We start from the raw sequence: 59,444 nt of genomic DNA on the forward strand, positions 1-59,444 counted from the left end.
AACACCACTCAAAAAGCATATGAAAATAAAAGTATATTGTAAATCAATCCAGGGGATCAGCAATGATCAGATTCATCTTTGAGATTTTTTTTTTAAGTGGTCGAAGGCAATGTGAGGGAAGAAAGCAACAACAAAAAAAAAAAAAAGATGAAAACAGAAATTGAAAGTCAATTCTGAGTTTTTCCAGTAAACCCTGTTCATGATTGCTGCAACCAGCAACAATTTATTGCTGAAGGTTTACAGGTGCTGGTCATAAAATTAGAATATCATGAAAAAGTAGATTGATTTCAGTAATTCCATTTAAAAAGTGAAACTTGTATATTATATTCATACATTACATACAAACTCATATATTTCAGATGTTTATTTTGTTTAATTTTGATGATTACAAATGACAACAAATGAAAATCTCAAATTCATCATATCAGAAAATTAGAATATTGTGAAAAGGTTCAAAATTGATGGCCCCTGGTGCCACACTCTAATCAGCTAATTAACTCAAACCACCTGCAAAAGCCTTTAAATGGTCTTTCAGTCTAGTTCTATAGGCTACACAATCATGGGGAAGACTGCTGACTTGACAGTTGTCCAAAAGACGACCATCGACACCTTGCACAAGGAGGGCAAGACACAAAAGGTCATCGCTAAAGAGGCTGGCTGTTCACAGAGCTCAGTGTCCAAGCACATTAATAGAGAGGCGAAGGGAAGGAAAAGATGTGGTCGAAAAAGTGTACAAGCAAGAGAGATAACCGCACCCTGGAGAGGATTGTGAAACAAAACCCATTCAAAAATGTGGGGAGATTCACAAAGAGTGGACTGCAGCTGGAGTGAGTGCTTCAAGAACCACCACACACAGACGTATGAAAGACATGGGTTTCTGCTGTCGCATTCCTTGTGTCAAGCCACTCTTGAACCACAGACAGCGTCAGAAGCGTCTTGCCTGGGCTAAAGAGAAACAGGACTGGACTGCTGGTGAGTGGTCCAAAGTCATGTTCTCTGATGAAAGTAAATTTTGCATTTCCTTTGGAAATCAAGGTCCCAGAGTCTGGAGGAAAAGAAGAGAGGCACTTCATCCACGTTGCTTGAAGTCCAGTGTAAAGTTTCCACAGTCAGTGATGGTTTGGGGTGCCATGTCATCTGCTGGTGTTGGTCCATTGTGTTTTCTGAGGTCCAGGGTCAACACAGCCACATACCAGGAAGTTTTAGAGCACTTCATGCTTCCTGCAGCTGACCAACTTTTTGGAGATGCAGATTTCATTTTCCAACAGGACTTGGCACCTGCACACAGTGCCAAAGCTACCAGTACCTGGTTGAAGGACCATGTATCCCTGTTCTTAATTGGCCAGCAAACTCTCCTGACCTTAACCCCATAGAAAATCTATGGGATATTGTGAAGAAGAAGATGCAATACACCAGACCCAACAATTCAGAAGAGCTAAAAGCCACTATTAGAGCAACCTGGGCTATCATAACACCTGAGCAGTGCCACAGACTGATCGACTCCATGCCACGCCGCATTGCTGCAGTAATACAGGCCAAAGGAGGCCCAACTAAATACTGAGTGCTGTACATGCTCATACTTTTCATGTTCATACTTTTCAGTTGGCCAACATTTCTATAAATCCTTTGTTTTTATTGGTCTTCAGTAATATTCTAATTTTCTGATATGATGAATTTGAGATTTTCATTTGTTGTCATTTGTAATCATCAAAATTAAACAAAATAAACATCTGAAATATATGAGTTTGTATGTAATGTATGAATATAATATACAAGTTTCACTTTTTAAATGGAATTACTGAAATCAATCTACTTTTTCATGATATTCTAATTTTATGACCAGCACCTGTATATGAAACAGAAGTGGTGTCCTAAACTAGCATCAGGTTTGCTTTCATTCTGAGTCAAGGAGCAGAAAACTTCACTGTTTCGCAATAATTTCTTACAACACAGTTATAAAAATGGCTTTAGGTTTGGGTTTGTGTCTTAGCTAAATCTGGTGCAGATGACTTAAGATTTAGGTACAACAGTTTTATTCCCAGACCAAGACTTTTTCCAACTCTGTTTAAATAACCTGCTCTGGTGAGTCTGGTATTACACCAAGCATTCAGCAGACTTCAATAACACCTTATAAAAAACATTTATCATATGTTTAGATAAAATTACTTAGATGCTTACATTGAATAAATGTTTCCAAAACAAAGACAAGTGAGTTTACGCAGGGCTTTATGTCTTACACTGTTTAAATACGACACAATCTAAACAACAACTACAAATGAAGAGAAATCTGCACAAACAAGAAGCCTAGTTCGTCATCTCTGGCCCATTTCACTCCATACAGGATGCTTGCAGAAGCTTAGTAACCCAGGTTCATCCGATGGTGATGCTTTATTGTCATGTCTCCACTACATTTAATGCAGTCCCATCTGTTGGCAGCGTTTATGTGTGGCAGGCTGATCAATATAACTGGGTCACAGCTTCTGGATGACCACCTGAAACTTACCTGGAAAAAAACAAGGGAGAAAAAGAGAATCATACAAAGTAAAGTACAAAAAATAGTCAGCTTTCTGGTCTTAATGACATTTACCAAACCCCAAATAAAGCAAGAATTTTTCCCAGTGAGAAACAAAACAGGAAGTCATAACGGTCGAGTGTATCCTGGTTTTGAAGGTTTTCTCCTCTGAGATAGCTTTGTTTGGCAATGATCCATTAATGGCTGTTTGAAAATATTTCAAGATGGCTACAGATTCATCTCAGAGCTAAATCTGATTCTGCTGACCTTGAGGTTTTCTTCTGACCATACATTCTAGCTAGCATCTCAGCATCTGCATTCTCTTCAGGGACAGAACATGTCTTCTAAATCAATTTCTAACTAATCAAAAACTTTGTTCAAAAAGTTAGGCCCCGGATTTTTTGGTAACCTGTTGATATTTTACACCTCAGTCCTTCTGATAGGGAAATAAATAAATCCCTTGCACTTACAGGACGGCATGATCGAGACCTCAGCTGTCACCACGCTCTCCAGACCGAGGTTGGACAGAGCTCCTCTCACCACACCACAGGAAAAAGCAAGATACTGAGACAGAAAAGACAAATCAGCTTTATTAAAACAAAATTTGATTTCTTTGACTGTATTTAGAAACATTTTATTCAACAGCTTAGTTCAGATCAATACAATTATCAGTGCATAAATGAGATAATTCTGTACCTTAGGAGCCTGATCCAGATACTGTTTCCCGCTGGAAAACTGAGTCAGTAAGGCAAACTTGTTATCCTGTAAGACATAAGTCCCCTGTGGAGAAAAATATACGTTTAGATTGTGCCACGTTTAATTCCAGACCATAATGTTTGCTGTGTCATTTTTAGATTATACACATTTCTAGAGTTGGTGCCTTTTTCCTGTTGAGGTTTTGTCCCCCTGTAAAGTAGCAACCTTTACAGAGTGTTACTGATATCTGGTTTGTGATATTTTATCATCTTGTGTCCACTATGCCTTCCTCCACACACCTGACCGGAATGAAAGGGTGATCAACAGGGCTACTGCAGCTTTTGAAGCTGCCGAGATGGTAATTCAATCATTTGAACCAGGTGTGCCCGAGTTAAAGGGATAGTTCGGTATTTTTGACATGAATCTGTATGGCATCCCGATCACCAGCGGCATGCAATCACACTGACTTACCCCTGGCAGCGTCCTGTGAGCAGAGTTATCGTCCAGTTTTGGTCAAGCCGAAAGTAGTCCTGCAGGTTTTTAGGAACAGCGAAATAAAACTTTTCTCTTCCCAAAACATTATGTGTCCAAAAGAGTGATATTTTCGCATCCCAAAAACATTGTAGTGGAAAAAGTCACACGTCGTTATCAATTGGTCCTATTTTCTCTCTGTTCGTATCAGTGCGCGCCGTCATTCAGACAGCGAGCCCAACAACAGCCATGTCTCCCTCCGCGGCGGAGTGTGATTGCATGCCGCTGGTGATCGGGATGCCATACAGATTCATGTCAAAAATACCGAACTATCCCTTTAAAACACATCTAGAACTTAAAGGACAGTACGCCCGAGGACCGGGGTTAAGAAAACTGAAAGGATTTCTCTTGGCTTTGTCTAACAATCCCTTTTTATTTCTTTATACCAGTCAGTAGAACTAGGCAGAGCTACAACGGATCTGATTTGGCTATAAGCGGCCGTGCAGATCACCAATGATTCTTTATGACTGCATCCTTTACTGTCCCAAAGACAGCAAAACAGATCTACACACAAATTCAATTTAGTCAGGAAGCTGAAAATAGTGGCAAAGTAAAAAGCATCTGATTTGGGGAAAATACAAACTCAAAGGATGAAACCATTGGTCCAAATGCAAACATATCATGGTGTATTTAGCCATCGTATGAGTTCAGATGTACAAAAAAATTTTATCCCACTTATCTTTGCAGGAAGTGTTCCTTACAGACAGACAGACCTTTCGGTTTCTAATGAGTCTGGTTTACTATTTCTAGCCTAAAGTTTTTTGCAGAAAGCAGACTGGAGTGTAGTCAGATGTAAGCACTGTGTTTTGGCCTTAAAGTGTGAATCTGTTGTGTAATTGTGTATTCTACTGCAGCAGTCCAGTTCTAAAGATATGATTATGAATGTACCAACACATAAATAAAAGCGAGCTTCATTTGCTAGTATTCTCTCTTCTAACTGGTCCATCTTTAAGAGTCACTTTCCAAAATGGCGGTCATACAAACAAAACAAGCCAGTAAGGTACCAAAACAGGAAATATGCATAGTGTAGAGCGGATGTAGATTTGACCCATCAGAGGCCTCCTGTCTGCTGTCACCTACAATTTTGGAGAGGTGCATCAAAATGTCTGCAAAGGGGGCAGAGGCACATTTGCATTCACTGCGACACACACGTAGACAACCTGGTTTCTGAGTATAAACCAAGCTTTAGACTGGGCCTGAAAACTCTACACAGGTCTTGTCTAACAATAATACCAGGAAAGTCTGGTGGCTTCCTCTTTGAAACATTTGTGGTACGGTTATATAATTAAATGTACTCCTCCATATGCTGATAAGTGTTTCTAAAATGTTACCTGATGGTTTGTTCGTAGGTTGTCCACCTGTCTCCTGAACACCTTAGTCCAGAAGTCCTTACAAATAAACTTCATTATATCCAACTCATCTTTAAAGCTGGGGGTGTCCCGTGTCAGCCTGCAAACAAACATCAAAATAAATATATTTGGAGTGAGATCAACAGTTGGATATCCTTCCAATATTAAAGATACTGAATTATAATCATAACCTACCTCTCGATGAGGCCTTGTCCCACCCTGAAGCCCATGGCTTCCAAGAGAGAAATACACGCTGCTCTGTCCTTGGGTGCAAAAAAATACATAAATACAAGAATCATTTAAACATGGTATGCAATGATATGAAAATTTGGGCCAATACAAATTTCTGATAAAATTTCTGTTATGACTTATACCCGACATGTACTAATATTGTATACTATATGCATCCCTACCCTTTTGACACTATAAAAAACTCAGACTGCCAACTTTACCCCAATCTTTCGCTAAATCACTGTCACATGACTAAACTGCACCCCTCTTCCTCCTGAAATAAATCCACTAACTTAATGAAAATAAGCACTGTTAGCCCACTTTTATTTATCAGACTGACACCAATGTTTCACAGTATGACAAATATATCTTCCATCCCTATTAAGGACCATCTCCAGTTTTGTCAACACTGCAGAGCTTCCTTAACATTGTTGACAGATAAATATAAATAAAAAGGACTGGTCTACAAAGATTCCTCATAAGAGAAGCTAAGCTGCACTAGGCTGAATGATTTTGCCAAAAAAAAAAAATTATGATTAGTTTAAATCAATATTGCAGTTGTGATTTTATTTTGATTTTCCTTTGCATTAATCAGAATCATGTAAATGTTTCATTACAGTGCTTCAGTTTTTTCATGACATGGAAAGATTGCTTGTCCAGGGTCCTTTGTAGCAGGACTTTACTGTAACCTTTTGTGAAGAAGTGATAAATTCTACTTGCATGCATGCTAGCTGCAACTCTCTCTTCCTTTCTGTGTGGCTGCATACCCACTTTAAGCATATAATTGTGCCAGCTTGAAGCGATACCTTTAGCCACTTACTCTTTTTAAATCTAATATAACCAAAATTGATTGCCATTGCGTTTTTTAAAATTGCAATCATATTGCAAATGCAATTAATTGCCCAGCCCTAAACTGCACGTCTAATTATTATTATTATTATTTTTTCTCAACTCTTTATTTAGTCTTTTTCATAATACAAAAACAAAAGAAAAAACAAGAAGAAAAAACAAAAAAACAAGCTGGGGGGAGCATCCATTGCCATATTTACCAAAGTTTTTTTTTTTTTTTTCCTCTTATGGTTGGGTTTTGGCCTTGAACATTGACCACTTCTGCCATTTTTTCTCAAAGTCACCTTCTTTAAGGCTCAGACGAAGAGTCAAATTTTCCATGGTGTATAGTTCATCTACAATATTCAGCCATTGTCCATGCCCAGGTGGGTCACGTTTCAACCAATTCCTTGTCAATGCCTTTTTGGCAGCAATCAGTAATAGTTTGCAGAGGTAAATGTCTTTTTTTCCAATGACTTCATATGGCATAAGTCCTAGGTATACAAAGCTCGGATCTCGGGGTATAGATAAGCATAAAATTTCCTCTACTGTCTGAATGACACTGTTCCAGAATAACTGCAGTTCAATGCATGACCAAAAGATATGGGAGTGATTGGGATCTACATGTCCACACCCTCTCCAGCATTTCTGTTGTTGACTAAGTTGTTTTGATTTTATATATGGGGTGATAAAAAAACGAATTAGATTTTTCCATCCAAATTCTCGCCATCTTCTTGAGCTGGTTGAAGATTGTTGTGTTTTACACATGGAGGACCAGTCACTCCCAGTTAATGTAATGTTGAATTCTTGTTCCCACTTTTCTTTAACATAGAATGAATTTCTGCCATCGCATTTTTGGAGACTATTATACAACTTTGATACAATTTTTGAGGGGGTTCCACCATATGCACGTGTCAAGATTATAATCACCTCACTAATTCCTTCTGATAGGTCCCTGTTAACCTCTTCGTCGTAAAAGTGACCCAATTGTAGGTAGCGATATAGGTCTCTGTTTTCAAGATTGAATTCTTCTTTAACTTTTTCAAATGATTTAAATATTTTCCCTTCAGTGAGTGTACATATTGCCCTAATTCCCCTCTCCATCCACCTGATAAATGTATCATCTGACCCACTGGGGCCAAAACTGGGCATTTGAGATGGCCATATTAATAATTTACTATCACCTTCAATTTTGTTTTTCTTAACGACCTCATACCATGTTTTCAAAGTTTCGCCCAGGATAGTTCCCTCCTCTTTACTATCTGTTAAGATTTTACACCCCAATTTTGCAGGAGGTGGTATTTTACCAAGATTGAATTCGATTTGCTTCCACTTTGCGCTATATGTTGGAGAACACCAATAAACAACGTATCTCAGTTGGGCCGCCCAGTAGTATTTTTTAAGGTCAGGTAAAGCGAGTCCTCCTTTTTCCTTTTCTAACTGGAGTGGTTAGTGTTCTGAGTCTTACCCTAGGTTTAATACCCGCCCAGATAAATCTAGATAACACCTTGTTCCATGTGGAAAATTGGGTTTCTGGGATCCTTATGGGGAGGGAGAGGAAGACATATAATAATCTAGGCAGCAAATTCATTTTTATCACCTCTATTCTTGTGCTAAAATCTAAGGCCAACATTGACCAACGTGTTACATCTTTCTGAATTTGATCACTTAGAATACCATAGTTTGACTCGTATAGGTCTTTTAGATGTTGGGTGATATTCACACCTAAGTATTTTATTGATTTTGTGTCCCATTTAAGTTTGTAATTACTCCTCATATTACTGCTAGGTGTATAATTCAGACATAGTATCTGTGTCTTTTTAATATTGAGTTTATATCCTGACATCTCACCAAAATTTTCCATAATGGAGAAAAGTTTAGGGATTGTTATGTTTGGGTTCTTTAAGTAAGTGATAATATCGTCAGCAAACAGGCTTATTCTATGTTCCTCTGTTGCTATGTTGATCCCCTCCAAATGATCATTTTGTCTAATATCCTGAGCCAATGGCTCAATGAATAATGCAAAGAGGGAAGGACTAAGACAACAGCCTTGTCTTGTACCTCTTTTAAGGTTAAAGCTGCCAGACAATGAGCCATTAATCCGCAACCTGGCTGTAGGATCCCCATAAAGAGCTTTAATACAGCTAATAATTTGATCATTGAAGCCAAATGACTCCAGCACTTTATAAAGAAAAGGCCAGCTAACTCTATCAAACGCCTTCTCTGCATCAAGGCTAAGCAACACTGCACTGAGCTTTTTCTTATGTATTTGATCTATGACATGCAGTGTGCGTCTGATATTATCTTGGGTTTGCCTGCCCTTTATGAATCCAGTTTGGTCTTCGTTTATTAGCTCAGGGAGGATATGCTCCAACCTAATTATTATTATTTTTTGATAGGGGCAATAAGTGAGCATGTTGGGAGTGATCGACAAAGATTGCTGCACAAATGTTAAAACTTGCATTGAACTGATTGGGTGTTTTAGTAACAATGATAACGCTTTAGAAGAAAAATGGAAATGCTAAATATATTAAAAGCCCAACTAGACTAAATAAAGTTCTTAAAATGGCATGCTGTTGGAAACAGCAGCGTGCGAGCTGTAAGATCAATTCACAGCATTTACCCCAAACCTTTCCAAACTCTGTGGGCACAATAAAGTTCATTATGTAGAATATTAAGTTATGTAGATGAACAATCATAAATGGTATTTGTCACTGCATAAACTGTTTTCCACCGTATGTGAATCAGAAACCATAATGTGATTTATAGAATTCAGTTTTAAGTGTAAAATGAGTCATTTAAGCTTATTATAAACAAACCTTGTTGTCCATCTCTCCTTTACTTGACTGCTGCTCGTTGAAAATGTGAGAAACAATCTCCATATGGAGGAATTCAAACAAGGACTCGTCTGCCATTCTGTAAATAACATTTAAATGAACGTATAAATTTAATTAGGATAAACACAAACACACGAACAAACAAACAAAACTCAGCTGTAATAATAAAAATCCTGTTCCTGTTTAGCATTAGCTAGCAAGATAAGGTGAGAAACCAGTAATTGAATGGTTCTTAGCATAACACACTGAGCTATTAGACAAAGTAGAGGAAAAACACACAATAAAACTAGCACTTAAAGAAATTAACCATAAAAAAACTCCCTAAAAAGAATTTCGGCTAAATAATACCTGTCTGCCGTACACTTCTAGCTTCCTTCTGCTGGTAAGGTTTCACTCGTTTCTAACGCCAGCGCACCCCGGGGAAATAGTGTAGTGTAATGTAGGCGGCGTTAAATGTACTCTAACTAATCTCTATGGATATTCAACGTGAGACAATTTGCGCTGCCAACGAGAAGGTAAACGTCGAGCGTTTACAACACACGAATGCGTAATAAACAACGTCCCTGATACCAAATATCCAGAGATTTCAAAGCTAGGCGTATAGTCGGAGTACGCCGACGTAGATACACAAACTACTTAACTCAACAGAGAACCAATCAGGTTACAGAACGTTTTGGTCTCGTGACTTCAGAGTCCCATCTGATTGGATCTTTGGGAGCAAGCCACTTCCTCGCTCATGTGATTTGTTTTTGCCAGAGAAGGTTTGACATTTTCTGTTTCTCTTTTTTTCTGCTGTGTACATTTTATTAATTAAAACGCTTGCTTTAATCCACTGCAGAGTGACATTTTATAGCGAAGTCATTTTGTTGTTTTCCAGTCATGTCCAGCAGCAGATACCCGATAGTGGTGCAGGGGGAGGCATCGGAAACAGACTCTGATGATGAAGTCTACATCACTTCTCTGACTTCTCACCAAACTACCGCAGGAGGAGCAAAGGTTAGCGAAGTGAGGTGAACGGGAACATAAATAAACGTTAAGCTCTGAGTGTATTTTTCTAAAACATTTCTGGACCTGTTAGGTTCCAGGTGAAGCCTCTGAGACGGACAGTGAGGATGATCAGCAGCAGACGGTTAGAGCCTCCATCATGGCTCAGGAGAGCGCTCAGGTACTCAGGAGAGAACTGCCTCCGCTCATTGTGGTCAGAGACAACCCTGATGTTCAGTCCATAGTGGAAGACAGGCCGAGCCCTTCACACAAGCCCCATGGTGAGGACACTGAACACATTAAGCAGCTTTTAATCGCTGTACCCTCTTAGTGCATCTGCAACTCCAATGTTTAGTATGAGATTGTCAGCCAACATTTAAAGACGTAACTATATTTTCATTGGTTGTACAGTAGAGATCAATCTACAATGTTTCTTCCACTGAATCTCATAGGAATAAAATACACTTCTAGCCTGATAGAGGTCTTCAACAGGGGGTTCATGGAGGTACTGCATAGTTTTGATTGATTAGACTTTTTATATATATGGACAGGTGAATTTAGAGAAGCCAATTAACCTAACAGTCATATTTTTGGACTGTGGGAGGAAGCCGGAGTACCCGGAGAGAACCCACGCATGCTCAGGGAGAACATGCAAATTCCATGCAGAAAGACCCCAGGCCGGGAATTTGAAAACAGAACCTTCTTGTTGCAAGGCAGCAGTGCTACCCACTGCCCTACACATTAACATGAATTCAACACACTGTAGTAAACAGATAAATGGAGGCAAAAGATGTCTTTCAGTCATCAATGCACACATTCATCGACACACAGGAGCTCTTTCAAGCTGGGCACCTTTTCATTCACAACCCCTGTCCCATCAACCAGAAATCAGAATCAGAAATACTTTATTAATCCCAGGGTGAAATTATTTTTGTTATATTACTCCATATGTTATAGAGTGACTATAGGACAAGTTTGATATAACCAGTGGTGTCAAAAATACACACATTTGTTACTTAAGTAGAAGTATAGATACTGCAGTTTAAAAAAACTCTGGTAAAAGCTCAAGTATCAACTTGACCTCTTTACTCTAATAAAAGAGAAAAAGTATGTGCTCCAAAAACTACTTAAAGTATAAAGTAACCTTTAACCTTTTTTTTCCCACCTGCTTTGATTCTGTTTTATTTTCCTATATTTTAATCATGTAAAGCACTTTGCATTGTCTTTGTACTGAATTGTGCTATACAAATAAATTTGCCTTGCCTTGCCTTTAAAAAAAAACAGCCAGATGACACTGTATGAATTAAAAGCTACATTTTCCAACTCTATCGAAAAATTCTTTGACATAGGGCCAAGGATGAGGGAGGTCTTGTTGGTCTCTCGTGTGTCCAACTTTTCAGACATTTCGACATCTTTTTCTGAATCCGACATTGTAGCATGGCATAGACAATTAGTGTTTACAGTTTCTGATCATTTCCTTTAGGGTCAGCACAAATTTGACCTAAAGCTACCCGATGAGTGTTTGTGTTATGTGACTCATCCAATTACACTAGTTTTCACTAGATGTGGAAGGCACCAATGATCTGCATTGGATGGCGCACATGACGTGAAATAAATATTTATAAACAATAAACCGACGCCAAGGTGAACGAGTAACGTTGGTTTTAAAAATGTAAGGAATAGATACCTTTCCATTTTCAGTCCCAGCTCAGTCTGTTTGTTATTCTGTTAGTAGGTGACACCCTTCTACAACAGAAGCTGCAGGAGTCCAACAGCAGACTCTATAACGATGTTGGGCAGATGGTCCGGCAGGTTTACAGCAGTGCCAGTAAGGAGGTACGTTGTTTTAACCAAAGCACTTATTCTCTTATTGGGTCTCTAATATTCTGCACAAGTCAGTGATCTAATTTAAGAGAAAAATATTCCTACCCCTGGCAGATTTGATCCTTTTTTTTTCTTCTTTTTTTGCTAAAAATATTTGTTTCAGACAAGAATGACAGTCATCTCTCAAACAGTATAAAATAATAATAAGAGTTTACCATTTTTACTTTACAATCATGCCAAAAAATTATTATCATCTCAGTAGTTACTGGAAAAATATTTGTTGGAATTAAAACAATCAAACCCTTCTCATTATTGCTCTCTCCAGCTTTTTTGGGAGGATTTTAAACTCTGTTAAGTGATTAACTTAAAAAAAAAAAAAAAACTTCTCTTCCACCAAAAAGCTTGTTACAATACTTCTTCTTGTGGAGTATTGTAACAAACTTTTTGTTTTGTTTTTTCTCACTCTTAAAGCAGCAAGAGCAAAATGACATCATTTTTTATTTGCAGTTCTGTAATAGGAGGGCTGCACCTCGATACTTGTTCTTGGTACAACGCCTGGGAAGATCTTTCTTTCTCAGTGTGTCTGAGAAGAGTGGTGCAATTGGTTTGGATTTACGTTGAATAAGATAAGCTCAGATGATTTACCCCATCTTAGTTTGTGTCATTAATACCCCTCTAATCTTTATAGTGATATATTATGTAATGAATAGTTAGAGGATGGTCAAATATAAACATTTGTATGATACCTCTTCTAAGTAATATAAAGCTTTTGATCTCCCCTTCTCCTTATTAATCTGAAAAATATCTCCTCTGCCACTGTGTGTCTGCAGTATTTTCTTTTATGGATGTGATGTATGTTGAAGGGGAGGGAACTTTGTTTGGTAGCCGAGCTTCTTGCTAAGTATGAATATTCAGAGACATAAAGTTGTTTCTTGTTCCTGCCACCTCAAAATCAAGAGCACATCTTCTGGTTCTTGTAGAGTATGCAACAAGTTTAAGTCTTTGAGGTTGGAAGGCTTTACTATCACCCTAACCTTAAAATCAGTTTAAATGCAAACTGATGTATGCTGAAAGGGAGGGCAGTAAAATGTAGTTAAAATTATCTTGCTGCAGTCAAACTAACTTTTATCTTTATTTGGATAAAATCAGTAAAGTAAAAAAAATATCTTCTTAGTGCGAATTATTTAATTCTTTGTGTTTGTGCATTAGGTCCACAGTGTAACATCTCAGCTGAATACATCGCAGAGCGCCATCATCAATGCCTCCCACAGCATCAGGCTAATCCTGGACGATCTGAAGGCTGTTTCTGAGAAAATCGACATCATCACCAGCTGTCAAATATTACCTGATATTAACATAAAAAATCCTGATCATTTAACTTCCCTAACAACCTAATTGATAAGTTAAAACTGACTGAAGTAGTTAACAGTATCATATGTATGCATTTATTAATTTTAAACGGCATACTGAATTATTGAAATGGAAACAAATTTTCCCTATGCATAGAAATAAAATATATATTCAAAAGTGGCCACATATTCTATGACACCGTGATGGTGTTTCTTTTTTTATTTAATTGTAACTAACAAACCAATTATATTGCAGGGATTTTTTCCCCCTTTTGTTTAACAATGCACTGGGATAAATGCTTTATGTGTTGTATTTAAATTATACCATTTGTTTATATGTATCATAAGTTTAATGTGTCAAAAAAAACTTCCATTTATTTTTAATAAAAGGCATATTTAAAAACCAAATGTTCAAAATCTAGTTTATATTTAGACAAAATGTTATTCTGTGGTTGGTGTTTAGGTGTTAAATTTGTTTTTTTTTTGTTTTTTTTTTTAGGTTGTTTCTTTTTATTGGTTTTGAGAAGAGACTTCTATATAAGATAGCTTTGTAAAATCAAAGAGAAAAAAACAGACAAAATGTGAATTTTATTTACCACATAAAATGCAACATCATTGTTCAAAAGTACAGTGAATGTGCCAGAAACGTACAAAAACATAGATTAAAAATGTTTTATCAAACAATGCGGTTACAAAGCATATACCATACATTACTAGACATCCCTGCTGCATAATGTCATAACCAGCACTTTTGAATTGATGCAGAGTTATCAAAATTAGAGGTACATGTGTTACAAACTGCTGATTCAGTATATCAAAAAGACCAGTCACTATAACATGTCTTTAAAGGTCAGTTACAAAACAAATTATTGTTGACTTTAAGGGAGTGCACCACAAGCCAGCAATATATTTACTGTATCAAAACCCCTCATTGCAATATTTAAATAGGGGTGTAGATGTACACCAGCACCACCACCAGCAGGTTGAGAACGGTGCCTACAATACCCACAATCCCAAGCAAGTGGTCGGGGTCAACTCTGCACCTCTCCAGTTTGTGATGCAAACTCTGAGCATCAGCAGCCTGAAAAAGAGCAAAATATAGATGAACATTGAATGTCTTGTGCATCAGGTGGAACGCTCAGTCAGAATCAGCTTTATTGGCCAGGTTCCTATGCAGAAACAAGGAATCTAGCTTACATTTCACATGTTGACAGAAGACAGCCAAATATATCAAATTAAGGAGTAAACACACAAAGAACAAATACAAACTTAAAAATATTTTTATTTGCAAGTAAGCTGTGAAGGTGCATTGAGTGCAGTGTCTGCAACCAGGGCGTTAGATTTACATAGGCTGCACCCCAAACCAGCCAGTAAACACTAATGCTAAGCACTAACCCTCCATTCGTGCGTTCCTGGGGAGGGTTTGCCACATTAACGTCTAGTACATGTTAAAGAATTGACAATATAATGAAGCTAAACTAAATGAATTAAGTTTTATGAAATAACCTTATATTCTGAAACGAGTGCAGCACAATAACGTTTGCAGGGATGGTGACCTGAAAAAGGTAAAGATCCATACAGAATGTAAACCCTATATTGAGACCAATACCACAAACAATTAATGAAAGTATATAAGACATTTTAAAAATCTACCTTTTAAAGTAAAACATTTCTCAAAGATCTCCAAAGTTCTAGAACATTTTTCTTTTTCTCCACATTTCTGTTAAGTAACATTGACCTGATTGAAAAAAAATATTGGCCAAGCTATGCTTTCTAAACGTGATGGAGCAATCTGCTGTATTTACCATCATGTATAAAAAACAACTGCCCACACCTGTCAGATACCTTTCCTAAAATATTCTCATATTCTGTATTTCCCTATTGTACTTTAATTTACTTCTGTTAAATATTCTTTTCCAGAATCTCACTGTATTTGTTAAAAAGTAGGTAAAACTAAGCAGTGTTGTATGTTGGGCACTTTAATAGACAGATAATTAATTTCAATTTCCTACTCATGAAAAAATTAATTTAATCAGTGTATGGTGTTACTAGCTGAATGTGGCTCAGGTGGGTTAGAAGTTTATTGTGCACTTGCACTAGATTTCCAGTAGATGTCAGTGTAGGGCATATCATCCTAATTACCAATGAACTGGTTTTCATCCACACACTTAAAATAAAACCTCCTTTGACTAGCTGTCCATTGTTGTGACCACTAACCATTGTGTGAACCTGTGGGTTTTTGTAACATTAGCAATAACTTTTAAGTTCAGGGATCCATGGTTAACTGCACCTGCTTGAGTTTTTATTTCCTTAGCAATTGCTTCTCAGCAGTTTAAATATATAGAACAGAATAGAATAGACATTCCCTTTATTGTCCCACAATGGGTAAATTCTGGTGTTTACAGCAGCAAAAAAATTATAGGAAATGGTCACACAAATGTGGACCTTAGAAAAGTGTATAAGAATAACATGATAGTGAATTGATAAATACCCGAAATGCATCTACTGACATTTTTGCAGTAATGGGTATTTAAAAATAGCAGCAACATCAGATATGTGCAAAATGAAAGCAGTATATTTTTTAACTGACTAACAGTGCAAAATCAGCATAAATGTAAGAACTTATTGAGGTTGTTGGGAATAGTGGTGGTTATAGAGTCTTACAGCTGCTGGGAGGAAGGATCTGTGATAACGCTCCCTGGTGCATTTAAGGTCCTGCAACAGAAGGAGCTCTCCAGTTCTGCAATAGCTGCATGCATGGGGTGGGAGACATTATTCCACAGAGATCTTAATTTAGTTAGGATCCTTTTGTTTCCCATCTCCTGCATTGAATCCAGAGTGCAGCATCAGAACAGAACAAATATATCTCATAAGATGTTTTTATTTAGACTTTCTGAACATCTTTTAAATGTCATTTTTGTTTTTAAGATACACTTACAAATATAGAAAAACTAAATTTTATTAGATATGAGGGAACTTTCTTGCTATAGGACGGCACAATCTGTGTTTATCTCTTGCTGATTCCAAGGCAAATTCAAAAGAAAACAATGGGATATTTAGTAATAAGGTGAAATAAGGTGTTTTCAAAATACACGAAAGCTTGGTATAATGTAAGTGATCAACCAAAGGGCTTCAGGTATTAAAGGTTAGATAGATGTTTATAAATTAACTAGTATTTAGTCTAACCCCTGTCTACTGTCCTCATATTTTTCACACATACACCAAAAAAGGAATCCTAGTTATATATGTAGATGGACTGTAAAAGAAGTGTAAATAAGCTACATTCCAAAAAAAATTGAAAGGGTCCATGTAAAACTCTGAGAATAACTTATTCAGACGACTTTAAAAGATCACAAGAAATACTGGAAACAAATAGTATTTTACTAACAATCTTCTGCTCAAAAAGCTTTAAAGGGGGAACCAGTTTTAAGTTTACCTCTGTGGTGTTCCTCCGCCCTCTGTCATCTCTCAGCACCGCTATGGGCTCCATTTATTTGCCTGCTAACCTTTCCAAAGTCGAGAGAAGTGGAAGCAATACTTCTGCAACTTCAAATGATGGGCAAGAATGAGTGCACCTCTCGTAGCTGTTAGAGTTTTAATTCTTCGGTTTTCTCTCCTCTCGAGGCGAAGGAGACTCACAGGTCTGTGATAAATAAGGGTTAGAAGGGAATGTTGCTTTATTTGTGCAGCTTACTGCACAGAGTGCAGCACAGTGCAAAGACACTCCTCAGCTGCACTCCAATAGTTTTGGCATACAGTCACATTAAAGTTGGCTCATAAGTGCCTGTGTACATCTGTGTATGGATTTCTGGGGGGTGTTATAGAAGGAGGTCCCACTGCCTTTGGCATCAATAGGGTGCCTCAGTATGTGTTTGTTAATGTTTTTTTTATATTGCTAAAAGTCATAGGATGTGTCAGTTTGTCAAAGAAGGCGTTGAAAACGAAATAGATATAAAGATATTTACAGTGAATGTTTTAAGCCTCACTACTCAAACTAGAAACACCTCGAGTAAATATCTGCTCTTTTCCCACAATAAATCAAATTAAAGATATATATATATATATATATATATATATATATATATATATATATATATATATATATATATATATATATATATATATATATATATATATATTCTTCTGTTTTCCAAAACACTTCTATCAATATCTATTTATAGAACCATTTTTCACAGCAATGATGCTGCATGTCTATTTAGAGCATGACTTTACCAGCTTTGCATGTCGAGACACAGAAAATATAGACACATTTTTGTCCAAAATACCTCTAGGTTGGTGTGAGGGGTTAAAAAGCTTTGTTGAATGTATGTTTTAAGCATTTTGCACATTATTAGTTTATCTATATTATTCTATGTACTTTTGTTTTTATTCTTGGTTTAATCCAAAACAGGTTTTTCCTCCAATAATTCATTTGAATTCATCTTTATTTATTGTAAAGGACCTGTAAACTGTACTTATGGACAAGGAAGGAAGGAAGGAATCAAGGAATGAATCAAGGACGGAATCAAGGAAGGAAGGAAGGAATAAAGGAAGTAGGGAATGAATCAAGGAAGGAAGGAATCAAGAAAGGAAAGAATGAAGGAAGGAATCGATGAATCAAGAAAAGAAGGGAGGAAGGAATTAAGGAAGGAATCAGGGAATCAAGGAAAGAATCAAGCAATCTATCCTCTAAAACATCTGACCAGCTTCCCTGGTCTTATTTCACCCAAAGATCGGACAGCTGCAGCTGATCCAGAATCCTACTGCCCACATCCTCAGTAAAACAAAGAAAGTGGAGCACATCAATCCAGTGCTAAAATCATTACACAGACACCCCCGTATGTCAGAGAATATATTTTTAAATATTTATATTAGTCTATAAAACAATTTCATGACAGACTTGTTGTGAAGGTATCAACTGCTCAGACCTCTCAGGTCTTCCGGCTCAAATATACTCTGCATACAAAGAACTAGAGCTAAACATGGAGAAGCAGCTTTTAGACCTTATGCTCCACTAATCTGGAATAATCTGGTTGGCTGCCACATTTTGGGAGATTGGCCACTCTCATATTCTTGTTGTTAGTTAGCCTTTATTATGCCATTGGTTAAATAATGCTCTCCTCAGGGCAAACTGTATTTATACTAAGAATAGCTTTTTGAGCTCAATTTATTACTAAGCTCATTTGGTTGGTTAAGCATTTGGTTGAACAGGATTTTATTTAAAGCTATTAAAGTAAACAGTATTACCTCGAAATCCTTGCCTCACTTTTCCAGATTCTATTCCTTACAAAAAAATTTTCAGTTTTCTTTCCAATTTACTATAATACAATTTATACATGCAATCTGTGTTGGTCCATCAATCAATATAATCATATTGTTAGAAAATATACAGGAATAAAAGGCAACGTTCCTTTTTAATCATAAAGTTTACAGCGAAATCAGCATTTCTTTTATCATATTTTTAGATCCTACTCTAGTGTGGGTTGTGTGTGGCTGTGTGTTTTAATGTGTTTATTCATTAGTCCCAGCTGTGCTGATGAAGCTCCAGGCTTTAACGGCTTTAAAAGTGACTAAAAAAAAAAAATAAGTCAGAAAAATGTATTTAATAACTGAGAGCGAAACACCACACTGCAGTTTGTTGACCCAACAAAATGAAAATAAACATGTGAGTCTTAGCCTTAAGTAAACTATAGGGTAGTAAATAGAGACATTAATATAAATAGTGTTTAATCTGAGTGCAGTGCAGTCCTATAGAACCATGGTCAACATTTTTATTTGGAAAGGCACTGAAAAATGTTCTCAGATCTAATGTGAATATATAGAATAAATACTTAGAATAACGTTTAGGATGAAAAAAATATATATGTATAATTTCTAAATAACTACAGGTAGCTAAGAAACAATAACTATGAATTTGGATTTGAAAAACACATTTTGGAGTTTCGTCTTAAAAGTAGATGCAGTACCTTCCTAATAGACTAAATCTAAGCGCTGGTTCAACAATTTCTCTCTTCCAGACAAGGTACTCTTCCCACTTAGCCTGTGCTACAAAGATATGTGTGTCTGAAATAGGAGATTCATGAGCCTGTCTGAGTAGATGAGGGTGCTCAACTATAGACAAAAGGCTCAGGCAAATAATTCCCCCCTCTGCAACTAAAAGGTGGCATAAGTGGCATAAACTCTCCTGCATTTTCATAAATGCTGGGAGCTTGAAAATTAAGAGGATCTAAAAAAAAAAAAAGAGTCTGGGACATAAAGGACTGTCAACTCTTTGAAGTCTGCGTCTCCCACTGTAAAAAAAGAAATAAAAATTAATCACATTATTTTGGTAATTTGTCCACATTAAGCACAGGAAAAAAACAAAAAGAAAAAAAAAACAACGATAAAAAAACCCAACAAGTTACAAAAAAGGAATATGCTGAAGCAAAGCTTATTCATGCCTATCATGTTTTTATACTTTACAGGCTATCAGGATATCTTCACAATACCTATATAAATATGCATGATATTTAAATTATGTGTTGGTTAAAAACAAAGCGAAGTTTGGCAGCCCGAGCCACAGGTTACGATCTACCCCCTCTATTCATTCGGCTAGCTAATCTGAAACTTTCAATTCCATTTCGAGAGCGAGGTCATCTTTGGTAGTAGCACTAGACATCTTCCAGGCATGTGAGTAAAACTAGCAGCAGTTCAGTAGAAAGGATGAATGAATGGTAGCCGGCGCGCGGTCATACACACTCCGCTTTGTTTAAAAAACATATAAATATAAAAAATAAAACCAGGGATGTCTGGGGGACAGTGATTCGCCTGCATATTATGAATGCTGGCGTACCATAAAGAATAAATTATGAACAGTTTAGTTTGTGCCTTCAATTCGTTGCCCATAGGAAGACGTTACTTGGATATAACCCAATGGAATATCTTCAGAACAGCTCCAAATGACACAAAACTAATATGGGTGAGTATAGCATGATGTAATAACTTAAAATCAAGGGGCCAATGTAAAAAAAAAAAACAGGTGTTCCCCTTTAAGAAATTGAAATGTCATGAGAGCCATACAAAGCGTATACAAAATGACGATAAAGGTTGTCTAAAAGCAACCACTATACAGGCCTTTTTGCTGCTTAAGTCACATTTGACATACTTTCATCAGTGCAAAACAAATATCTGACTTACAGTGTGTGAGGTGTGTGTGAATATAAATGAGATATAGTTTTATATCGCAACAGTTAAATTTTTGGATCACTTTTTAATGTAAACATAAGTCAAATTGGAACTATTGTAGCATTTAAAAAAGGTATAGAATGAACAGTTGAAAGGGTTGGTTCGCTCATTCCTTTATGCAAGCTGCACTTCCAGGCGAAATTCTTACACTCAACAGGCAAGTAGGCCATAACATATTACCGTTTATATACATCTTCACTTTTTCTCTTGACAGTGGCTTTAGGCTCACAGCTAAGAACAGGTTCATGCTTGAAATGGCAATTAAACAAAAATCAAAAATAGCAACAAAGTAAACAATGCACCAGGGCATGGAGGAGGAAAAATACATGTTTGGAGTACATAGGGAGCATAGGCCAACATGGGGAAGATAGAGACGAGATTAAGTTGTCAAATCAGTCTAGATTAACTACTTTTAGTGGATAAAGGCCTTTTTTTAAAGCCTAGCAATCTGTGTGTAAGTTCATGTGTGTGGATGTGTTTGTGGTTAGCAAAGGGTAGCCTTCATATTAGCCAGGTCAGCAGCTCTCTCAGGGGGAGCCTCAGGATACAGTGTTAGTTTATATGGCTGGCTGAACATTCCTACACATTAAAAAAAAACAAGTGCTGCAAGCCAAGCCTGCACTTGGAGGAATAATCTTCTTTTCTACTCTCTGTCTTGAATATAGACCTTGCAGATAAAATAAAACCGAAGCAGGGATCAACCTGGAAGAACCATGCAGCATTTTTAGGGAATTAAGTTAATGAAAATAAATAAAGTGAAGAATAAATATATCACACCTCTTTTAACATATCTGTCACTGGATCACAGACCGTCTGAATTCTCGCTTTCAAATAATTAAAATGGGCTTTGATATTTTCTCTGACTGAGCAGCTGTTCTCCTGCAGGGCTGTGTGCTAAGACCTCTCCTTCACATCTTTCACACGCATCATCGCTGCTGCTCCTCCTACTCTTACCACACTATAATCAAATCTGCAGGCATATTATTTGCAAAGGGCTGTTTTTCAAAGGAAAACGAGATTTGCTTTAATAGTCCAACACCTTGAAAGTCTTTGCATGCCTCACCAGCAGAGAAAATGATCAGTTGTAGTCCTCTCTGCCTTCAAAAGGGGACTCACAATTCTTTGTACATCCAGTTTGAGGTGAATTTTATCCAAGTTTAGAAATCTTCAATATGTAGCATGGACGGTACAAACTTTATGTCTAATAACAACAGCAAAATGAGACTCTTTTTGTTCCATTGTCTCCATTTAATAAGATTATCTCATATAATCATATATTTGCTGAAAATGTTGTTTATTTAGGTTACTTTGTACAAAAATTAACTCATTTGTTGATATTTTAAACATTTTATAGTTATTTACGTTATTAGGGCTTACAGCCAATGGTAATCTAGAATTTTTTTTTTTCGATTTTTTCGATTTTTTTTTTTGATTCTGAATATTACATTAACCTGATGGAAAAGTTATTCTTAAAACATAATGCACTGCATGCACTGTACAGTATGCACTCACCTCTGCTGACACAGAGAAGTTAGCATGCCCTTGTTCCCTACAGATGACAAGGCTCCCAAAATCACCAACTGAACCTCAAGGAACTTGGTTTCCCTTCACTCTCAATTCAGAATTTTGGACATTCGTTTTCAAATCGTGCAGAAAGAACACACTCATCTGAAAAAGGGACATTCACCATGAGAGCATGTGATGGCTGCATTTACAGCCACACGGATGTGGTAACGAACACAATTTATGTCATTTAGTTCTTTAATGTAAGGTTTCATTTAATGAGACATCTAATTTTTTGGGAATTTATTCATCACCTTTACACTGTATTCCAACATTTGTGGACAATATTTAGTTTTTCTTAGCAAAAAGTAGTTTATTCAAGTATACTAAAAGTGCATTACTTTCATACTTAAAATCAGGCAGTGCACTTAGAGTTTATTTATTCTAAACTATATTTTATAGTATAGTCAAGTGTATTTGACTATACTATTGTTTACTGATAAAGTTTACTAAAGTATAATTAAAGTATACTTTAGTAAACTTAAAAATGTCCCAATTTAGTTCGAAGAAGTATTACTTTAGGAATACTTCAAGTACACTAAAAGTACATTGTTTTATATACTTTCTAAACTTATACTTATACTTAAGTATTTTTAATAGAATTTACTTCAGGTATACTACTTTTTGCTAAGGGTTCACTTGTTTTTTTTTTTTTTTTATGATTGTGTTTAATTTTTATTCTGTTTGAGTTTTGCAATTGCTCCAGTCCCTTGGTTGAGGAACTAGCAGGTGGCTGTTGATTTGGACTATACCATCTCAATGAAATGGGGGGTGGGAGGAGTCGGGTTTTACTTTATTTAATTTAGTTAAGTTTTTGTGTGTTTTGCCTCATGTGTTTCTTTTGTGGACTGATCAGCCACTATTTAAGTTCCTCTTTGTCTCATCAAGGGAGGTCAGTGTCTGTGAGTTAGTCTTGTTCTGTTACAGATATTTTGAGTACTTTTGGTTCCTCTGACCTCTTTTCTGGATCAATTTTTGCCCTTGCTACAGTTTATATTTTTTTGTTTTGAATAAAGAAACCTTGTTTTTTGACATAAACTTGTGCATGACTTTCCTTACTGCTCTGTGCATCACAGAGCAACAGCGTGGTCCTTTACTCCTAAGCCCTATAATTGAAATGATCACATCTCTTTTTCAGCTGAGAACTAACACATGGACACTGAAAGTTGTAGTTTTTTTGGTTTTACCACCACAATGACACCAAACCCTTTGTAAAATTAATTCCCCCAAAACTAACTTTTTTTCTTTTTAATTTACTTAGCTTTAATACGCTGAGATACAAGCACCATGAATTTGCAACTTTCATAAGATAATACTCTTAACCCACGTAGAAACTTGAAATATATTTCCTTGCACTCTACAAATCCAAATTTGAATGCATTAGAAGCATACCTTTAAAAACTTCTAATTTTTTGATAGATCTAAATATGGAGGTTGAATGTGTATAATGTATATAATGTTATGAGTTCTGAGAGTGATAGTATGAATATGAAAATAATTGAAAATTGACTTCTTGAACCTAGAATATATATACAGGCAAAAAAGTGAATAAACTTAAGACTAAATCAATAGAGATATTATATTATATTACTATTCTGTGATTTATGTTTTTCAGTTAATTGGCTTTTGTTGGTTTATTATATACTTAGCTTGTTGTTTTAACCTGTTTTATAAAGTTTGATTCAGTATTATAAAGGCCATATTTCACAAAATATATTATCATTGATTTTAGATATGAAGGAAGATTTTCATGGAAATTGATGTAAAACTCTTCATTATTTTCATGTTTTTAGGTAACTGTCACATGGAAAATTAAGATTCTCTTTATTATAATGTCAATAAGGAACACTTTTTAGGTAATGATTCAGTGGTCTGGGTCTAACGTCTGTTTACGGGAACTGCTGGTACTCTGAGGTAATGAAACCAAGCTGTGGAAGGAAACTGAAGCAGATTTTCAGAAAATGCTTACTTGTGGACAGGAAAGATTCTCCGTCAAGGAGTAGTCTGATGGGGTCTGGGAGTGAAATGTTGATAAAGGATGAATATTGAATGTACGACTAATTGAGGTTACATGAATCAGAGAGTATCTGAAATTGGATCTAGGGTGCATGATAGAGGGCAGACCAGGTTTGACAGATTGGGTGAAATGATGTTCAGAGTCCAGAAGCTGTCAGCCAGAGATTTGAATCAAGATTCTACACTAACAGCTTGTAGATGGCTTGTAAAACACAGGGAACCTCTCAGGAACAGAATCCAGAGGAAACCAAAAAGACAATTGAGGTCCGTATCAGCAGAAAATACATGTTATTAGGAGAAGTTAAGGGGGGGCTAAAAATTTTCCACATATGGTCAAAACTCTCACTAATGAGGTCTGATAAATTGATTTCATGATGACCTCTGGAGGGTGTTCTGAAGAACTGCAAAATAAGGGTGAAGGAAAAAAACCCACTCCAAAACTCAAACAATTATGTATTAATTTAATGGTTTATTTCAATGTACATTTTGATGTAGAACTTGTTTTCTTAATTTTTAATATTTTTATATATTTTTTCTTGATATAGGTAAGCACAGGTTTTTAAAGTCACTGGTATTTTATCAGGGTGCCAGTATTTAAGTATTAGACTTAGAACATTTCTATTGTCATGTTATATACTCATATGGTATACAAAACGAAATTTAGTTTTGTACAGCTTTCAGACAGTAAATGAGCAGCAGCTTAGCAGTGAACATTTCCATGTTCCAAGTGCAGCAGTGATCAAATGTAAACAGTATGGGAGAAAAAAACATGGTGCATGTCTGTGAATGGATTTAGAGTTGATGTTTTTTACAGTTCAGCAGTCTGATGGCAGTGGGGAAAAAAGCTGTTGCAGAATCTGCTGGAATTGCATTGGTTGTTGTGAAACCTCTTCCCAGAGGGCAGTTAGGGGTCATTGATGATGTTATGGGCTCTGGACGCGCAGCAATGGGATGAAATGTCTTTTATGGAGAAAAGGAGCCTGGATGATCCTCCACGCTGTTCTCATCACTCTTCTCACATTCTTTCAGTCTGAGGAGCTGCAGCCTCCACACCACACAGTGAAAGGGTGTTTAATGTCCAGGTGAGCGTGTCTGTGATGTGAACCCCCAGGAATTTGGTGCTGTTGACCACCTCTATAGCTGAGCTGTTGATGAACAGTGGAGCATGGTTAGGCCGGTTCTTCCTGAAGTCCACGATGATCTCATTCGTCTTCTCCACGTTCAGGATCAGGCTGTTATCTTTGCACCAGTCCTCCAGCTGCTACACCTCCTATCTGTAGTCCTTCTCATTGTCATCACTGATGAGGCCCACCACCGTAGTGTCGTCTGCAAACTTCGCAATGTGATTGGTGGTGAATGTGGGGATGCAGTCGTGTATCATCAGGGTGAACAGCAGGGGGCTCAGGGCACAGCCCTGAGGAGAGCCTGTGCTTAGTGTGATGATATCAGAGGTCTTGTGTCCGACCCGTTCTATTTTTTTTTGTTGACAAAAAGGATCCATATGCCCATAAAATGCCCAGATTCCAAAAGCAATAACATGCATTTTTTTTCAGTATTTAAACAAGTGCTCAATTCATTTAAAAATAATAATTAATGCAAATAGCATTTTCCTATTTTGCATAGTTTTTTCTGTACTATAGAACAGAAACAACACCAGGTGTTGGTGGTATACCACCAACGGGTGACAGTGGAAGATTTTACATCATAATCAGTTTGTAAATGGTGGCATCCTGTCACAGAGATCCCCACTACAATTACTTAGCTACCTGAAATGGCTCTTTCTTCACAAAAAGTGTACAGGCAGTTTGCATGCTACAACCTGGTTTTAAACATACACAACTAACTGTTTGAACAGATAACTATTTTCTTAAAGATTTTCAAAAAGCAACATTAAAAATAATGGGATATTTGTGGATGAGAAAAAATGTGAAGGGCTTCAGTGTTCAAGCAGGTTTTAGTCAAACTTGTGATGATCAAGGATTTGATGTAAAGCTCCCAGGGGCAGAAGACTTGATGCCATAAGTGTTCAAACTGTATTCGTTGTGGCACACGTCATAGTGAGTGAGTGTAGGCAGAAGAGATGCATGACTGCAGTCCTCAGAGGAAATATCGGTGGGCCTGAAGGTGCTGTGTTTATAGCAGGGTTGTGATAGAATGAAGGAGAAGGAGGAGAATAAACTCAGAAGTTGCACCTTCTCTGAAGCCAATAATCTTTCAAGATTCCCTTCATTTAGCTACTAGCCTCGCTTCTTTCTCCCCAACGCAAGTGAACCTCCACCCCATGTCTTCTGTCATTTTCAGACTATTATCAGTCCCACTTTTCCTCTAGCTTATTCCACCATGAGTGTCCAAGCCCTGTGGGGAAGACTACTCCAATCCTTTTCTAGGTTAGTCAACCAAGCAAATATTGATGTGAAGATTCTCACTCATCCAGGTCACAGGCATTCCAAAAAAGTAAAAAAAACAAAAAAAAACCCCACTGAACTTAGTTTCAAAGTTTAAAGACGTTTCGCTTCCCATCCAAGAAGCTTGGCTGAATTGAAAAAGCTTCCAGGATGGGAAGCAAAATGTCACTTTTTTACGTTTTTGGAATGATTTTTACTTGCATAAATGAATTAGGTAATTTTCTAATTACAGTTTTACTCTGAGTGAGTCTCTCCAGGTTGAAATAATAGTGCCACAAAATGAAAAGACAATGAACAACAAACTGTTCTGACAGAATATTTATTTTTATTATATTGTATTGACATATCTGTAACTTTACATGTACTTATTTACATCTTTTACATATGAAAGCACATATTTCAAAACACATTTGTTCTTTGTCAGCTTAATCAAGAACCATCCCATTGTCATGTCTTCTGATAGGTTAATTCATGTCTTTGAAAATATCCTTTTAATCATTTGCTCACAGAAGCAAACCTCAATAAGTAGGTAGTCACTTATGACATCTAATCTTTACTTCATGAGCAAAAGTTTCTTTCTGAAAAACAGATTTTTTTTTTCTACCTTCCACATTTTTATTGATTTATGGTAGATGAATAAAGGGGTTCACGTTTAAAGAAAAAGGATAAAAATGAAGCTTTTTGCTCTGGATGGAGATGTGTTGCAAAATGGAAAATTCATTTTATCCAAAAAGGAATTTGTTATGGCCAAAAAGAGGGCAAAAAAGTAAACCATTTGCCTTTTATCCCCACCAGGCACTTAGTTTTGCCAAATTCCAATGTCAATAAATATCTTACAAAGCTGCTCATGGAGTTCTCTCATGCAGGAAGTGTCAAAGTGCTCTAAAAACTGAACATTAGCTCATGCATCAAAAGAAGGTTTGTTTAGTTTGGCAATAGAAAATCAGTCTGCTTTCAAACCCCTTTAAGGTCTCAACATCATTCTGTTAAAATTCAGCAACATGAGAAAAATGTTTCATGCATAGATAAAAAATCACTGACGAGTGAAGGTTCTCATTGGTAGAAAAAGAAAACCCATGCCTTTTGTGTGCGTGAGTGTGCACATACCCACCGGAGTGTGTGTACGTGAGTGTGAGCGTCACACATGTTATGTGTATATTTGGGCAGCAGATGGTCAGGATTCACCCTCAGGGCTCTGTCCTCTGATTGGTCCACAGAGCACACACTAAAACTGGTCCCTAGTGAAAACTCAAACTGCATTTAGACACAACTTGGATGGCAATAGATCAGCTTCTAAAAAGGCATTTACACACGTTGATGTAATATTAGTCAATAGTATACATATGTTAAGATTTTTATGTATATTTTTAGTTAGTCTTGATATAAATCTTATAAGATGGAATGCTTGTGTAATTTATATTGATCCTCTTACTCTATTACACTATGTTAGTCCTTTAGGCTGAACTCTTCTGCCTTTTTGATTATTCAAGTACTGGAAGTTTAAAGTGCTCATGGTGAAACATCAATATTGTTAGTTGAGATTAGGCAAAAAATATTGCAGACTTTTTAGTCTTGTGGAAGATCTTTTTAAATAGCTAAGTTTAATAATTCGTTATTGCTTTAAGTGTCATATAGAAATATTACTGGAAGGAAGTTGTTCCTACTCATAAATGTTATTTTGATATTTTTAGAAAAAAAGTTCCCAGTCACAAAGTGATCCAAAATGTAGCATAAATTATAAATGTTCACCTTTTTATTTATCTCTAAAACATCAGTGAATAGTGGATGAAGCAGCTTATCTTTAAAGGCAGTATATTGACCAAATAAAGCTGTTAATCTAATTCCGTAAATTGGCTTTACTTTTAAAGATTGTATTAAATTAAACCCATGCTGTCAAACAATGAACTCTTTCACATATTCATAGTCAAGTTGTTTAAAATCTATAGAAATTTCTTTTTTGTTTGTTTGTTTTATATTTGAATTTTCCAATCAGAAGTGCCCATCCAAACAGGATCAGATTGCATGTTATGTGGGCATAAAAAAGTCAGCACCAGGCTGACTTTTTTTGTTGACTTTCTGTAACCAAATAGAAGAAGAAAATTGTCTTTTCAGATTTATTTATAAATATTGTGAAAATTTGAATCTGTAAAATTAATCCACCGCATGTTTTTAAACACAAATAATACAACTAAATATATATACTCTAAATATTCAAGTGAGTATTTTTAGTGTTCTCCGTCCGTGACATTATCATCTAAGCCTTCCACATCTGATTAAAAGGATTTATGGCCACTGGAAACACATACGTTCCAATATGTCCTAAAAATTGTTGAAAAAAATCAAAGAAAAAACAATGAACTTAAAAATATGCAGTACACGGTGTAACAGGAATTAATAACAAAATTAAAAACACTTTTTCCCATGGGAAAACATTTCAAATTGTACATAGATATTGAGCAGCTGGCATTTATTATGGACCTTTTTTCCTTTATAACAGCTTCTGAAGGTGAAACAGGAACCGATGAGCTATTATGTCTTCTCTGGTTTCAGTTTGTTGGTGGAGAAAAGGATGACCAGGATGAAATGTAGATTCAGCCCGGTCTGCTCTGCTCTCCTGTCAGCTGTGTTTAGGTCCATTCCATTAGATTCATGCTGCCTAATCCTAAACTCACATCCGTCTAGATATGCAGCTCCAGCATACTGAAGAGGGTTCTTTGCCTCATTATTTTTGCAAAAGATAGTAGACATCTTTAAAGCAATATTCTTCCCTTCATTTTCAAACATTGCACACTGTTCCTCTTTGATTTTATTTTGGCAGCTTTTTGAGTTCAGCAGCAGAAGTCTGCTGTCTAAATCCAAGCGACTTTGTTCCAATTTCAAGGTCTGCTCTCTCTGCTGCTGCTCCTCCATGCCTGGCTCCCACATCCAATCAAAGAAACATGATAGCATAAAAGAAACCATCACATGTTGGCACCAAATGATAACAAAGGGATGTTTGCTGACACTCAGGGATTCTGGACGTGTCAGATCATGATCAAAACCTTGTTCCATTTCTGTGTGTCTTCAATATGAGAGAGCATAAAGCAAAAGTAGAAAGCCAACAGGGTTAAAAGCATTTACACAAATTCTGGTCTGCATTTGTGAAGCAAAATTTCACTGGAGCAATAAAAAACATTGGTAAACAGCATATTGAAACACATTGAGCTCTGGATCATGAAAACCTGTTATACATAGGGAACAGGTTGACACAGAAAAAGTGTTCCCCTATTATGAATACCTCTTTTACCTTATCTTTATATCACTGTTTTCCTTGAAAAACCCAAGACTTATATTTTCTCACACAAAAGCCCACTTAAAGTTTATTTTACATAATTGATGAGTTAAATCTCCATATTTACAACTGTATTAACAGTTTGAAACTAATAATTACCAAGATGTGCCAGTTATAATATATGAATACACAACATAAATCTTCGTCAGATGGAGGTATATATGTACACAAAGACAAGCAGCAGTAAGTTTAGGACAATGCCAATCACTCCCAGCAAAGCCAGGAATCTTTCCTCAGGTGTGCTCCGATGCGGACGTGTGAGTTCCATGTGAAATTTTTTCAGGAACACCACAAAACAGAAAGAAATAGATGTCAAGAAAATGCAAATTTAAAAGTATACCAATGTACAGCTTGAGGAGATATATTGATGCAATTTGACTCTAAGTTGCTCCTCTACTAGTTTAGCTTTGTTTGCATCGTATTTTCCTTGTAACTTGTATTGGCTTGTCATATTGGCTGGCAGTGCTAGTGGCAGGAACAATCTCAAAGTATGAAAAAACACAAAACCTCTAAAACTAGTATTTTTACAATGAGGTTTAGGCGCTACAGTCAAATATCAAAATAAAAATACCCAATGTCAAAAACTTGTTTTTCAACAATCACAGATTAATTTGAACCATAGTATTTTGTACATAGTACTTTTTTTTTAGAGATTTGGATATTTATGAAATGTGAGAACACAGATCAGTATGAACTGCACAGAAAGACGGGATAGTTCCTCTTGCATATTTGAGAACAACTGAATTTCAAATATGCAAATATGTCTGAATGTTTCAGGTCAACATCCAACAGAACAAACCCCTAAAAGTGTGTCAAGATGCAAAGAAACAACATAAGAAAGTTTTGGCACCAGCATCTTTTCCTAAAGTCTTGTGGGAAACCTCAGGTGACTGAGGTGTAGATGTACACAAATATGACCACTAGCAGATTTAAAATGGTCCCAATGATGCCCAGCACGGCTAAGATTCGCTCCTCACGGTCATTAGTTGAGTCATCCTCTCTGGTGTGAGCGCTGCAGACATAGTGGCTTCCGGGGATCATGGTTACCATCACAACACCCCACCACCTGAAGGCACAGTGCCTGTTGGGACAGTAGGATTGGGGTAAGGGGTAAAAACAGCGTTATCAGACAGCAAAGAAACTGGATGATGTACATTTAATAAAGACACCCAACAGACCCAAACCATTAACTTCTGAGATGTTTCTCCTTGTAGATGTATATGTCTTTTGGGGAAAAAAGTTTATATGAAAATGTCTTAAATGCAACAGAAAACTTTAGAACTGTTGATTGCAGGCAGGTCTAAGTGGTTACAGATTGGACTGTGATAAGATATTTTCCACTTATATAAATAGGAGCATTTGATACAAAAGACAAATAAATAAACAATGAAAAATTGAATTTGACCAAAAATGAGGATGTTTTGGATGTTCTTGTACATTTAAAGTAATATTTTGATTCTATTATTAAAGATTTTTTGACAGGAATTAACAAGAACATTTTTGACTTGCCGAGCCATTTTATCAAGTTGAATTCAATAGATGTTTTATGGGTGAAACCAAAGTTAATAGTGTAAAGTTTAATTCAAAACTACTTTATAAATCTCAAAGGAAAATAGAAAATTGATGCAATTATGTGATTTTTATAGGTACAGGAGAGCAATCTTTCAGGGGTACATTGTGTTTTTATAGGAGTGTACTCCTCGTCTTCCCTGTCATCTGGGACTGGATCGTGGGCGCAGCAGAGAATCCCAGACTTTCCTCTCCTCAGTCACCTCCTCCAGCAGAGCTGGAGGAAACAGATTCACTCCCAGTTCAGCCAAGTTACATGTCGCTCCAATGTGTCCTGGCCCATCCCCTTGGTCTCCTCCTGGCTCTACTCTGAGCCTCTCCCGCATGACCAAGCTCATCATCCTATCTATAAGGCATTTCCCAGCAGGGGAGGCTGCTGCTCTTTATAGCAGGGGAGGCTCAATGGTGTTAATTAAATCCAAACGTCACATATTGCAATAACAAATGTTGAAACATATAAAACACATTACTACATCAGGTAAAATAGCCATTGTGAAACCCTCTAAAATAATAAACTCGGCGAAACCACGGCAAGAGTTCAGCACAAGATCACTGCTCAAATTGAATGATAACTTCCCAGCTCGACTAATGAGTCGACCATGAGTTTGCCAATCAGCATGGAGCAGCCAGCTTCACAATCCTCCCCTGCTCCATGGACCCTTTGAGAGGCTGAGCTTCACAGAAAGTGACGTATTTTGGAGTGTTACCCAATTATGGCTCTACTTTGTTGCTGCTTACCTTAATAGGCCGAGGCTAAAACCTCCACAGGGAAAATTTATGCCAAACATACTAATTTTAGGGGATACTGAATGCAGTTTAATGACTGTGGCAGATGTGGTTATTTTGAAGGGCTCTATAAATAAAGTTGAGTTTAAAAAAAGTTGAGTTGACTACATTTATGAGGTTTGACAATGCATATTTTATGGGTAATTTTACAGAATTTGCAGGGAGGTTTAGCCTCCCTAGAATTAAATGAAAAATCGGCATTGGTTCCCAGCCCCCCCCCCTGCGAAGGAAAGCTCTAGCTTTAGCCACTTGTATCCAAAATCTCATTCTTTCCATCATGATCCAGATTTCAAGACCATAGCTGAGGATAGGAACATAGACAGACCAGTAAATTGAGAGGTTTACCTGTTCACTTAGTTCTCTCTCAACAAATCAATGCAGCATCTGCATTATATCAGCAGCCGCACCAATCCATCCATTGATTGCCCGCTCCATTCTCCGCTCACTTGTGCACAGCACCCAAAGATCAGGTCAGGATTTGTGACAGAGGACAGCCCCGTCTGAGTCCAACATGTACCGGGAACAAATCCAACTGAAAGCCGGGAAGGCATACCAAACTCCTGTTCTGCTTGTACATAGACTGGATGGGTCCTAAAGGGACCACATGTAGATTTGGGGCCTCTGCAAACTCTTTCCAGGCCCAAGGTTTTGCCTCAGTAACCACCTGGGCAGCAATATACTTGGCCTCACAATACCTGCTCGCTGCTTAAGGAGTTCCACAAGCCAACCAAGCTCGATAAGACTCCTTTTTTAGTTTGATCAGTATCCCTTACTGCTGGTGTCCACTACCGGATTCGGGGGTCACGACCACCATGTGCACCGCAGCCCTTATGGCCACAGCTACGGACAGCCGCATCGACAATGGAGGCAGAGAAAGTTTGCAACTCAGACTCTATGTCTTCAGCCTCCCCCAGGATCTCAGAGAAGCTCTCCTAGAGTGGAACGCATCCCTGACCGAGGACTCAACCTGCAAAATACCAGCAGACTGTCACTACTAGCTTGGGCCTGCCAAGTCTGTCCAGCCTCCTCCTCTTCCAGGAGATATCCAATTCATCACCAGGTGGTGATCAGTGGACAGCTCTGCTTCTCTCTGCACCCCAAGACATGCAGCCTGAGGTCAGAAGATATGACTACAAAGTAGATCATCAACCTCCAGCCTAGAATGTCCTAGTGCCAAATGCACCATTTGACATTCTTATGTCTGAACATGATGTTCATTGTGGACAACCCATGACTTTCACAAAAGTCTTTAGAGGCAGCCAGTTATTCAGCACCGTACCATGATTATTTCCAATTCAATTAATGTGATTGCTGGGCACATCTCAAACATCACTGCTCTCAAGGGTAAAAAAGAAAAAAAGGAAAATGTATCATATTTTATGGTTATCTGTGAAAGTTAAATATGCTTAGTACTATTTTAAATTAAAATATTTAATTATATAAATAAATATATGAGATAGAAACATTATTCTTTATTTGTAAAATATTATTAAATTACGCCATTGTAGTCTTTATTTCAGAGAAGCCTTGGACTGTAATAATATCTGCTTTTTTAATTGCATTACTGAATTCAAAGGAAAATATTACTTCTACTTAAGCGTTTCTTAGGTTTATTGTTCTATTAAGGTATATATTTTTTGGTACTTCTAATATCTAGGAATGTTTTCCTGTAATTATTATTTTTTTCTACAAAGGTCCTTAATTCAATATATAACACAATGGTTTTGCTCTTTAAATACCACTGACAATAATGTCAAACTGTATTTGATAATATTTCAGTGATCTAAAGTCAAAAGGTGTTACCCTACCATCAAAAATATTATCAAGCATTAAGTAGCGGCAGTAATGTTTACATCCTTTGGACTGCTCCCATATTTAGGGGGAGCTAGAGCAAGTAATTTAAGCTTGCTGACAGACTTGGTGAAAACCAAAAATCACGCTTGGGTCCCCCACATCACACATAAACCAAAGTGGAAGTGCATTAGTGGTAGCCATGAGAAATACTGTGGGAATAGTGCTGGCAGTAAGGAAGGAAGTAGGAAAAGGAAGCTTGATGCTTCCTGTCATAGTTTATTTAGCAAAGGGACTTTTCAACATTCCTATTTGGCACTTACTGTAGAACATGTACAGATTCCCACAATCTTTTGCATGACAGGATAAATTGGCACAGCCCACCTCACAACATGTAACAAAAGTACAAAAGTACATCTTTTCTTTACTACGATATTTTTGGTTTCGTAATAGAGAGCGTTAGCTGTTTGCTACATATTTTTTTTTTGTATTTTCTTTTTTTACATAGCTGTAGTCCCAATTTAACTAGCATCATCCAAGTGTGTTTCCCTCATGTAATGATGCACAGAAAACTTTCTTAGCAAGAAAAGCGCTCCAACAAGAAGCTCCATTTTGGGGCCAATAAATGAACCGTGTTTTAACAAAAGCTCCACAAAATAATTGCTTGTGGAACATGAAAAAATTCTAAATGGCACTGTGGAACTCTGCAATTTTGAGCCCCCTCAAATCTGGTTACTTTTACTGGATGATGACCCCTAAGCATCAAACAGTTCTCTTTGGACAGTTTTTGTATGTTTTATTTTGAATCAAACGAGGCAGTTGCCCTGAAATCCTGTTTGGGATTTTTGGAATATTTTGCAGACATAGACAGGAGGAAATGGCAATTAAATTAGAAAGAGCAGAGAGACAGCCTGGAAATTCAGCCGCCTGCTCATTAGAATTCTGCTGGTATCTCTTTATTTCAATCAGGATTCTTTCATAGATAAAATGATAACATGATCAGTATATAAATATATATTTTTAGAAATCATGACTTTCAACTAACTTTCCATGTAGATTTTTGCCATTCATGTGTAAAAATGACTTTACCTTATTCTAAAAAATACAGTTGTTTATTTATTTTGTTTCTTTGACATAGACTGTAAACTGTACATTTATCTAAACTTTTACGCTCTACTTCCATCAAGAGCTACAACACTGAACCACTGCTGCATCAAATATGCATCAAGACTCTAGATGACGACACAGCCTTACCTCCCATATCCCCCCCACCCGTTTTCAAGAACAGACTTCATAATGAATTACAGCAGCTAGAGAATTAAGTCACTTCTAATTATTATTTCAAGGAATCTCATATATTCAGGCCTCTACGATTCATCTTCATTACTGTAATTAGGAGCAGTCACATGTGATCATTTTTGCTTAAACCTATTTGCGTCCTATTCTTCCTTAATTATCAAAATATACTGTAAAAGAGAAAATACAGACTTCTGTAATTTACAAGCAATCAAATATTTTTAGCATTTCTAAGCAGTTGGCAGTATTGCTTTTTGTTCTCTGGTGTTGGTTTACATGAGTTTCTTACAGAACAAAATAACGAGAGTTCTTAGTGTGTTCAACACTTTTTAAAAGCCATAATAATAGTTTAGGATATCTTATAAGGCAATCATAATTCTGCATGTTAGGATCTACTCCTGCGTGATTTTGCTTGTTTTTTTATAAACCAGAATTATTCTGAATCAAAATGTATCTAAACATGAAGGGACTGGGTAGTGCAGTAGACACTGGGGAAATCCCGATGAACTAATAGACTTAGTAAGTAAAGCAAAGTATTCTGCACTATGAAACTCATGCATATTATTCATCATGGTTGGTGCAGATAGCTACTCTACCTCTTCTTCCTGTCAGATTGCATTATACATAATATGATTTCTTCTAATATCATCTATTTGTGGTGCAGTGTGTGTTACAGGAACTGTAAGCGAGAAGTCACAGTGGAGCCAACAAAATACCAGCAATGCAAATTTCGCAGCTTGTGCAATGCATATCTGATATTACTATATTACTGTCTAATTTATGATCCTGGAGTTAAAACATGAGGATGTTGTTTTTTAAAATAATTTTTAAAGATGCACAATCCACTGAAGTTGTGAAATGATCTCACAAGCTTCATGAATAAAACAGATGGCTTTATTTATTATTAGTCTTGGTATACTGAGTTACAAGTTAGGGGATCAACTCGGAGCGTGATATAAATCAACATTAGTTCAGTAAGCGAGGCATGAGGAGTTTGCCTCAAGGCAAAGACGACTCTACAGACTTTAATATTTTTCAGTAGAAGTGCAGGTTTTTGGAATTGAGTTGGGTTTTTTAAATAGATTTAGACTGAAATATTAATTTCAGTCTTTTAAATATTTAACTAATTTTTTATTTTTTTTTATTTTTTCAAGTTGGAAAGTACTGACGAAGTGGCATTTGAGGATGTTGATGTTAAGGAACATACATACTGACATGAACTGAACTTCTACTTACAAATCTTCTACCATATTTCCATGTTCCATATATTATTTCAGAATTTTTGTCTTACACAGTTCTTACAACACTAATTATCCTCTTATGGAATGCTAAGTTTATTGTAATTACTACATATATTGAAAGTTCAGTCACGATAGCCACAAAGAGGCCTAAATACTGCTATAATGAAGAAATCACTTAAATAAAACCTGCTTCACTTAAATAAACATTTATACACTTAGAAACACACACACACATATATATGTGTTTACATATCTATATCTAGCTATTTATCTATTTAGCTATATATATATATAGTATATACATATAGATAGATATAGTTATATAGATATAGATAATGATGATATATATATATATATATATATATATATATATATATATATATATATATATATATATATATATATATATATATATATATATATATATATATATATATATATATATATGAAATAGATAGATAGATAGATAGATAGATAGATAGATAGATAGATAGATAGATAGATAGATAGATAGATAGATAGATAGATAGATAGATAGATAGATAGATAGATAGATAGATAGATAGATATTTTTGTTTACTCTTTTTATGCCTAGACCCTAAATCATCCATGCTAGAAGGTTGATTGTACAGGGCCTGGTTCTGTTGTGCGGTTACAGGAACGTTTTCTTCTCCATTGCCACTTCATACTTACTACATGCTCTTTCAGGAGGAGTAAATTCTGCAAACTGTTCTCCATAGAGCTGAAGGTATGACTCCAGACAGTATGTTATTTCCCAGCAGTGACCAATTGCACCCATGCTCTATATACTTTTGACTTAAAAAAAAGATGCAAAACAAAAATTACATAATTTGTATGCAATATTTTAGATTTTTATTTCAGACAGTTTGTTAAAAGAATAAGTAACCTAGCAAACTGAATTAATTATAATATACATGAGTATATTGATTATAATATTATAATTGACATGAGTCAAGCATTAAAACACAGTGAGGTTTGCTTCAAAGACTGCACAAAAGTTTTAAGTTAGGTTTTATTTCTGTTATCTAAAATGATTTTTAAGTGAACAATGTACAATAATATACCAGGGACAGATAGTTCTGGGTACAGTGGGGACTGTAAATAACTACATATACCCGAGCAACAGCAGAACTTGATTCTTTAGAAGAATATGAAGATCAATGCTGAATGTTTTCTTAATATGTTTTTGTTAAGACATTGCTGTCTTAAAAAATGGCCTCATTACTGGAGTGTCCTAGTTCTGAATAGCTATCTATATATATATATCTATATATAGATATATATATGCCCTTTCATTTCCATATATAGTATACAAACTACAAACCTTTATGTAGCTTATTTAGACTTTATGTGATAGAGCAACAAATATAAATGCATGCTTGTGAAGGAATAGATTTTTGATACAACTAAGATGTGCCTTAATAAGATATAAGGCAACTACTAACATTAGGAGTTCATCTTATGCAGTACTTTTCAATCCACCATTAAAACATTGAAATCAGTCAAAAATTCGAAAGTAACCCCTGAAGGAACTGGATGGCTTGAAACCTGTCAATGAACTGAGCACCTACACTATATTGCCAAAAGTATTTGCTCACCCATCCAAATTATTGGAATCAGGTGTTCCAATCACTTCCATGGCCACAGGTGTATAAATTCAAGCACCTAGGCATGCAGACTGTTTTTACAAACATTTGTGAAAGAATGGGTCGCTCTCAGGAGCTCAGTGAATTCCAGCGTGGAACTGTGATAGGATGCCACCTGTGCAACAAATCCAGTCGTGAAATTTCCTCGCTCCTAAATATTCCACAGTCAACTGTCAGCTGTATTATAAGAAAATGGAAGTGTTTGGGAACGACAGCAACTCAGCCACGAAGTGGTAGGCCACGTAAACTGACGGAGCGGGGTCAGCGGATGCTGACGCGCATAGTGCGAAGAGGTCGCCAACTTTCTGCAGAGTCAATCACTACAGACCTCCAAACTTCATGTAGCTCAAGAACAGTGCGCAGAGAGCTTCATGGAATGGGTTTCCATGGGCGAGCAGCTGCATCCAAGCCATACATCACCAAGTGCAATGCAAAGCGTCGGATGCGGTGGTGTAAAGCACGCCGCCACTGGACTCTAGAGCAGTGGAGACGCGTTCTCTGGAGTGACGAATCGCGCTTCTCCATCTGGCAATCTGATGGACGGGTCTGGGTTTGGCGGTTGCCAGGAGAACGGTACTTGTCTGACTGCATTGTGCCAAGTGTAAAGTTTGGTGGAGGGGGGATTATGGTGTGGGGTTGTTTTTCAGGAGCTGGGCTTGGCCCCTTAGTTCCAGTGAAAGGAACTCTGAATGCTTCAGCATACCAAGACATTTTGGACAATTCCATGCTCCCAACTTTGTGGGAACAGTTTGGAGCTGGCCCCTTCCTCTTCCAACATGACTGTGCACCAGTGCACAAAGCAAGGTCCATAAAGACATGGATGACAGAGTCTGGTGTGGATGAACTTGACTGGCCTGCACAGAGTCCTGACCTCAACCCGATAGAACACCTTTGGGATGAATTAGAGCGGAGACTGAGAGCCAGGCCTTCTCGTCCAACATCAGTGTGCGACCTCACAAATGCGCTTCTGGAAGAATGGTCAAAAATTCCCATAAACACACTCCTAAACCTTGTGGACAGCCTTCCCAGAAGAGTTGAAGCTGTTCTAGCTGCAAAGGGTGGACCGACGTCATATTGAACCCTATGGATTAGGAACGGGATGTCACTTAAGCTCATATGTGAGTCAAGGCAGGTGAGCAAATACTTTTGGCAATATAGTGTATTTGCAAAAATAAATCTATTAATAAAATATTGTTGTAAGAAGCCCTGTTGAGATTTTGCTGAAAAGCCTAAGAAAACATCTGCAATACACATGTGCCAGAGGCAGATATTGATCCTCTATAACAACAGCCATACAGTGATAGCCATAATTGGTACATATGCCTTAGTCCAGCACATCTCTTAGTCCAAATCCAGTTGAGAATGATAGGCAAAGCTTAAAAGAGGCACATTAAGACACTCACTATCTCTTGTAAGAAAACAAGGTGTAATTTTAGTAAGGTATATGTTGTAGAACTTTCAGCCTCTAGATCTGCTAAGCTTAAAACAAACACCAAGAACAAAAGGCTGTAATCACAGGAGAAGTTGGCTCTTGCATTGACTCAGAGGTGTAAATACTGCAGAGGGAGAAAATATTGTTTACCACAAATTGATCAAAAGTTCACTACATTTTTTTTCTGTAGGTAATTGAAACTGTGGGGAGTGTCATAATGAATTGTGTGTTGTATTCTGCCATGAGACTCAAAGGAAATTCTTCCAGTTGTAGCTTTTTACCATACCGGGTATGTTGGTTCTACACCATTTTGTTGTGAAAGCAGGGAACTTCTACAGAAAACCGTAGATGACACCTTAGCGAGAGGCTGTACATACACTGCAGTAGCAGAAGCAGAAAAATTTGTGAGTTTACTTAAAGCAGTAGAATCAAGAGCAGAGATCTTTATAGCCAAGGGACTGTTTTCACTGCAGTAAACCTGCTTCATAATTTTTAAAACACCAAACAGAATATGCAGCAATGTCTGAAAGAATTCCCACAACAGTTGCAAGAACAGTTTAACTACTTCAGCTGAGGGAAAACAAGCAAACATTAAATTTGCATATGTAATGTCCATTGGTCTTTAAATATATAAGACAACTTTGTAAAACATGTATGCTCTGTGGGTTAAATTGATTATGTATATCAACACATCAAGATAATCTGAAATTCTACAAGAAAATGTACACAACAAATGTCATAGTTTGGAACTGTAAAACAAAAAAATATCTTCCACTTTAATTTAAGCCTAACATTAACTCCCAATATAATATGCTGATGTTTTGGTGTAAAAACACAATGTGTCACAACAAAGCTAGAGAGTGTATATACTTGTAAGAAGCAGTCTATGCCAAACTTCACACTTTCCCTATTTTTTTTTACAAGAACTACTGACCTCTTTAACACTGGCTATGCTCCAAGGTACACAATGCCTCTCTCGCTTAGTAAGAAGACAGAATGATAAGGTCAAAGTCCCACTAAGCTGTATTATTAAACTGTATGTCAGGCAATGATCCAAGAGAGAACGTACTGTCTGGAGTCATTGATTGCTGCTGTAACTGACTTCACAAAAGAGTCTCGACAGTGGAGCTGGGTCTTTACAGAGATTACCAAAAGACACAAGCGCAGAACAAAAGGACATGCCACCAGACATGTCTAAGATGCTGTAAACCTCAGCATCCTCAGCAGACGCAGCATCTTTTTCTCAAACACACATACAACCGCACACTCAACTGATTTAGATGGCGATGGTGTGGGAGCCAGAACCTTATGAATCTAGAATGTTCCACAGCCTCATTATGAGCTCTGCTGGCCAGCTCTACGAGCATTTAGGGCCAGCGGCCATCAAGCAACTGTCACTTCTCTTCAGCACAGCTCTGCTTGCTTCATGCTGCTGCATGTGTGTGTTTCGTGGCATGTCTAAGAGCCTGTGTGTCATGAAGGGGCAGTAAAGGGTGAAAAATGTGTCTTCTGTATGATGAAGTTATTCACACCAGATTGAGAAGGAAGATTGTAAAGCTTTGTGTCAAAAACTGGATTCTTTTGGGTCTGGTCATCCTCTTGCTACATATACCTCCATTAGCTAGTTTACATATTCAGAAAAACTGTCTATGTCTAATGGTAGGCCATCATTTTTCTCCTGGGTAGTGTCATGTGACCCACAGATGCCAATGTCATGTGACCTAGATTAAACAGCTTGAATCACAGTGTGGAAAGACAATGTGTCATACTTGAGATTCTGGCATCCTGTTACTTTCTGCAGGATCACACGACCTCCATCCAATAACTCCCCTGAGCTCTGTCATCTCTGACAGCCCTGAGAGAATATGACACCTATGCAAGGACACTAATATCAAAGTATGACATACAGGGAGAGTTGTATACTCACCACACATTGCACCACAGTGGCAGTCGAATACTTCTTTGTTTCTCCTCTTTATCCAGGCATTTTTTTAGTGTTTCCTTTCCTTTTTTGTCCTGTGTGTTTTTAAACCTCTTTCTCCTTTTCCCTCACCCCCCTTTCCCCCTTCCGACCGCTACTGTTCAGGTCCAGCTCTGTCACTGGTGAGAAAAATCCTTCCACACGTTGACACAGCTTGACACAGCTGGCTTCAAAGCTTAGTGCAAACACACATTAATCGATACACCAACATATTTGCAAAAAAAAAAAGCAGTTTATCCACCAAGGCTGCCCCACATTAACACAGCTGGTCGATCAACAGCAGGATGGAGAGTCTGGCAAATCTTCATCAGATGGAAATGATTCAAGTCAGAGGGAAGGCAGTTTCTGACTTAAAACCCTAATAATATCAAGTGCCTTTGAGACAAAGGCAATGAGCATATTTTGCCATCAGGAATCCTTTGTGCCAAGGCTGATTAGAGAATCTCCTTGCGTGTTTCCTCAAGAGGTCCTCCACTGGTAAAATCTCTGTAATGAGGCCATTTTCTTAGACAGAAAACTGCTCCAGTGAGTCCAACACAAGATAATTATAAAAAAAGTCTCAAAAATATTGGTTAATTTCACCTGGCAGAGATTCAACGTTGCATTTCAGCCCAGTGTACTCAGGTCTGTTGCTCTTTAAGATGATGACATTTTCTAATAAAAACTATTCCTCTTGATGATGTTGCTGTCGACGTCATTGTCAAACTTTTCTCCTTTCAATCATCCAAATGTATCCGAGAGGCTTCATTGCTGGCCGAAGGTTCGTCTGGGAGCCAGCTCTGGCCACTTTTTGGCAACTTGCATTAATGTGAGGCATTAATTATGGCCATCATGTGATGCAGGTTGTCTGTGGACGTGTAAAAATCCTGCAGAATAGAAAATCAGTTACACAAGTTCTTTCCAAAGTGGCTTGTCAGCATAAATTATTAACAGGTACCTTGGGATGTTTTTATATCAAAGTTGAGGTTTCCTATCCTATGGTTGAATTATCCTCCTTGTTTTTTCTACTTTTTCTGTACATTACTTTTGTGTGGCCTATGTCTCTTTTCCATTCTCTTTGTGGTCAACCCTACTTAAGCCTTCTCTTACTTGTAGAGCACTGGCTTTCCCTCTCCTTACAGCTAATAAACAGTCACTAAATACTTTTTATAGTATGCAATGGTTCATTAATGTAGCTGTCCTGACCTTTCCCTCCATGGTCTTTTCAGCAAACCGTCACTCAACCTTCCCTCAGTCACCTTCAGTCATACTAAACGCTTAAGTTCCTAAACTCACCCTCCGGCAAGCTGTTTCACTTGGCCTATTTCTCACTGCCCCCAAGCAAGGCAGCCTCCTTCCTCATCCAGTCCTCCGCCTGTCCGGTGACAGCTCACTACTGTTCAAGCCCCTTCTGTGTTTGCTCCATATTTCTCCTCAACATCCCTTCAGGACTGCTCCTGCAGCTTCTCTTGCATTCAGAATACAGTGTCTCCTTGCTGCTGTGCTCTGAGTCATACGGCTCACTCTCCTCCCTTTTCCTTCCAGAAGCTTGCAAATGCCCACCCCCCAGCCACCTCACCCAACCCTCCTTTTTGTCTTTTTTATGGTGGTGCCTCGTCTGTCTAAGAACCCATCAGGATTGGTTCAGCATGTGTTTCCATCCCTATCACTATAGGAATGCCTTTGCATCATCCGGTCGAGGATTGCCTGTAGAGAGACAGTAAAGCAGTAATACAGAATAAAAAGCTTGTCAGCCAGAAATGGCAGGTATTTAAATTTTTGTTTCATCCTAGAGTTCTTGTCTTAGTTTAATTTCCTCTAAGTTGGAGAAATATCGTAGGTATATGGTTGTCTCTGGTGTGCATATGTTCTTGACTCTCCTCCATTAGTTTAAAGCCTGCTGTTGGTTCTTCAAGTAGCTGTCAGGGGGAATACAGTACAGTAAATATTGCCTGAAAACACAACAGGATAACAGAGAGGTGCCTTGAAAGGAAAACAGAGCAACCAGAGAAGAAGGATGTGCATGAAAAAGATGCCCTAAGGAAGTACGGAAGTGACAGCAAAGGAGATACAAATGGAGAGAGGAAAGGAGAAGATGAGGAGGCGGAGGACGAAGGGGATGAGGAAAAGAGCAGAGGAGGAGGGAGCTTTTGTGTGGGTGGAATGGAGACAATATTGTGGATGTATGGAGAGTGAAGGGAACATGGGTAAAGAGGAGATGACTGGATGTGAGGCACATGACCAAATGAAAGGATGGCTACAGTTCATGAAACATAGTATATGCATAAGTTTGTGAATGGGTGGCCCTTCAGCTAAATAATGTCTCATGCACCAGATCAGAACAGGCCCTTCTAACATTATAATCATTAATACAAAAACTAGTGAAAAGATCCACAGTAGTTATCTGATTTGAAAACACAGGTTGAGGTTTTACCTGTGTGGGATCCCTGTCCTCTCTTTGACAGCGCACTGCTCCTCCTTCTCTATTTTTTTCCTTCCTCATTCCTCTTTGTCTGCTGCTGCAGCCTCTGCTATATCACTAAAAAGCAGCATTCCTCTTCCCTCTCTCCACCTCCTTTCTGTTCTGCCTCTCTCATTTCCCTCCCTTCTTTTCCCTCCATGCTCCTCTCTATATTTGTCCTCCACTGCTTGTGCCTCTGTCTCCACATCTCATATGCTCACCCTTCCCATCCCTGTCTCCACCCCCCCTCATATTCCATCAGTGCCTCTCCAACTCCCTCTCATCTAGTTTTCCATCCTACGCTTGCTGTTACCCCCCCTCTCTGAGGGAAGCTTCGAGAACACAGTGGACAGACTCGGGTACAGGAGAGCTCTAAAGACATGTAGAAAGGCGTTCATTACTCTTCCTTATGAATAAAACACTCACCAATACATTCATGTATACATTGGCTTGAACAGCCTGACAAAAGAAGAAAGGGTTTGTGATGCATTAAAAAAAACGGATCTGTGGCACAGCCTCAGATTAATCTAAATTGATTATTTAGTACAAACAGATATAGACAATGTTCACATGATAGCAGGTACTGCATTTATAGACATTCTGACGTTGAATGAAAACATCTCAGCTCTTTTCACAGTTACTTTATCATGAGCCAATGAAGCTCAAATTGATGTTGCTGGAAAATAGTTTGCTTGATTCAAAAAATTACTTAATCAGGTGTGACGCCAACAATTGGTAGAAATAATAGGGAATGAATGAGTGTTCTTACCATTTATTATCAGAGGAAGATGATAGGGGACTAATCCAGACAGAGCTGAGCTGATTAATTTAAAAATTAATAAAGAATAAAAGAACAAGCTAGAAAATAAAACACAAGTAAAGAGTTGTAACAGCTAATAATAATAATAAACAAATATAGAGGAGAAAAAAAAATCAAAAATACACTTCAAAGATAAAAAAAATTCCAGAGATCTTTGCAAGACAAGAGAGTATTGTTTACTCTTATGTTGGTCAACAAAGCCCCGACACTTTGATGGGATAATCAAAATAATATTATATTTAAAGCAAGCCTTAGAGGAAAAAAACTCAATTAGTATGAAGTGTATTTGTCAATAAGACTGGGACTTTGTTAAACTTTTCAATACAGGATCAGAATAGATTGTTAGTTTTTGTATTTGGATTTGGTTAGAAAAAAATGGGCACTAAGCACACATTAACCATCTGGACTAAATGGAAATTCAAATATTGAGTAAATTTACTGATGGGTAATATGTAGTTTATATTGTAAACAGGAGCTTGTTTTTAATGGCATAGTACAATGTGTTGACATTCAGTTTTGAGGAACAACTTAAATGTATAGAGTGGAGAATGTTGTTTTTCCACGTGGATTATCAAAGTAATTGGTGCTTCTAATCGCCAGTCATTCTGGTGATATGTGATATTTTCACTTACCAGTGGTGAGTCTGACATAGTGGAAAAATTGCAAATCTTCTTTTGGGAAGTAAGCTTGTACGAGCGATGCAAACAGCAACTTTTAATCAGAGTGTGCATGAGGAGAAATGGGCTGTTGCTTGCTCTCGCACAAGTTTAATAGGCGTTCCCTCTCGGGAGCGGGTACAGGGTTGTGTATGTGTATTTTTTCTTTTAAAGCGGAGAGAGTGGATCTTTTTCAAAAGTTTGGGAAAATCGTTCACAATACCTTTAAAAGAAATCACATACAGGACCAAGATCTGAAAAAAAACTGTGGAGACACGTTCTCCACAGTTTTTTTATGTTTTAAAGTAAAATGAATGGGAACACTTCTCAGGCTCGCTGGAGAGGCCTATGCCAAGGTGCTTGAGAGGAGATTCTGGCTGACTGTATAGTCTTGGCTTCAGGAGAAGCAGTGCGGTTTTCGTCCTGGCCGTGGAACAGTGGACCATCTCTACAATCTCTGCAGGGTGCTTGAGGGTGCCTGGGAGTTTGCCCAACCAGTCCACATGTCTTTTTGTGGACCTGGAGAAGACATTTGACTGTGTCACTCATGTTGCCCTTTATAAGTGGCCAGTGTTGTTTTTGTCAACGATGACAAAATTATTTTGTTGTTTTGTTTTTTCATTATGATAACGAGAACTGAGGAGCTAAACATGGATCTTTGATGACAAAAACATTGGTCATGGGTGTGAGTTTTTGTTGATGGAATGGGACTAAATAAAAATGTTAGTGGGTGGTCTGTCAGACGTTTATAAAGCATCATTGTGCTGTAATCTGCTAAGCAGTATCAGGCATGCTGTGGCCTGTTTTGTCATGTCGCCCACCTGGCGTGCAGGGGTGCACATGACCACAGATGGACCATGGCAGCGGCGGCAGGGGTGAAAATAAGCCGGGTTGGTCCTGTACTGCGCACTCAACTCTGACAAACTGTGCTCTTCCAGCTGTGCTTTGGCAGAAATGTGCCTTTGCATGTGCGTAGAGCAGAGTCTGTGCTTTACGCTCCACACTAATGGTTCGCTCTCAACGGTATGTCTCTTCTTGCTCTCGTTTTGTAAACTATATGGGGCTGATCATCCTCTGCCAATGATAAAAAATAATTTTGTCCAACTTTCAAGATTTGTTTTCTTCCAGCTCACAAGAGTTGATGCTAAACCTTCTTTAATTTCTACCAAAAGGAATCCCTAAATAATATCCAAAGCAAATATCTCATTGCGCAGTGTTTATTCTTGGATAAAGACTCAGATGAAAATGTACATGGATCTTTGAATATTTCTCTATCATAGTTCTTGTTTCTATCTATTTTTATATTTCAACATTTTAGTTAACATATACTTAAAATTTAGGTCCAGATTGCCATGGCATTACTAGGCAATTATGTAGTTTCTCAATGTATTTTTTTTCATATCAGACCCTAATGAGTTTAACTCATCAAGCGACAAACCAAGGGGCAAATCCTTAGGAATTAAGCCAACATTGCCAAATTAGAAAGAAGAATGTTTTTGTTCTTTGGTGTTTTGGAGTAATGAAGGTGTTGATCTGTGTGTAATGCATAACTCATAGAAGGTCAGGAAGTTTTTGCTTTTGGATGGAAAACCTTGTATGTTTAAAACCATTCCTTTATTGTACATTTTATTAGTGTGTCTGTCTGCTCTTTTAACCAATATGATGTGCTGAACTAGATCTCATTTTTTACAACTTTTGTGAGACACTTTATATGAAGTGGGGGATTAATTCATTAAAAAAAAAGTTTATTTGAATTCTAGTATCAAAGTTTTCTGCCCACCAGAAATTATGACCTGAATGCACACTGTCTGTATTCTAGTCAATGTGTGTATGGGTTTAGCTGTAAAACAGAAAACAAACTTTATTTTGACAGGTTGGAAGAACATTTACTGGATTATCTATCTAAATATCCAGGTAGTACTGTATTTGACTATTGCAAGGATCAGTGACTTCACTGATTCTTCAAGGGACTATCATCCAAAAAAGAGCATATACATGGTGTAACAAGAGTCAGAGCAGTCATCCACATCTAAAGACCCGAAAAAGCTAAAATGGATATTTATCCCAAACCACTTTCAGATTAAACAATTTATTTCAATCATAAAGAAGCAGTAGCTTAGGTTCATTGCTTGATAAAGCTTTATCAGAACAAAGGTCTTTGAAATATTTTCTGTAATAAGTGGTAACTTTCAAACTACAAACTTTTTTTTTTTTTTTTTGGAAAATGTTTTTGACAATACCTCTCTACCAAAAGAGGTTAAATAATGGACTTGCAGCACAGCCTAGATGAGATTTATAAAGCTGCACTAATTCTTGCAAATTGAGTAAATCCTTAGAGTTAATCTGGATATATGCAGAATTATCACTTTTGAAAATAAAAAAATATTAATAATTCAAATAAATCCAATTAAATTCAATTCAGTTTATTTATATAGCACCAATTCACAACACAAGTCATCATCTCAAGGCACTTTACAGTTCAACCAGATCATACAGTCAAATTTATTCAAAGTTTTCTATCTAAGTAAAACCAGTTGATTGCATCGACTCATTGACACAAATGCATGCTTGTAGCGACAGTGGAGAGGAAAAACTCCCTTTTAACAGGAAGAAACCTCCAGCAGAACCTCCATATATCAATATTAATTTAGATATAACAGCTTATTCTTTGTATTCTATTTTGTAAAGCTTTTGACTCCTTGGAGCATGATTGTAATTTTACTTCCTTAAATAAATTTGGTTTTGGTCATTCCTTTTGTAATAAAGTTCAGGCATTATACTCTAATAATAATAGCTCTATAAAACTTGCTGGTGGTACTTCCCAAAGACTCTATTGGAAATGTGGAGTGAGGCAGGGGTGCCCCCTATGCCATGTCTATTTCTTTGTTTCATGAGGCTTGTTAATTTACACATGAAACTCAGTTCATTAGAGGCTTAGTCATGGCCGACTGAGAAATATTTGTAAGTCAACTGTCAGGCACTGCTCTCCTTCTCAGAAATTGTTTACAGGTTTCAGTGACAATCAATAGTGTCTTGTCTGTTTCGAGTGCCTCCTGTCTTTGCTTTAATCTAAACAAAAATGTAAAAAAGTTGCTGATTTGGAGCCTCAATAGAATATTTTGTAATGTAACAACTCAGATGTCCTAAAATCTTCCCTTTCATTGTAAATAAAACACCAAAAATCCTTAATCATTGACTGCAATGAGACCCATCATTGGGGAAATCTCACATCTAACCTACGCTGCTATCACTACATATTGATAAACAACTCTTTGATAATTGACAATAAAAAAAAAAAACTAGATGTCTTTTTGTTTATTTATTTTATATATAGAACTGAAATCACCTACTCAAGAAATTCAGTCACATGAAGCTCCTATGAAAATCGTGTATTGAGGTTTCTTAATAATTCCATCACTGCAACAATGTTCAAAAACTAAGTGAGAACGTGGTGAAATACTTGGATTTATCCTTAATTTAAGAATGTAAATACGATTATCAGAAAAAGGAATCAGTATTTTTATCCTTAAAATAAGATAATTAGATCTTCTGAACTTAAAATTAGAGACTGCTGTTGTTGAGTTTTTTTTTCATATTCCATTCCATTCGTGACTTCCCGATCCACACACAAACCTCCTCCAGCTGCTCTGGGGGACCCCGAGGCGACAACGGGTCAGCTCAGAGATATAGTCCCTCCAGCATTTCTTGGGCCTTCCACGAGGCCTCGACCAGGAGGCATCCGGAACAGATGCCCGAGCCACCTCAGATGGCACCTTTTGACGTGAAAGAGGAACAACTCTACTCCGAGCTCCTCCCGGGTAACTGAGCTTCTCACCCGATCTTGAAGGGTGCACCCAGCCACCCTTCGAAGGAAACTCATTTCGGCCGCTTGTATTTGCAATCTTGCCCTTTTAGTCACTACGTATATCTCATTACCCTAGGTGAGGGTGGGAGCGTAGATTGATCAGTAGATAGAGAACTTTGCCCCCCGACTCAGCTCACTTTTCACCACAACAGTCCTATACAGTGACTGCATCACTGCCAATGCTTCACCGATTCTATCGTGATGATGTTATCAAACATTTAATAAATAAATCCATACACAGATTCTACCTAGACTTAAGCATGTTAGTTTATTAAAAAGTCCCTGGGGGACCTTCATCATTTTATTGCAGATTATGCCTTTTCTGACTTTCAACTTTAATATCAGTATTTAGTTTTTGGCTGTCATTATTCTTAATAACAATAGTGACACTTTTTTTTGTTTGGCTCAATTTCACAAACATACATATACCTCCCGGATCTACAGCACAGACATCAGGATGTCAGAGGTGTAGTTGGATGGTCACTAAGAAAGGGAAGGTAGTCCACAAAGAGGGGGCTCACTCCCAGAAGGAACAATAGCAGAGATGGAGGACAGTTACAAGTACCTTGGAATTCAACAAGCAAATGGCATCCTCGAAATGGTAACAAGGAAAGTGGCTACGGCCAAATACCTCCAACTAGTTAAGGCTGATTAACTAGTTGCTGCTGCACCTCTCCAAATTTTAGGTGACCGCAGACAGTACCGCAGAAAGGAGACATCTGATTGCTCAAATCTACATCCAATCTACGCTATGCGTATTTCCTGTTTGGTAGCTTACCAGCCTGTTTTCTTTGTATGACCACCATTGCAGAAAAAGACTTGTGAAGTTGGACCAGCTAGAAGAGCGAGGTGAGTAAGAACACTGGGACCCTTTTCCAACCTGGATCCCCGCTCTTTTTCACCCTCGTGTCTCTCCGTTGTTGCACAAACCTTCCCCCACTTCCTCGCCGCCTCGGCCCTATCTAGACCCACAGCTAGTTCGTAATTGTCCCTCTTGTGTTGTGGCATGGAATAACATAGAGCAGACCACGCTTCACTATTGGGCATAAATCAAAAATATCTGTGACAAGCTCACTGTGACACACTGCTGCGGGAGTATAACCAGCCCTTTGGGCAGGTTCTAAGAAGCCAGCTTAATGGCAAGAATAAGTCTGGGGCAATAAATAGCTACACTTTATCAGTAATCAGATACCCTGCAGGAATAATAAGCTGGCCAAAGGATGAGATACAGGCCACAGATGTTAAGAAATGAAAGCTCCAAACCATTCATGGAGGGTACCATCCCAAATCCAGCACCCTGAGAATGTACGCTATCCATAAGGAAGGAGGCCAAGAAGTAGTGAGCGTGAGAGCCACTATCCAGGATGAAACATCCAAGATCCATCAGTACATCAAGGACAAGGCTCCAAAAGACGACATGCTCAGTGAATGTCTCAGAGAATGGGGAACAGAAGATGGGGTGCTGGAGGTTCCGTCATGGGAGGATAAGCCCCTACACGGGATGTATCACCGAAATATAATTGTGGCAAATGTCAGAAAATCCTACCAATCCTACCAATGACAAAGCTGGACCGAAGGACAGCCCAGAGGCACCCATCATGGCTGCACAGGACCAGGCCCTAAGCACCAGAGCAATAGAGGCCCAGACCTACCACACCAGACAAGACCCAGGTGTAGACTGTGAAAAGAGGCTCCTGAGTCAATCCAGCACATAACGGCAGGGTGTAAGATGCTGGTAGGGAAAGCTTACATGGAGCGTTGTAAGCAAGTGGCAGCAACATCTATGCAGAGTATAGTCTGGAAACCCCTAGGTCAAAGTGGGAAACACCTCCAAAGATGGTAGAGAATGACCGAATGACCGGATGGTAATGGCAAACCAACTGGACATTGTGATGGTTGACCACAGAGCAGAGGAAAGCCATTGTAGTTGACATAGCAATACCAAGTGACTGCAACATCAGGAAAAAGGAACACTTCCACTTTGGCTTAAGTGTATTTACCTATTTGCACTATTTGGAAAGACAACCAACATTTTTCACTATTGAAAACATTATGTTTCATTAACCTAATTTAGTTTATTGCAAAGCTTTAGATTCAGAGTAAAACCCAGAGGAGCAATTAATCTTTTGATTTCTTTGCAAAACAGCAAAAAGCTGAAAAACCTAAGACACTTATTCACGTGTAAAATCTAACTTATGAACTTTATGTTTCTCTAACTTCTTTCTCTTTGTCGTGTTTGTTTCCTGTGACTTTCTTTCTTCATTCTTAAGGTATTGATTTATTTGTCTATAAAAATTCTGTTTTGGAATAAGTCAATTTATTTTAGTAGCATTGTTTACAACCTGAAATACATAATAATTTGCCCTATTTAACCTAATGCCGCGGTTCTCAAAGTGTGTGGCGCGACCCACTGGTGGGGAATTGAGACGTGACAGGTGGGGCGCGCCAAGTTCCGGTGTGTGTGTGTGTGTGTGACTATAAATGTAGAACTTGTGAGAGCAAACTGTCCTTATAGCTGTATGTTGCCGCTTTTTAGACCAATCAAACCCACAAAGTAATCATTACTAGCCTACATACAGTCTAATTAAAAGAACATTAGATATGAGAAAAATTTCACCTGGAACTGATGAAATAATGATTGACGTGACGTCGGCATATTATTTGTAACGGAATAAACTTTCTCGCCCCAGTGTTGCCAACTCAGCGACTTTGTCGCTATATTTCAGACCCCTCCAGCGACTCTTTTTCAAAAAAGCGACTAGGCAAGGCAAGGCAAGGCAAATTTATTTGTATAGCACAATTCAGTACAAAGACAATGCAAAGTGCTTTACATGATTAAAATACAGGAAGATAAAACATTGAATCAAAGCAAGTAGGAAAAAATAAAAAACAAATAAAATAAAATAAAAAATGCAGAAACAAAAAAGAATATTAAAAACAGTTGGATTAAAGAAAACATGTTTTTGTTGAATTGTTTAACTGGAACAGTCGAAGGCAATCCTAAACAAATGTGTTTTTAGTCTTGATTTAAAGGAACTCAGGCTTTCCGCACTTTTACAGTTTTCTGGAAGTTTGTTCCAGATAAGTGGAGCATAGGAACTAAATGCTGCTTCTCCATGTTTAGTTCTGGTTCTAGGTATGCAGAGCAGGCTGGAGCCAGAAGACCTGAGTGGTCTGGAGGGTTGATACACTGATAGCAAGTCTGTGATGTATTTAGGTGCTAAGCCATTCAGAGATTTATAGACTAACAGAAGTATTTTAAAGTCTATTCTCTGAGATACAGGGAGCCAGTGTAAGGACTTTAGAACTGGGGTGATGTGCTCTACTTTCTTAGTCTTAGTGAGGACACGGGCAGCAGCGTTCTGGATCAGCTGCAGCTGTCTGATCCACTTTTTAGGCAGACCTGTGAAAACACCGTTGCAGTAATCAATTCGACTAAAAATAAACGCATGGATTAGTTTTTCCAGATCATGCTGAGACATTAGTCCTTTAATCCTGGAAATGTTCTTCAGGTGAAAGCCGACCTTGTAATTGTCTTTAAATGCTTTTGGAGGTTCAAGTCTGAATCCAGCACTACACCTAGACTTCGGGCCTGATCAGTGGTTACTAGCTGAAGCGACTGAAGCTGTGTGCTAACTTTAGATCTCTCCTCTATTGGTCCAAAGATTATTACTTCAGTTTTGTTTTTATTCAGTTGAAGAAAATTATGGCACATCCAGGCATTGATTTCTTCTAAGCATTTCCTCAGTGCTTGAATTGGTTCATAGTCACCTGGTGACATGGTGATGTAAAGCTGTGTGTCGTCTGCATAGTTATGGTAGCTGATGTTGTTGTTTTTTATTAACTGAGCAAGAGGGAGCATGTAGATATTGAATAGGAGGGGACCCAGAATGGACCCTTGGGGAACCCCACATGTCATTTTTGTCATCTCTGATGTAAAGTTGCCTACTGACACAAAAAAGTCCCTGTCCTTTAGGTATGATTTAAACCAGTTGAGAGCTGTACCAGAGAGGCCGACCCAGTTTTCCAGGCGCTCTAACAGGATGGAGTGATCGACAGTATCGAATGCTGCACTGAGGTCCAATAGTACCAGCACTGTGGTTCTTCCGCAGTCTGTATTTATACGGATGTCATTAAACACCTTGATAAGGGCAGTCTCTGTACTGTGGTGAGCACGGAAACCTGACTGGAACACGTCAAAGCGGCTGGTCATATCTAAGAAAGTGTTTAACTGTTGAAACACTGATTTGACTAGCGACAAATCTAGCGACTTTTGGAGACTCTTAAAAGCACGTAGGGGAGAGGGGGGTAAAGTGAGACTGTTTTTACATTTGCTCCCCTCCAAGTGAGCTAAAATGATATATCAATTAAATTTACACATTTCCCATTAATTCAGGATGTTTCCTTGTTATTGTAATTATCAGAATGTATTCAGGATGAAGGGCAGTGAAAATATGATGTTTTTTAAAAAAGTGGTCTTGTGGCTCACTTTACCCCAGCTTTGGGGTAAAGTGAGACAGACAAGAGAAGTTAACGGGGTAAAGTGAACCAACTAGGGGTAAACTGATCCACTTACCTTTTCCACTCTGAAAGTACTATAACAACATATGCTGTAACAGGTTAGAATCCTGACAGCTGGCCTGACAACCTCACATCCCAGAACAAATGCCAGACTAGTAAAATAACAATTGGAATTGGTCTATGAAGCAAATTTTTTCCTACAACACTTGAAAGTAATTCTAAACAAAATCAAACACAACATAATGTAATTCAAAATGTTTTATTAACATTCAAATGAGAGGTATGAATCACCTTGCTGCAACTCAACTCCTACACTACAAAATATCTCTTTTTTTATATGTATATAAAAGTCTTAATATAAAAACACAGTCTCAGGGTCAGAACACAGGACCTTTAGAGCCAGCTAGAACAGCATGGGACTCAACAGGACTAAATCCACAATCAAATCTCTACAAATACAGTAGGCCTCTACAACTACTCCACATTCCAGCCCTGAAGATTGCAGGGAAAGATGAAGAGTTGTTCTCTACGTGTGGTCCCTCCACGCCTCATAGGTTGAGACAGCTTCTTCACCACGTCTGCTTTGGGGAAATGTGCCACATCTTTTTCCTTAATAGCAAATGTGGGTCTCTCCCACACTTTTGTGTTTCCCTGAATTTTTCTAAAAAATTGCATAAGAATTTCATCATCTTCAACTTTTTCGACCATGCCAATATACCGGAGGTTCCTGTGTTTGGTTGTAAAGTTAATCATGACAAAGTCACCCACAGACAGATCTTTTTTTCCTGGATCACGTCTTTCAACTTCAGAGCTCTCTTCTTCATTATCCAATGGGACAGGGACATCACTCCCCTCAGAGCTGCAACCTTTTGGTTGCTTTCTTATTCGGTTTCCCTTTTTGTCTTTCTTTATAAGCCTCTTCAATTGCCTGCTTCTCAGTTATGATGGCTGTCTTCACACGCTTTCGTTTGGTTTGTGTTCTGGGTGGACATTTGGGAAGTGGTAGTATTTCACAAGGAGACACATATCCAGTTCGGCTGGGAACACGTGGCACATCTGAATCAGCTGGCGAGGCACATCCGTGTGGACCATGTGCAGTGGATGGATAAGCATCAGCGGGTGAATTATCTGCAGCTGGTGGTTCATCTGCAGGTGGATCATCTGCAGGGGGTGGACCATAAAAATCATCTGCAAGGGGTGGACCATCCAGATCATCTGCATTGGCAGGCTGCAGCTCAGGATTTGGCAGGTCTGACACCATGGATGGTGCAAACGCTTCATCAGGGAAAATGTCTTGGTTATATGGGAAAATCCCAGTGGACCTAAATCCAGAAGTGATGGTGTCACTGCTGACATGAAAGCCTCATTCACAAGTCCTGCAGTCTGGTAGATGGAGACTGTTTTGCCGGGGTTAGACCTCATCCACCCATCAAGAGCACGGCTGTATTGGGTCTTGAACGGGCCTTACACGGTCAGGTCGAGAGGCTGCATGCGATGGGATGTGTGGGGTGGGAGGGTGAGCAGAACAATTCCGTTGCTCTTGGACATTTCTATTGCCTTAAGTGAGATGTGAGCTTTTAGATTATCCAGGATTAGCAGCATGGGACGATCAGGGGTGCAGTTAGTGTGCTGTATCAGGTGATCAAGGAACTCAGGCCAGATATCTTCATTCATCCATCCCGTTCTGGTGGCGGTACCTTTGGCTCCTGGAGGTGCTCCTGTCATGAAGCAATCCTTAAACTTGACTCTGGGGAAGACAAACATGGGAGGTATGGCATTCCCAGCATTCTTTATGAATCTTAAAAGGCTTGACTTGTCAATATTTCTGTCCCTTGCAGCTGCTCTTAGAGACTTCTTTCCTTCCTTGACTTAAGCGGCTGCACTCTCCATCTCCTCGAGGGGTGTTTTGCCCCAGGTTGTCTTTCTGGTGTAATTCCTTGGCATGATGGCTTTTCTAAAATGTTTATGACATTTAAAATAAAAATGTACCATTACATATTAATTAATATGTAATTAATAGTAATATTACATTACATATGCAATGTAATAGTACATTAAATATGTTTACAACTAAACTTCCCCTGTGCCTCATGGTGGGGGTAAAGTAAGACACTGTATCACTTTACCCCACAGCATTTGTCTCAATTTACCCCACCTCCACCATTTTTGAAAAAATGACCTTTCTTAGCAATTCAGGCTAACCTTCAGCTAGCATCATCACATGATTTTATATGTTGGTAGTTCATCAACAGGTATGATATAAGTTTTTCTACTTGAATCAGTTTGCTTTGGCACAACAGTTGATTAAGTTGACAGCAAGAAAATTTACTTTTACATGCAAAAAAAACACAAATGTGTTCTGTTGCCTAGATACAGGGGTTGTCTCACATTACCCGGTGTCTCACTTTACCTCACTCTCCCCTATCGTTCCTTTTCTTGTCCTCCAGCGGCAGGTGCTGCCGTGGGGCGCCTCCTCCCTCCCAACCCCGTTCTCCCCGCTATCGCAGGAGTCCCTCTCAGCGCTGCAGTAGGTAAGGGACACAGCATGTTTACCCTCAGCGTCCAGACTGCAAATAAAGCGCACATGCGCCGGGATTGACGGCGCAGGTTGATCATAAATAACTGAATTTGAAATATTTTATCTTAAATGAATAACGGCGTTTGATTCACACAGCCACATGTTCATGTTTCTGGTTTGGAGTGGAGAGGGAGTTTCCACTCATCGGGCAGAGAGCTGTGTGCATTCTTCTTCCCTTTGCCACATCATATCTCTGTGAGATGGGCTTTTCAGCTGTTGCTTCACTGAAAACAAAGCATGACTTGAGAGTGGCAGTATCAAGCCTGCAACACCGTTTTGAGAAACTGTGCAATGCAAAACAGGCTCATTGCAGCCACTAATGCAGGGATAAATAGACCTGTCTTGCCAGATGGATTTCACTTCTTTTCTTTTATTAACAGATTGCAGAGTGGCACTTTAATTTTTTCTATCTTTGAGCTTGATACAAATTTTGACACAGCTGCATTTTTATTTTCTTTATTTTTGAGCTTGCTGTTATTTGATGTAGATAGTTTGTATTTAGATACTACTTGTTACTTCAATAAAATTGGAACATTTTAAGATTGTTTCATATTTCATTAGCATTGTGTTGGGGCGATGGGGACAGGCGGGGCTTGAAAATTCCCCCTTGTCCAAAGTGGGGAATGACAGAAAAAGTTTGAGAACCACTGACCTAATGAAACCTCATTAAGATAAAAAATCTTTTATTCATCAATAAGATGAAAATCTAATCTTTTTAAATAGGTACCTAGAAAGATAAAGGTTTAATTCACAAGTATTGGAATTTACATTTATACAGTGATACACATGCATGCAGTGATGCACATTAATTTCCCCAAAACAATAAATTAAGCTTCTAATTCTCTAACTCTCATTTTTGAAATTCATTAAACAAACTGATATTTATTTCTAAACACTTGTTTTTTTAATCCAAATGATTTTCAGATTAAAGCTACCGTAATAAAAACTTGACATTTAAGAAAGAAGGATGCATACAGAGCAGAAAAAAAGCAAACATTTTGTATACAGAAAAGTAATATTAATAAAATGTTGTTAAATTTTATTAACAAACAAAAACTTTGTTAATAGTCCCAACGAAAAGCAAATTCTGACCAATGTATTGAATATGACTATACTTTCAAACTGAAAGATTTATACATAAAATAAATAAACTGGAACAAAGTAACATTCTGAAGACACAGAAATTTACAATCCACTAATTGCCCCAATACAAATAGTGAAATGCATCATAATTCCTAGTTGTTAAAAAACATCACAATATATTTTTATAAGTGTAATCAGTATTGGTAAAGGCAGAAAAACTGAAATGTGTCTGTCTAGATAAGAAAACATCATAATAAATGATAATAAATGCCTTCAGGAACCCAGATGGAAGCTGAAAAACGACATGACCGGAGGGATTTATTTTATTTTCATTGGTTTATTTGAGGAAGCTGTGAAATACAAATGTTTAATACACAGAAAAACAACACAATGCTTTAATGCTTTTCTCTACATTAATGAAGTTATGCAAAATGGAATAACTCCCAAGAAGTATCCTCTTTACAACCATCCCTGAATATAGAAGATGCTTGACTGCCTCCTTCTGGCCGGACATAAAACCAAACCAAAATTATATTACAGTATTATGTATTTTGTACATTAATGTACTTCTTTATATAAACCTTAAAGCAAATAACCTAAAATACAAAATACAACTATGATTATTAATGGGCCCTTTTTATGAAACATAGAAAAATAATACATGAATCATAACAAACACTTTATTATAACTTTTTATCTCACTAAATTCAAACTCTGTTTGAACTATATTTAGTGCTGGTACACTAAAATTTGGACTAATTTGTCTGGAAAATATCCTTTCTGGACTGATGTTTTAAAAAGCTATGTTCAGAAAACTGAACAGCTAAGAAAAAATGTTTCAATCATCAAAGAAGCCTCTAAAAGTCCCACAGACCTTAAAGACATTTGTGACTGTCCTTTGTTTCTGGCCACAATATGTTCACAATCCGGTATATATATGTCTGGAGGCCACTTTGATAGTCAAAATACAGTGACAAATAATGTAATTGACAATAAGTAAAATGCAGTCCCTTTACTTCCTGTTGGGAGTAATAAAACGTTAACTAAAGATACAAGTGAAAAAAAAGCACTTCTGACTCTACTGAATGCAAAAGAACTATAGAAAACTGTTTCCATCTTTGTGTTTTCTATTAAGAAACCATTTATATGAAATAAAGAAGGAGAAGTTAATGATTTGCAATAAACTTTATTCAAATAATAGGCCTCCTGTGCCCATCTTCGGTAGGAGGAAAATTCTTTAGCAACTGTTGACATTTCAGAGAAAGAAGCGAAAAAGGTTTGAAAAAAACAAACATCTTTTATTGTAGAAGCATACTTACAATGAAAATACTTTTAAAAAAATCCCAAGTTTGATTTTGAAACATTTCTGCGATGTGGAAAGCAAAATCTCAATTTTGTCTCTCTCACTCTTAATGAAATAAGCTGAATCACAATTTAAAGATTTTTGTCAATTTTCCATTATGATATTATGCCATTGAAATAAAAAGAAATACCGTATTTCCCGGACTATAGAGCGCACCTCACTATAAGCCGCAGCCACAAATTCTTTTGAAAAAACTAGAACTGTCTCCACCCAAACCTGTAGGGGGAGCTCTACATCTAGCCCGTAGTGTAGGGATGAAGAAGAATGCTAGCTCCTGTTACCTTGTTGGCTCACAGCAGTAAGATCTTCTACTTAAAGATTTATTTCAGCTCTGCAGGAGTTGAGCCCAGCCTCCTCATTGGTTCGACAGCTTTAACGAGGCACATAAATGGCAAAATATATGAATTCGGGACATTTGTTCTCCGTCGTGTCTGCTGCTACTGGGTTCTTGTGCTAAATTAAAATTATCCCCTTATTCTTTCATTTCCAAATTTGATTACCCCTCTGGCAGTTAGGAAAAATTCACAGAAAAGCCACATCTTCTTATAAACCATATGTTTCAAACCATTAGGAAAACATAGTGGCTTATAGTCCGGAAAACACGGTAATTTTTTATGTTTACATCTTTATTAGGAGTGTCAATAATTGCATTGAGCACTATATTCAAACAATGTT

At 37.7% G+C, this 59,444-nt stretch overlaps 2 protein-coding genes and 2 long non-coding RNA genes across 7 annotated transcripts; 1 reads left to right on the forward strand and 3 right to left on the reverse strand.

Moving 5' to 3' along the window:
• Positions 1-1,953: 1,953 nt before the first annotated feature.
• trappc6bl (trafficking protein particle complex 6b-like) lies at positions 1,954-9,585 on the reverse strand. Its single transcript, XM_038294914.1, has 7 exons — positions 9,333-9,585; positions 8,967-9,063; positions 5,284-5,351; positions 5,071-5,188; positions 3,209-3,292; positions 2,983-3,076; positions 1,954-2,503 (listed from the first exon to the last, which is right to left on the reverse strand). The coding sequence occupies exons 2-7, from the start codon at positions 9,060-9,062 to the stop codon at positions 2,472-2,474; spliced, it is 492 nt and encodes a 163-aa protein (XP_038150842.1). The 5' UTR covers position 9,063; positions 9,333-9,585; the 3' UTR covers positions 1,954-2,471.
• An 81-nt stretch (positions 9,586-9,666) lies between these two features.
• bloc1s3 (biogenesis of lysosomal organelles complex-1, subunit 3) lies at positions 9,667-13,549 on the forward strand. Of its 2 annotated transcripts, none has more exons than XM_038294912.1 (5): positions 9,667-9,745; positions 9,862-9,980; positions 10,063-10,249; positions 11,701-11,804; positions 13,002-13,549. In XM_038294912.1, exons 2-5 carry the CDS (start codon positions 9,864-9,866, stop codon positions 13,185-13,187), a joined length of 594 nt encoding a protein of 197 aa, XP_038150840.1. In that variant the 5' UTR covers positions 9,667-9,745; positions 9,862-9,863; the 3' UTR covers positions 13,188-13,549. The 2 variants fall into 2 exon arrangements, with proteins under 2 accessions (XP_038150840.1, XP_038150841.1); XM_038294913.1 differs by having other exon boundaries at positions 11,704-11,804.
• Positions 13,550-13,710: 161 nt separating this feature from the next.
• On the reverse strand, positions 13,711-16,888 carry LOC119789810. The gene is made up of 2 exons (XR_005281642.1): positions 16,578-16,888; positions 13,711-14,222 (listed from the first exon to the last, which is right to left on the reverse strand). It is a non-coding gene; the product is annotated as an uncharacterized LOC119789810 (long non-coding RNA).
• Positions 16,889-26,652: 9,764 nt separating this feature from the next.
• Positions 26,653-44,099, reverse strand: LOC119789807. Of its 3 annotated transcripts, none has more exons than XR_005281639.1 (4): positions 43,857-44,099; positions 42,381-43,129; positions 41,390-42,309; positions 26,653-30,761 (listed from the first exon to the last, which is right to left on the reverse strand). It is a non-coding gene; the product is annotated as an uncharacterized LOC119789807 (long non-coding RNA). The 3 variants fall into 3 exon arrangements; XR_005281640.1 differs by having other exon boundaries at positions 42,719-43,129; positions 43,857-44,098; XR_005281641.1 differs by lacking the exon at positions 42,381-43,129 and having other exon boundaries at positions 43,857-44,095.
• Between the last annotated feature and the right edge of the window lie 15,345 nt (positions 44,100-59,444).

This window comes from Cyprinodon tularosa, unplaced genomic scaffold (assembly GCF_016077235.1).
Source record: "Cyprinodon tularosa strain WSP-4 unplaced genomic scaffold, ASM1607723v1 ctg348, whole genome shotgun sequence".
Classification (NCBI taxonomy): domain Eukaryota; kingdom Metazoa; phylum Chordata; class Actinopteri; order Cyprinodontiformes; family Cyprinodontidae; genus Cyprinodon; species Cyprinodon tularosa.

What these genes read in the sequence shown, in the direction of transcription:
- bloc1s3 (XM_038294912.1), top strand. Translation starts at nt 9,864, where the DNA reads ATGTCCAGCAGCAGATACCCGATAGTGGTGCAGGGGGAGGCATCGGAA. An exon ending in CCCTTCACACAAGCCCCATG is followed by an intron (nt 10,250 to 11,700) that starts GTGAGGACACTG and finishes TTATTCTGTTAG; the next exon opens with TAGGTGACACCCTTCTACAA. An exon ending in ACAGCAGTGCCAGTAAGGAG is followed by an intron (nt 11,805 to 13,001) that starts GTACGTTGTTTT and finishes TTTGTGCATTAG; the next exon opens with GTCCACAGTGTAACATCTCA.
- trappc6bl (XM_038294914.1), bottom strand. Translation starts at nt 9,062, where the DNA reads ATGGCAGACGAGTCCTTGTTTGAATTCCTCCATATGGAGATTGTTTCT. An exon ending in ATCTGGATCAGGCTCCTAAG is followed by an intron (nt 3,077 to 3,208) that starts GTACAGAATTAT and finishes TTTCTGTCTCAG; the next exon opens with TATCTTGCTTTTTCCTGTGG. An exon ending in GGTCTCGATCATGCCGTCCT is followed by an intron (nt 2,504 to 2,982) that starts GTAAGTGCAAGG and finishes GTTTTTTTCCAG; the next exon opens with GTAAGTTTCAGGTGGTCATC.